Raw genomic sequence first — 60948 nt, 5'->3', positions numbered from 1 at the left:
GAAGTATTAAGGCCAAAGATGCTCGTCGCTGCATTTCCTACCTGATTTATTTTATTTATTTTTGCAAAAAAAATGTTACCAACATAAAAACTTACTGTTTTTTTTTTTTTCTTTTTTTCCAAGGAAATAGTTCTTTAAATAGGGGAAGGAAGATCTACTATAAAATATTAGTGGTTTAAAAATATGGTGTCTGGAAAAATAAATAAATGTACAATTCCTATTCAAATATAAATCACTATAAGCACTTGCCGAGCAGTCGATATCTCCACCGGTCTCTGCTCTGAAAGATTTTAAGGTTGCTTGACCTCAAGCCTTTGTAGGGTTCTCTTGGAAAGTCTTTGGACCTGACTCCTTAAAGCACTTTGGCATCTCTGCCCCGGGAAGGGGATCCTGGGCTTCTGCCGGCCACCGAGGACCGAGCCGCGAGGTCGCCGAATTGGGGCACTCGATCCGGGAAGCAGCTGCGAGCTTCGTTAAGGGTTCGTTAAGGCTTGTAGGGATGTTAAGGAGCCGAGCTCGCTGCCACCCATGCGGAGGCACCGGCCCTGGGCTGTCCAGCTCCAGCAGGGAGGCGTTTTCCTGCTTCGTGGTGAGTTTTTGGTCCCCTCCCAGATTGGCCTTTAGCTTTTTTTTTTTTTTTCTTATTTTTTCCTCTATTTTTTTTTTTTTCTCTGATTTTTTTTTTTTCTTCCCCCCTCCAAAATCACTTCCCCGTAGTGCGGTGCGCAGATGATAAGTGAAGTGCGCTGAGTACATCGCTAATGGGCAGCAGGAGTTATTTACAGACAAAAACCAGATAGGCTCCAACGCTTCCAACTGTCCGTCAGTGCAGGAGCGAAGGGAGAAGAGCTGGCCCAGAGGACGCGAGGCATCTGCCATCCCTTCTGCTTTACCCAGCTTCGGGGACGGCCACGGGAAGGGGTCCCCGTGGTGTTACCCCGAAGGAAACCTCCTCCTTGATGGGAGCAAGGCAGGAGGACCCTGCTTGGGTGCTGTGCTGCGTCCCAAGCTCTGCAACCTCCCCATCCCTCCAGACCCAGCGAGGAGCTGGGATGGGAAGGGGAAAACCAGGAATGCCTCAGTCCAGCCACTTTCTGCTCAGATTTTTGCCCCCCTCTAAAGATTTACTGCGAAGGGAGCCCTTGAGAGGAGACCGAGGGCTGTGGGATGAGGTTTGGTGAGCTGAGTTGGAGGCTGCTCCGCGCATCGCTGCTCCTTCGGCCGCTTGCTCAAGAAGAAAGGAGAAGCTTGAGGATGTGGATTGAGCTGATCAGCCTCGTGGGGAGGAAACACCAAGGGCTGGGAGGGTGGAAAGCTGCCCCCAAGCCACCTGGCTCGCGCTTCTGCTGTTCTTTTATCTCTTCTGCAGCTCACGCAGGACACCGTGACCCCCAAAAATCACCGTGCACGTTGCCACCAGCCCTGGCAGAGGATGTGTGGTGCTGCTGCAGCGTTCCTGGCAGGTGATCAGATGCTTCCAGAGGTAAATCCAGCTGCAGAGCTGGGCTGGGCTCCTTTACAGCAAAATAAAACCAACACAACTCACAACTGTGCGCCTGGGCTGGCGATCGGGCACCGCTCCAGGTCTCTTTAAACGCTTCCTCAGAAGGATGAAATCCAGGAGTGATTCCTTTTCCTCTCCCTTTAACATTAAAGCAAAATCTTCTGCATCCTTCCCGTCACCTTTCCTGGTCTGGAACAAGAAATTGCCCCAGCCCTGGAGCCCGTTGTGGGGCAGCTGAAGGCAGGGTGGGATTTGGCATCCCTGGGCATTTGCTTGTGCCCCAAAGCGCAGCTGTGGTGCGTTTTCATCCAGCAGTTTGGCAGGGATGGAAACTGGCTGGAAAGGGAGCAAAGGGGCTGGTTCGGCTCCTCCTGCTCCATACCTGGGCGTTCTGCAAGGTAAGGGTGTAGGGGAGGGCAGGGTGATGATTAAAAACCATGGGCTGGAGGAATTTTGGAGCTCTGGTTTCCAGGTTTGCTGTCGGGGGCTGCGCTCCGGTTCCCATCCTCGTGGTGTTTCTTTTTATTTTTGGGGTCGCTCGGTAGCTGGAGGCTGCTTTTGGATGGATGGGAGGGAACACAGCATCCCTGCTGGGAAAAAAAACCCTCGGGCATCCCTGCTTGAAGGAGAGCAGGGCAGCAAAACCGTCCCCTTCACCCCTTTGGGTCCCATGGGGTTGGTCCCGAGGAGCACCCATGGGTGACGGAGCCGCTCATCCCGATGCGGGTGCTGTGGTGACCACGGAGCTCTCTGCTCGCATCCCTCCCCCTGCCATCCTGCACCCCACCTGGTGGCTGTGATGAGCTCACGAGGGATTTTCTGGGAATTTTGCCTTGTTTTGGAATTGTGCGTGTGTATGGGGGGGTTGTGGTTATTTTTTTTTTAAGGGGAGTTGGGGGTTTCTGGGGGGTGTTGTTTCTTGCGGGATCAAGTTCCGTATCCTATAAATGCGTGTCCTCCTCTTCCTCCAGGTCTTCCTTCATGATGGTGTCGAGAGGGACGATCCAGCTGTCGCCCAGCTCCCCGTTGAGGTTCACCTTCTTCTCCTGCATCTCTGAGCAGGTCTCCATCACCTCCAGCGTGGGGTTGTCGTGGTAGCCGTTCTCCATCGTCTGCAGCTCCTCCGTCAGGCGCTGCTGCGAGGAAGGGAAAACCCAGAAAAAATAATAAAAAAAAAGGTGAGAAAGAGCTCGGCCATGCCCTACGTGCCCCCTCGGGTCCTCTCCTGGCAGTATTTTCAGCCTCCCAGCCCAACGAGGCTGCTGCTCGTGGAGGGAGGCTCCATGGGGCAGCAGGGGCTGGGGGCTGCAGGCAGCGCCGGCACAGCAAGGGGGGAGCACGGGGCTGGAGGCAGAGGCTGCCGGTGATGGAAGGGGGGGGAGAACAGCCAGAGACCTGCAGAAAATCTCCCCGAGGGCAGCTGGGGTGATGTGGCTGTGTCCCCACGTCACACAACCTTGGGAGAAGGCCAGCACCGAAGGCTGAGCATCCTCGGCTCGCCCCAACCCTGAATCCCTGCTCCTGCCTCCCCAGCTCCCCTTTCTGCCCTTTCCTTGTCCCTTTATTTTTATTCTCCTTTCACCCCCCTGACATCTCCCAGCTTGCAGATGCCACCAGTCCATCTCTCCCTGTATCAGCATCACCCCCGTGCCCTGTCCTGGAGAGCTCCTGGTGGAGAACCCTCCCCTCCTTCCCTTTGCCCACGCACAATTTTGGCTGGGGCATCATCTCCCCCTCCTCAGAAAGGGCTGATTCAGGGATGAATCAGGCACTGAATCACCTGGTGCTCGGATCCTTGCTAATCCCAGCCCTGTGGGTGCTTTCCTTTCATCTCCACTGCCAGAAGCATCCCCACCTCGTCCCAGTCCCAATTCACCACGGGCGGCTCCTTCAGCCCCATCCCAACCCCTGGGGATTTACAGGGGCTGTGTTTACAGACTCCTGTGTTCCCTCTTATTTTTTTAGGGTTTTCTGTGTGTGTCCTCCTGGCCGTACAGCCGCTGCATCACTCCTAACAAATACTGGGAAGGGAAAAGGATGGAGAAGCGAAACCAGAGGGCTCGGCGCGAGCAGGCACTGCAGGAGCGGGCGGCGGAGCTGGAGGGGATGCGTGGAAGCAGGGGGGGACCCTGAGCCCTCAAGGTTTGGGGGGGATGCTGGTAAAACCCCCCCAGGTCCAGGGATGCTGGTAAAACCCTCCCAGGTTGAGGGATGCTCAGGCAGTGCTCTCTCCCCACCGTGGTGTTGGCACCCACAGCGAGGGGCAGGGGGCTTCCAAGCTGGGCTTTAGTAGGCTTTAGTCTTGTTAAAAGCTGCCAACCATCACGGGGGGGCGAAAGCTGGGGAGCTGGGGGGGGTTACAGCTGCGGCACCCACCCCTGCGTTGAATTTAACTCACATTAAAGATCAGGATGGCACGTCCATCATCAAACCCGGGGAGGTCAGGGTGGATGTGCTGCTTATTTCCAAGGTGAAACAACAGCAGGGTTTGAAAAGGGGGGGGGGAGGGGGAAGGGAGAAAAATAAAAGGGAAAAAAAACAAAAAACACAACACAACAAAACTTTCAAGTCATTTTTGAAAAGCAGCAGGAGCGAAATTAAAAAAAATAAAAATGGAAAAAGCGTCTAAAAAAAAAACCAAATGCAAAAAAAGGAGAAATGCTTTTGACTTCCTAAGCAAGCAGTCAGAAAAAAAATCTGTCCCCGTGCTCCCCTTCTCCTTTGGTGCCATGTTTATTTTTCGTGATCAATCTTTTGTTTCTTTTCGGGGTGGAAGGGTGAAGGGGAGGAGGGGATGGGTTTGGAGGGGGGCGGATTTGGGTTGAGAAAGCCTCATCAAAATTATGCCTGGACCTGAGGACGCTGCTCATCTGCCCTGGTGGTTGCCCTTGGTCCCCATCCCAAAAGCATCCATGGCATTTGGGCACCTTGCATTGAGATTTTGGATGGCAGCTCCTTGAGTGGCACCAGCAGGGAGGTCTCCACCAGCAGAGGAGCAGCTCGGGTGCTCCTCGCCTCCCCGAGGTGCCCCTGGGGCAGGGATTTGTCTCGGGGTGCCCGTCCCATCCCTCCTCCCACCTCACCTGGTTCTTCTTTTGGGAGAAGCGCTGGTGGCAGCAGCCGTAGATGGCCGCCACCAGCAGCAGGGAGCAGGCCAGGGTGATGATGGTGATGATGAGGGGCGTGCTGAACTGGTCCTTCACCTCCTCCTCCATCTCCTGGTTGAGGTAGGTGACATTGACGATGCCCAGCTGTGGAGGGAAGGACGGGGTCAGGATCCCAGGTGGGGTGGCCACCCTGTGCCAGCCTCCTTCGGGGCCATCCCCACGCCGTGCTTGGGGAGCTGCTTACCTTCTCGAGCTCGTTCCTCTTCTCCTTCAGCTCCTCGAAGACGTCTTCAGGTTGTAAAAGGCCTGGGGGAAGGCAGAAGCTGCAGTGAGCACGGGGATGGAGAGGGGACGGATTGTGCCACCACCTCCTCCTTAAGGGAGGAGCCCCATGGAAGGACCTTGAGGGTCCCTCTAAAGCCAGCCAAAAAGACCCAAATCGCTCCTGGAGGTCTCATCAAGGGAGCTATGGGGGAGAGGCTTGACCCCAAACCCAAGCAGGGGGTGACAACACCATGGTGGGACCCCAAGTGGGTCACATCCTGCTGTGGGAGAGAGGCTGCCCCATTCCCTCCCTTGGGTGTCGTTTTGGGGATGAGGGCTGTACCCGGTGGGTCAAAGACCACATGGGGAATGCTGGTGGCTTGTCCCCACTGTCCCCTATGCAAACACCCATGGGCAGAGCTGGATTTACCCCAAGGGCTCAGACATGGCCAAGAAGATCCCCTCCATAGTCTTTTGGGGAAGGATTGGAGCTGGGCACTGGGTTTTGAGGACGTGGGAGGTGTTTTTCTGCTGGAGACTGGTCCCCGCTTTGATTTACCATGGACAAGGAGAGGGATGTGGTGGGCTCAAGGCTTCACTGATGACCAAAACTCATCTGTTGTGCCTCTCCCACGCCCATGAGAAAGGGCAACCCAAGGAAAGCAGACCCTGACCGGGCTCTGGTAGACCCCCCTGAGCCTCCCCACACCCGTGTCCCCCCAAAACCCTCCCCAAAGCAGGGTTTTGGGCCACACTCACGGTGCACCACCGCGTGCACGGCCCAGCGCTGGGGCGTGGAGGAGGCCAGCGTCACGGTGCACTTGTCCCTGTGGACGTCGAACGCCTGTCGCCCTATGGAGCAGAACAGCTCGAAGAAGGACTCGTTTCTGCTGGCAGCCGTCCAGTCGGTCTGCGGGGACAAAAAGGGGCTTGGCACCGCTGTCCATGCACCCAGAGACCCGCAGCATCTTGCCCCTTCCCCAGGGTGGTGGGATCATGGCACGGCTGGGGATGGAGAGGACCTTCGAGATCACCAGCCACCACCCCGACCCACCATGTCCCATTGCTAAACCACGTCCCTTAGAGCCACCTCTGCTCATCTCCGAAATATTTCCAGCCCATCCTGCTGCTTGAGCACCCTCTCCGTGAAGAAATCCAATCTAAGCCTCCCCTGGCACAACGTGGGACCGCGATTTCGGATGTTGCAGCTGGAGCCATCCCTCCTCCTCCTCCTCCTCCTCCTCCTCCTTGTCCGGCTGCTGCCGGCCCTCCCAGGGAACAGGAAAAGTTCAAAAGTCGTTTCTTTAGGAAAAGCCGAGCTCTTGGCTGCCGTTCCTCACCGGGGCCCTGCGCTGGTCTTATCTGCGAGCTGCAGCTTTTGGTGTTCCAGGAATAGCAGGTCCCCGAGGGAAGCGGGGTGGGGAGCTGAGGCCACAGCGGGAACAGGACAGGGCTGTGGTGCCCCAGGGGCATCTGCATCCCTCCCACCAGCTGCATTTCTACCCTCTGGGCATTCCCTGGGGTTCTGGAGATAGTTAAAAAAGGGGTTGGCTTCTGTATAAACGGGAGCATCGCTGGAGGAGTGAGGCTGGGTGGGACTGGAGGGATGACTGCGGAGGGGTGCACGGAGCCCTCGGCCCCTCTGGGGTGCTCCTGAGACCCTCTGCATCTGCCTGGTGCTCTCCAGCAGCTGGGAGATCACCAAAATACGCCTGATTGCTCTGCAGCCTGCATGCAGAGATGCTGTGTGCTCAGATCCTGCACAGCAGCGTGCACAAATCCTGCACGAGCAGCTCCTGGCGTGCACAAGGTCTGATTTGCAGGGATGCTGCATGCAGAGTTCCTGGGCATGCATGGATCCTGTGGGTACGATCCTGCATCCACGGGAGCTGCATGCATGGCTCCTACACCGAGATGCTGCGTGCACAGATCTGTGTGCACAAATCCTGCACGTGCAAGTCCTGCGTGCATGGGAGCTGCATGCCCAGGTCCTACACGCACAGATTCTGCATGCACAAACCCCTCCTTTGGAGATGCTGTGTGCTGCATGACCCTGCACGCACTCATCCTGCATGCACAGCCCTTGCATGCAAAAATTTTTCTTGCACACCCTTTGCATGTGGTGGGGCAGAAGGCTGGTCCCGGGTGCAGCGTGAGGGCGAGCTCGGCACTGGGAACTTTTCCCTTTCCATGTGCAGGGGGAAAAAGCTTCTCCCTTCGAGCTGTCCTGGCTGCATCCCCAGCAGCATCAGGGAAAAAGCTGCAGGCAGCAGGATGAGGCAGCAGGGGAGGGCAGAGAGGCCTTGGCTGGCTCGGGTTGCTGTTTTTAGCCTGCTCGGACGCTGGGCTGTGCTCCTACGCTTTGCACGTCCTGCAGCTCTCGGTCCCTGAGCACGCACAGCACTTTCTGTTTGGCAGCAGCCTTAAAAGCCTCTCTGCTGCCTCCCTGCAAAGCCTTCTCTGGGGTTTCCCTCAGTTCCCAGCACTGTTCCTCCTCCTGGCACCCCATGAAGAAGCAAAAACCTTTAAAACTTTTTTTTTTTTGTGGGCGGAGAGCATAAACCCTTGCATTTTAAGGATGATGAGCCCCGAACCGCTTTGCTGCTGGCTGTCCAGCGATGCCTACACCCCGTAACGTGCTGATCAGGAGGGATTTGCCCTTTCCCAGCAAGGGAACCAGGGGGATGCCCCAGTGGTGCCCCGGCCTCGCGCCCTCTCCCCGCCGGAGCCGCTCGCATTCCTTGGCCGGAGTTGAGAGGCGCTGCCGAGCGGCGCGGATCCGGTTCCCACACTGGCGGGGACCTAAAACCAACATCCCCGGGTGAGGTAACGGCACTTGAGTCAACAAACAGCCGGGTGGGGCGAGCGGGGGGCACGACCCTGCTCGGCACGGGGTCCTGTGGCCCCTTGGGGACCGTCCTGAGCCCAGAGAGGTCAGAGAGGTTGGGGTACGGGGGTCTCGCCGTGCGTTTTGCTGGCTGGAGCGGGTTGTGGTGCCCCCCCTGGTATCCTCCGAGCTGGGAATATCCATGTCCCAGCTGGCGATGTGGTGGAGGAGCCCTGGGAGGTGGCTGTGGGGTCGTTGTGGCCCTGATGGAGCTCACAGGGACTTTGGGCACCCCTGGCATCCTCACCTCCCGTGGCACCAAATGGGTTTTGGGCTGGAGCACCCCAAGCAGCAACCAAAAACCCAGCTGAGGATACAGGAGCTAGACCTTAGGAAAGTCACCCTATATAACGCAAGGCATCGAGCTAATGAGCCTCGTTAAGAAACTCGTTAAGATGCTGCTGTCATCAAAGGAAGGAGAAGGGGCAACCTGGACCAAACAGCTCAGCACTAGTTAAAAGCATCACCCCAAAATGAAGGGTGCTGAAACCGAGCAGCCTGTAAAGGACCTTCACTCACCTGCATGGTACCTGATGTCTAACTAGATTTATTTTTTCTTTTTAAGAGTTTATAAACTATTTTCTTTTGAATTTTTGACTTCACTGAAGCTACGAAACTGAGGTGCAGAACCCATGGCTCTCAGGCTCAGCCCCAGTCTTTTTGCCAGGGTCCCCACACTGCACAGGATGCTCCAGGAGAACGCAGCAGCAGGGAGGATGCCCACATCGCCCCCTCCTCTGCCAGGTGGGACGTGGGCACGTCCCCCAACCCCTGCATCACCCTCACCATGCTTCACCCAGCTGGGGCCGAGCTTTCAGCACAATACGGCCCCAATCCTGGCTCGTTTCATGGCCCAGGATCTGAGCCCTTTCTGGAACATTTCTCCTTATAGCGCACACTTTCCTGTTTTCCCACGGGCTGCAAAATGCAAAGTTTTTTTTTTTTTTTTTCACTTTGCTGTCAAGCTTTGGCTAGAGACTTGTTTACGGGACCTACAAAGCAGGGAAGCCAGATAGTGCGACTTCTCTGCTAGTTGCTCAGCTAGGGAGGCACAACATTTAATGCGATTTTGGGAATTTAATGAACGGGAAATTAATGGCTGGGAGGTGTTCTGAAAGCAGAAGGGGATTGATGCTATGGGAGGATGCACCCTTTCTGTGGCCATTTCGGGATGCAATTGGCATTTAGCATTAATGAGGCTGCCGATCATTATCACGCCCAAGGGAATCCAAGGAAAAGAGTGGGAGAGATGTGCTGGCTCACCAGCTCCAGGGAGTGAATGCCTGGAGAGGACCACGAATGATGCCAAGCTGTGATGTCTGCTCACCCTGTAGCTCGCTGGTACATCCCTGTGCACCATCATTTTGCAGCCTTACAGCCCTGTTTCCACAAACCCCTGTGGCACAGCTCGAACTAAGCAGGGGGAGCAGCTCCATGCAGTGAGACTGTGCCCAGGAGGAGGAATAAAGCCTTAAACACCATAAGCCACCTTGATGCTTTGCGCTCCGAAATTAGATTTGGTCAAGCTGATATCATATTTTTTATATATTCCATGAAAAATCTGGTGAGAAGTTTTCCCAGGGCTGACATGGCAGTGGGTTTGGGCACTGCGCGGGGCTGGTAAGGGGATGCTATCAGGAAGGGGTCTCCTGCTGTAGCATCCAGGCCATGAGCATCCTCATCCTCAGCATTCAGGGCAACATGGCCAAAAAAAATCATTGCTTCCTCTGGTGTCTGGGCAAAGAGCACTTCCACCCAGCAGCAGCCCAAGCAGGAAGGCGATGGCCATGAGATGGCAGCACAGGGGTTTTCCCTCTTCCAGGAGCTCAGCGGGTGCTAGAGGGAGATGATACAAACCTTCTCCAGGGCTGCCAGGCAGGGCCACCAAAAAGCCACAGGAAATTTCAAAGCTGCTGTGGTCAGTAGGAGCCACTGTGCTCCTCTCAGTATGTATCTGAAGTGTTTTTAGGACTATGGTTCATAAAACTGCTCTTTGCATCTTGCCACCATACGGTGAAGTCAGTGCTAGTCCCTCTGGGGCCTGCTGAGGTTCATGAACGTGAGCAGCTACTTGATGCTGTGAAGCATGAGCTATGAGAATGCCCCTGGGGTGACAATTTCCCAATGCTTACATTGCCCTGGCAGTGCTGAGGTCCAAAACCCAGAACATTATAACCCCCAAACCACCATAAAAACACCCCAAATGCACAGCAGTCAGGATCTCACCAGCCTTTAAGATCTCACCAGCCGTGTGGTATTGGCTCTTGCTCCTGGCCATAAAGCTAAAAACTCAACCTATTTATAAATTATTAATAAATTCCATCTTCCCTATTGCAGGAAACCCATAGTTTCCATACTAATGTTTCTGAAGGTGGATATCCCTCAGAAAAAAACACCAAGAATTTGGGTACCCACCAGGAAAAGGGGTCTTGGTCTATACTCTTGGGTTGGTTTTTGACTTTCCCTTACCTTGGAAATACATCTTACCACTCACTCATCCTACAGAGGGTTTGAAACAAATGCAATAGAGGTTTTTGCTCTTACTTTAGGGATTTATGAGCTGATTTAGGATCAAGGAACACAAAATAAATAAATTATAATAAAAAAAAGACTCCCACCTACTGTGTTTCTTTGTCACTCTATAGCTGGATGTCACCCTCACTTTTTTTTTTTAATTATTTTTTGAGTTTTGGGGTGAACTTCAGGCCTCTCTGCAGTCAAAGGTAGTGCTTCCCCATTAGCTTTAAAGAAAGATGGTTTCACCCTCTAAAACTTTCCATTGATTCTGCTCTGAGACCTAGGCTGGCTGAGTGGGTCCCTCCACATGAAGAAGTCCTCATGGGTTTCTTCTGTTCCTGCCATGTCCCCCACTGGGTGACACTGATGAGCGTGGACTTGCATTTACCATTTTACATCCCAAAAGTTTTTGCCTCTTATTTTGAGGGAATTACTGTGATCTCTTGTAGGCTCACATGCTCAGAGTGCCACGGCTTGCCAGCTGATCGCTAACAGCAGCCCAGCAGCTAATCCTACAGAAAAATCCCAAAGGATGCTACTTACACAGGTTTTAGCTTCTTTCAGATTTATGATGGGCCACGTGTCTTGGATCTGGTCTTTACAAACGATCTGGAAAGACACAAGAAATGCAACTGTCAAACTGTTGGCATAGGTTGAATGAACATTGACACTGGTACAACAATCTGCCCCAAACCATGAGCCAACCCAACCAAAGCCCTGATCTGCTTTTTGGGGGCAGGACAGGCCCAGCAGCCCTCCACTGTGTGGTAAGAGTTCTCCTGGGTAACTCATTATCCTGGCTTACATTTTTAGACCCTCCCAAGCCATTTTCTGCAAGGTTTACACTGAATTGTGGTCTTTGCCCTCTCACCATGTTCATTTAATTTCCCTTTTTTTCCCAAATTTCACTTCTTTTCTTTGGTCGGCACCCAAAGTATGGTCACCTTCACCTCCATCCCTCTCTGGAAAGCGATGCGTGAGAGAGTTTATCCACTCTTATTTTGCTGCCTCGTGTTTTCCAGAGGCAGATCTCTCTGACACAGGCACACACAGTGAGAAGGGCTGCAGGTTTTACACCTACATGGGATGCCAGCTACAAATTAGTGTGACTTGGGGATAAAAGTTGAGTTTGGGATTGTGCTCCCTACTCAACAGAGCTGGTTCAGGAAAAGCGAGCCCCCTTTTTAGCCGTGTTCTGGACACCACCACGAAGTGCCCACCTTCCCATGGGTGTCATTACCTCATTTTTGAAGGAAATATTAGGGTGCTGTTGGTCAGGCCTGCTGCTGATCGTCTGGTCCCCCTGGGCTGGTGCTGACGGCTGGGCACTGCTGGGGCTCTGCTCAGTAGCTCCGGTTTTGTCTGGCACAAGTCCTTGGCTTGTGCGGTCTGGGTCCCCAACATACACCAAAAAAACAAGAAGACAGACACTGATATACAGCAGAGAGGATACAGCTGACATAGCTCCATTTGCAAGAGGCTGAAAATGAGTTTCCAACTCCTGCCCTGCCTTGAAGCTCCTCACTACTCCTAGCAACTCGTGGAAAGGCTTTGGGTTGCTCCTGTTTTAAAACAAAAATCGCATTGTTGATGATATTTTCTGCTGCTGAAAGCCATCAGACTCTTCGATGGCTGTGTATTGATAGCTGGGAAATCACTTTAAAAAGAGGTATTGCTGGGCAAATGGGATGACCCTCATTTCACCTTATCTGGGTTTCTTTCTTCTACAACATCTAGAAGTCTACAACAGAGGTAGATTGAGCTGGCTACCCAGGGTCTCCAGTTAATGGAGGTCAGCATGCCACCCCCCGGCCACTGTTTCTTGTGCAAAGGGAGTAATGCAAGGAGCACAGCAGCCTCCTGCCTCCACAGAGCCTTTCAAGGATTTGCATCCTCTGGTTCCTAATTGATCCTTAAATGATGACAAAGAGAAGTAGAAAACTGCATCCTGTTTACAGCCTGTTTCCTTTTCGGATTCCTGCCTCTTTCCTAGCAAAGATGAGGGATATTTTCTTTTGGACACCTTGTGGAGACTCCAGGGGAGAATTAATTTCAAAAAAAATATTTCTGTTTCATTCTCTCACCTCTTTATTGAATGCAAAGATTTCTTAACCCCTTCATGTTCACTGTTTCAAGCCAAATTTGAATCAAAATCATTTCCTAGTCCATCCTTTACTGGAGAATAGTCCTGTGAAGCATGAGGGGAAAGAAACCTTTATCCTTTATCCAGAATCCTTTATGAAGGTTCATGGAACCTTCTTCCTTCTTGACAATTCAAGACTCATGTCACCTATCCTTAACTGCTAGCTTGAAACATGGCTTGGAGAAACCCAGTGCAGCTGGTGTTGCAGTAAGACCTTGGCCCGTTTCGTGATGCTGGCAGCAAGGAGCTGGGAGGCCGAGAGGGAAGGAGATGGGTTTTTGAGTGGCTTCTGCATTGCAGATAACGGGAAACTGGGTTGACTAGATATTCCCCAGAGGAGGATAATGAAAGGTTTCAACAAAATGCCACAGGAGAGATGGAGCTGTGCCTCAGCAGTGAACTAACATGACTTAACAAAGCTCCAGAGGTCTAGAGCAAGCATATCAGTGGTGTTCAGCAAGGTCCAAAACACCATGTGGGCACTGCTAATGCTACTCAGGCAGAAGTCAGCAGACAAAACCCTGCGGCCATCCTACCTAACTGCTTAGAGTCTTTTGGGGCTGTAGAGTTGAGCCACAAAATCTCCTTAGTCATCATCTAAAGCTTATTTTCTGTGCCTGCCCAGACAGCCTTCACTAAGCTGTTAGCCCTGTTAGGGACCCTCTTCGTTCAGCATTTGGGGTGCCATCAATCTGTTTTGTCAATGCCCTGCCTCTGAACTCATCGCTGCTGCCTCCCTTTTGCAGTCGCTGAAGATCGAGGCACTGCAGTCAGCGATGCTTGGGGTTTGGTCCACATGAAAACAGATGTAGGCACTTTCAGATGATCCGTGCCTTGAATTACAGTGACTCGACCTCACTAACAACAGGGACCCAAATGTCTAGGTGTCATGGAAAAAACTATGCTGGAAAGTCCTGAAATGAGACGAGGCGATGGCACCCCACTGTGACAGGAGGTGTATAGGATAGACAAAGGAAAAGACCACATAAGGGCTTCCTTCCCCAAGAAATCAAGCTTCTAGTCTTCTGTTACCTGCGCGAGGAGTCGTTGTGGTGGCAACATCTGGGACCTTTCTTGTGGTGCCAGTTGGTGAAGACGGAGATGTTTTACCAGAGGCAGAGGACACGGGTGCAGCAGAAGGGGTAGAAGAGGCCGGCCCGTGGACTGGAGAAGCAGGAGAAGAGTCAGACTGGTTGGTGACGGATGGGGGAGAAGAGACATTGTGGTTCTTGGTGCTGGGTGGAAGGTTGGCTTGTGGGTCTGAAGTGCTCCCAACAGTGCTGGTCAACTGGCCCGAGGAGCAGCTCACATTACCCACGCTGCACGGAGTTGTCGTGACAGTAGCCACTGAGCCCGTCGAGGTGGTTGGGGGGCTGGCTGGCTGGGTGGGAACAAGGTTTCCTGTGGGCTTGGCTCCCGAGGTGGCTGCAGTGGTGGTATTCTGCTGGGTGGTGCTGGTGGATGCCACAGGGGTGGTCTTGGAGTTGGTCAAAGGGTTGACCTGAAGAGTACTGGACGATGCGGTGGTGGTTGGTGTAGAGCCACCCTGCTTGTCTGTGGTCGTTTTGGCTGCAGTTGGGGCTGCTGGTTGCTGGGTGGTGGGTGACCTTGTCAGATGGCTTGTAGCGGTGGACTTCGGAGGAGGTGTGGGTGACATCGTAGTGGTAGAGGGTGTTGGGCTTCCCGTTTTGCTTGTGGAGGCTGCCTCTGAAGCTGCGGAGGGCAACACCCCGGGGTTGGGAGATTGTGTGCTTGGCTTGGTCGTGGAGTTCTCTTGAACGTTGCTGGTGGCTGTGGAGGTGGTGGTCTGCTTACTTTCTGGGATCACTGTGGCCGTCCCAGGAACATCGTCAGAGCTGACATCTAGGGAAAAGCAGAAAAGCCAAGATAAACTTTGGGCTAGGGGAACTTCCTTCGGTTTCCACCCAAAACAGGTATTTGCAGAGAAAAAAACGCTGAACAGAAACCATGAGTCATCCACTCGGAGCTTGTCTCACGCTCTCTAAACTCTCACAGGGTGCTGCGTTATGGCATCGATTTGGCCAGCAGAGCAGGAGGGCACAACCTGCTGGCACCCAGAAGTCAGGTCTGCCTTCAGGCAAGGTGCATCGCCTCTCATACCAGTTGTTCCTGAACAAAAAAACACCCAACAACAAAAAATATCCAGCCCTTCTAGGAGACGTTTTTAAGGAAAAACCTTTCCTTTAAGGAAAGGTTGGATGTGGTGCTTAGGGACATGGTTTAGTGGGTGACATTGGTGGTAGGGGGATGGTTGGGCCAGATGATCTTGGAGGGCTTTTCCAACCTTAACAATTCTAGGAGAGCAGCTAAGGGACACAACGGGTGCTGTTTGGCTGACCCTAAGGGTCTCAGAGGTCTCTGTAGTGGCGAGGAGCTGCAGATAAATGAGGTGAACCCTTCCAACCACTTTGGAAGTTTTATTATTTTTGCAAGCTTAGCGTTTGCTTCTTTCATTGTTCACATTTCAAATTATTTTTCTCCTAAACTCAGATGGTTACTATGAAAAGCAACGCAAAATAGGCACACGCATCTACTCACAGAGCCAAACTTTGTACAGGCAGAAATCCCCAGCTAGGTGAACTATGGAAAGAATATTTATTCTATTTGCTCCAAAAGAATGGGTCAACACTGGACTGAGCTTGCAATTAAATGCAAAAAAACATTTACTTGGAGCCACATCATTTTAATTTCAAGGCTGTTCGATTCAGTTATCCATTGCAAATTTTATCACCAAATTACAATCATTTGCTTGTTAAGCTTATTTTTGCTGTTCCAAAAAGCCCAAGAAGTTCATAAAAAAAGTCAAAAGTTAGTGTTCAGTTTCATATGAAAATGTTAAAAAAAAAATAAAAAAAAATAAAATGCTTCATTTAGGTAGAAAAGGGAAAAGCAAACCAGGAAAGGAAGGGCTCCGTCTACATGCACCATGCAAATCCTGAACACCGTGACAAAAGCACAGCCTGAACCCTAAAATTCCCATGTGTTTTCCTGCGGTCTCTATCCCGCATTTGTACGTCCCAAAGCATGATATAGAAATGCTACTCGTGTTGTGGCTTGGTTCTTTTTGGGGAAAGCCGTGAGAGCTGGTGTTACCTCAGTGGGAACGAAGTTCGGTCTCATTGCAAAGAGCATTGCCCATTGCTCGGTTATCACACAGAATGAGATCTGCAGTTGATTTCTGAAGAATAATTTAAATTCTCAAATTATTAATCTTTTTTGGAGTGAGGGGCTCTGCCAAAGGACAGGTTACATGGCAAAAGAGCTCCCCAATAGCAGCAACATGCTGCAACACTCAAACATGCTATACACACCACGAGACTGGATGCAAAATTTGGGTCCTTTTTTTTTCTGTTTGTAATCACAGCAGGAGCTCTATCAGTCGCCGCAGAGATAACCTTCCCCATTGCACACAGTAACTCCCAGCTCTGGGCACTTGCTCAAATTCACCCCAGGAAAAATTTCAGCTAATTTTTCACCCTCCAGAAACTGCAGACTGCCCTGCACCAGTGCACCTGCACGGAGTCAGGAAACCAACCCGATTTTGGGGGGCTATGTTTCTTACATTTGATGACAGCTCAAAACAGGGCTATTTTTTTGCCCCGTGCCCCCCCTTGTATATCATTTCCAACTGCCCAAAATAGGAGTGAAACTTCCCAGGATAGATTTTTAGCAATTTCCAGGCACTGCTCTTGAGATGTTAATTCCTCTATGCTAGCTTACTGGCAATGATGTTTTTTTTTTTTCTTTTGCAGAGCCTGTTTATTAGCACTGCTTGTGCTTCAAAGATCTGATGGAAGCTCAGGTTTCTGAGATTTGTACCACTGGGGAAATCTAGCCTGGATCAACCCTGCCAAGTCAAGGCCTGGAGGCTGGAGGCACAGACAGCACCTGGGGAATGGGATCTGGGCTGGGGAGCTGTGGCAGGTTTGGGCTCATCTGAACAGGGAAACGGCAGGAGAAAAGATGTGCAGACAGTGCCATTCCTATTCCTGTTTCCCCATCAGCCACCAGGAGCAGCCATTCTGCAAACACCACTGAGATGTGAGCTTAGCAAACCAAAACAGGATGAATTATTTTAGGGGCTTGCAAGGAAACATCTGCCCTACACATACAGGAAAAGATCATTTATAATTTAATTATAATTTATAATTATAATATTATAATACCTAGAAGTCATAGGTATTATTGGACTGACCACTGGCTGCAGGAGAAGAAAAGGAGAGAAAGCAAAACGCAGGTGTAAGATGTGGGCACCCAGAAGAGGAGACCTAGGTGCAAAAGACAGGAGGGAGTTTTATTCCAGCTACCTTCTTAGCTTAACTTTCCTGGCTTGAATTCTCGGTGACAGCTGCAGCAAGCTAGAGAGAAGGCATCCAGTTAGCCACAAAATGGATCTACCCCATAAATAGGGATGTAAAAGCCAGACAGGGGCTCTGATGTCAAGGGGAAAACTACCCACACCCTAGTGGTAGAAAGAGTATTGAAGAGATGTCAATAAAGAAAGGGTCGGAAGGAAGGTGGAGGAAATCTCCCACTGCTGTCACTTCCTTTTCTTAACCTGTCCCTGTCCCAGAGAGGCAGGAAGCAAACGTGTTGAAGAAAAAGTAGAAAGGGCAATTCAATTCAACTCTGTCCAAAAGAGAAAGGGGCAGGTCCATGCCTTGGCTCCGGCACAGTCTTGGTGGCCAGCTGGGACCCCATGAACCATGTGAAGCTGTCCCATCACTTCTCTGTCCCAACCCAGGGAGCTGCAGCTGTGCTTTTACCACTTTCAGCAGAAAATGGGGGAAAAAGCCTAAAGCAAGGCATCTTTCTGCTGACAGAGAAAAACTGTGTGATCCTTCAAGCTTGCCCCCACGGTCCTTCATTCACACAGGAAGATACATCCTGAGAAAGCACTGGGAGAAGAACCAAGACTTGAGTTGATTTCCACAAAGCTTAAACAGACTTCATCTGTTTGTATCTCTTCCATTCAGCGTCAGTGTCCCTCTCCTGTTAAGGTCAAGAGATGTTAAAAGATTAGAATCACAGAATCACGGAATCATAGAATCATTTATTTTGGAAAAGACCTCTAACATCATCCAGTCCAACCGTTAATCTAGCACTGCCAAGTCCACTATAAGCCATGTCCCTAAGCACCACATCTACACATGTTTTGATGACCTCCAGGGATGGTGACTCAGCCACTTCCCTGGGCAGCCTGTTGAATGCTACACAACCCTTCCAGTGAAGAATTTTTTCCTAATATCCAACCTAGACCTCCCCTGGCACAACTTGAGGCCATTTCCTTGTGTCTTATCACTCGATGTTCGAAGATGCTGAGTGCCACAGCGGTGGAAATTTCTTTCCTTTCATGGAGATCTGCATCCCTTTGGCAAGTGGCAATGCAAAGGGCAAGTCAGAAAGCACTTCATCACACTGCTCCCTTCCTACAGACCCATGCTTGCTGGTACAGACTGGATGGGACCACTGGGAAGCCCTTTGTATGAGATCTCCCATCCCAAACTTGACCTGAAGGTGATGCTATTTTCCTATTCTCCACCTTAGCTCAGCTGAGCTGCCACCATACTTTCCATGGCTACAGCTGGGTGAGACCCTTTTTCCATGGAGGACTGGCACCTGTACCTATCCCCAGATCTGTCCCACAGATTTTTAGGCACCCACCTGACAGTGAAATTTGCCTTTGCTCTGCAGCTGCATAAAATTTAACTCTTTTCTCACTGCTCTTACACAAGGTGCCAGATGCTGCTGTCGTCCCAGGGCTGCACATATATATATATATTTTTTTTTTGTGGTTTTATTGCTCCAGGATTAGTATTAGCTGTTTGCCCAGGGTCTGTGCCTCATGGCAGCATTGGTATAAAATGTATTTTATTTAGACTGAGGAAAAACAAATCACATTTTTGGTGTCTTACAGGTCCACCGCCAGCAGAAGGCATGGCTTATTCATACTGCAGGCTCTTCTTTTTCAGAAGCTTACCAAATACTTAATCCCAAAGCAGAAAGAAACACAAAACAAGCAGTGAGAGCACTGCAGGTCCAGCGGTGACTGCTTTACTACCACGTGTGCTATATCTAACTGTTGTTCTCCCCTCCCTCTTGCCCAGATGCCCTTTCCAAATCTCCTTGTTGGACCCAGGGGTAATAACTGGTAATGAGCCCCCGTTTGCCTGGGCTGGTGGCCAGTGGGGCCTGATGAGTGTCCTCCAAAGAAGAAATGAATAGGATCTGGTTGAAACAGAAGAGAGAAAACCCCTGCAAGCACGGGCTGACAACAACAAAGGACAGACAGGACAGGATTATGTTCGGTGCCCCTTTAGCATGAAGATTACTCACAAAAGATACAGTATGTCCTTCTGCGGGAAAAGAAAGGCCCTTTCATGCCGTGAGCCCCAGAGATAAAAGGATTTAATGCACGCTAAGAGAGAGAAAGAGGATGGAGAAGAAGTCCTGTAGGCTATCACGCTCCTTACCAGCATGAGGTCCTTCCCCAAAGCCTGAAAGTTCACTTGAATTTCAGCCAGGTTCCCTCACCCTTGTTTTTGAGAAGGCAGAAAAAAAACCTACCTGTCCTTGACCTTCCTGGCTGCATTTTGGCAGGGCAGGGCTGATTATTTAGTTTCACTTTTTGGACCAACGTCACTTCTTCATTTCAAGGAAAATGAGCATAGCACTGCAGCTATCGCTGTATTTTGACACCAAGGGTTACAGTGTACTCAGTGCACACTCTCCTCTTGCAGGTAGCACTGATAAAAACAACCCAAAACCTTTCATCTCTGTGCTGGGCAACAGCAATCTGCCTGATACCTCTCTGCAGGAGCAAAGCTCGAGCCTTCCCCGTATGCATCCGCGTGCACAGTGGCCAAATGGCCTGGAGGAAATGAGCACGCTGCAAAAACATGATTTCATTTCCTCGTGTGTGTATCCCACGGCTATGCTGGTGATACGGTGTCTCCGTGATGGGGACAACCCCAGAGGGATGAGAACTTTCCCTTATGGTTAGCCGTGAGGGCTTGTTTGTTCCCAAAGGAGCAAAGTTTGGGAGGCTGGGGGTGCCAAAGCCTTGGATGGAGTTGGTGTTGAAGGGCTCGGTTAGGATGTGAAAATGCATACAGGATATAAAGGGAATGACGTGGTGATTTGTGCCAATGGTTCTCATTGCACGACAAGTCGATGGGTCACCAGCAACCATGCCACGAAGAGATGCAGAGGTCCTGACCACGGTGCAGCGGATGCGTGGTGTTCTGCAAGCTGGGGAGGATGCTTGGAGGGAAGCAGCTTGCTTGGAAAGGTCACAGCTTCGAGCACAAACCAAAAAAGAATCATGGTGCAAAATGCAAAGTGAAAGGACATGTCCCGTCCATCCAACGCCACTGCCTCCCCTCGCAGCCCCTCTTGTTAAATTAATTCCCTGCCCGAGAGCTTCCCGCTTCCTATTTCAGAAATGCCTCCCCTCCACCCCCCCTTCCCCCCGCCCTGACCACCTTGTTGAAACAGCTCAGATTGGCTGAAAAATCTATTAATAGTGAGAAAAGGAAGCCCAAAAGAATAACTTAGGAAATGGTGGGCGACACACCCCAGGCCGGCGGGGCTGAGCCCAGCTCAAAGCCTCGCGCCGGCTCCTGCTCCTCCCAAGGCGGGATGAGAAAGCTACGGAGACCCAGCAACCCGGGGAAGGGGAGGGGATATGAGCCAGGCCCTAGGAAGTTCCTATTTGCCTCCCCTTTTTGCAGCTTTTCCTGATTCAACAGGGGCATTGGGTTGAGTTTGCCAAAGGGAAAGCGGGGGCTGAAGCTGCAGGGGTGGTGTTGGCCAGGGGACGGGGTGTACCAGCGCCAGTGAGGATGCTCCTGGTCAAAAGGAGGGATTTATCCCTGAAACGCAGCCCTGTCTGGGCAGGAACAGCGCACAGTTGCTGCAGAGGACAGGAAATTTGTCACCTCCTTTTAGAACCGTGAGGTCAAGCAGATTGGCAGAATATCACAGAGCGGAGTTATTTATGCTGGAATTAAGCTGGGCTACCAGAGCGAGCGGTCACCTCGCTGAGATCGAAACTGTGCTGGTGAAGGTGCTCTGTCCTTTGCTTAGGGCGAGGTGGGATCCAACAGCATCGTCCTCCCCAGCTCCCTGCTGGGATTTCAGCAAGGGCAATTCGGCCTGAGGACTCCGATAGTCTTCCCACCACCCTTCCCCTTGGCAAAGAGGTATCCTCCACTTCCCCAAATACATTTCCAAACTGGCATTTCCTGGCTGCTTTGCTGCCAGTCTCACCGCCAGCATTATGAAATGCCTTCACCCAGGCCAATTTGGCGTCCCAGGTGAGAAGGTGGGGAAAGGTCCACCAGAGCAGGCTCTAACCCATCAGCCCAATTACCCGATGCGGGGATTTCGATCCTGCCCAAAACCCTGCCAGAAGAAAAAGTGCTGCAGAACGCCCTTGACAGAATTGCACTGTGAAATATTAAAGATGAGACCTGATGGCTGGAGCTTATTCGTGCTACAGCATTGCTCAGGAAGGAAACGAGCACGGCTGGGCTTTGATTTAGAGCCACTTTAGGGCTTGCTTTCTGTGGGGAACCTCCTTGATGCTGCTGTGATGAGGCTTTATTGGTGCTGTTTGGTGCTGTTCAGCTCTTGCACATGAGTGACAGCGAAATCAAGGCAGCAAAACCAACCAGCATCCTCTCTGCTGTCAAATGTAACGAACCTACAGCCACAACCTCTACCCAATAAGCCCTTACTGGCTGCACACAGGGGGAAAACGTGGTTGTGCTTCAAGCCCTGAAGGTTTTTTTGCTCTTATCACACCCGTCCACACGGAGAAGGCCGTGCGGGGCTTCCTGCTGGTGGCTGCACCACCACCCTTCAGCTGGGATTTGGAGCAGGTCCCCACAGCACCTTAGCATCGTCCTGGGGGCTCCTATCAAGCTGCAGGGTTTTTGCAGCCACTCATGTCCCTGCGGTAGCCAAAAGCTGCTCTGCTTTAATCCAGACCAGGTGAAACTTTCAGTTGTCCCTGTTTTATCCAGTGGAAGTAACCCAGCAGCTCAGGGAGCAGGACATGAACCAAGCCTCGTGTGAGCTTTGGCTGCTCCATCCCTCCTTTTAGACCCACCTCACTGATTTTATTCAAATTATGGTCTTCAAACCTCTTTGGTTTTGACCGAGAAACCCACCCGTGTCCTGAGGCACCTTCTTTGCCAGGACTGAGACACACGTCCCTGAAACCCAGGTTCTGATGAACTGGCACTTTCTGATGAGAAACACGCTTCATTAACAAATTCCTCATCAGCTCTTTCTGCAAGTATTTCAGCCAGCTCAGCTCGTCTGCTGTTTCATTTGGAAGCATGACAAATATTAAAAATCATCATCCCAAGGCACGTCTCCCTGTTGGACACACTCCTCTTCCCTGACCTCTCTCCTCACTCCCTTGGCCCCTCCAAATGCTGCATTTGGGGAGGCAGAAATGAGTTCATTTGCTGTGCTAATTAACAAATAGCCAGTGGATTTGAGGGAGCAGAAGTATCTCAGCCCTCCTCTTCTCAAAACCACTCTCATCCAATTGTCCTTCATGCCACGCTTGGACCTCTCCTGAATTTCCTCTTCAGGACTGGTTGCTGCCAAAAAATTGCCATCTTCCACCCAAACATGGCAATCTTTCACCCAAAACATGGCATCTTTCACCCAAACGGCCCCAAAACGTCTGTCCTAGGCAGTGCCATCTGCATGGCCAGCCCTGGTCTGACTCTATTGTGAATAAACATGGGACATCCGATTTTGGAGTCTCCACTCCTCTTCCCACGGACAGTCAGTAGCTATCTAAGTGAAGGGAAAGAGGAAAAAACAATGAAAAAAGAGACAGGAAAACCAGTGTGGAAAACGAAGGCTCCAAAATCCTTCACACGAGGTTGTCAAGGAGGCAAACAGACACACAGACAGGCACATCTCTATCCACTCAGCTCAGGCATTTTTATCACCGAGCCTGGAAACATCCTCTTTCCACTGGGGGGGGTTTGGAAGGGGCCCGGCTCCATCCCAGCACCTTCCCAGGCTGTGGAACGGAGCGGGGGCTCTGCAACCCGGGCAGAAACGCCCCACATCGCTCAGGAAACGGTAGCGGAGCTGCTGGAGCGGAAACGCTGGGAGCAGCAGCCAAAAAATCTGCGTGTCCCAGCCTGACCAGAGCCTCCCAGCTCAAGCAGAGCCGCGTTCCTGACCTTCTCCTTCGTGCCACGAGTGTGGGGTTATCCCACGATGTCCTTGTTTCTTTGAGGCAAGATTTGTGGTGGCACGATGTCCTGCTGGATCAGGCGAGCATCAATCTCCCTCGTGCAACCGAGAGCTCTCCTCCTGCAACCTGCCGCCGAAGGACACAACGCCGGGTACATTTTGCCCTCTGTCGCTGCAGAAGTCACCCAGGGACTTTGGAAGAAACTCAAGGTTTGCATTGAGTAATGGGCAGCAGCAGCTGCTCTGTAAAGCCCAGCTACCTCCGGCCCTAAGCAGCGGCCATGAATCAAAATGACACTGAAAATCACGAGAATGCCCTAAAACTGCATGACTTTATTGTACAGAGACCATTTGCGGGTCCTTCTTGTGTAATTTTTGGGTTGCCAGTCTTCAAGATGCCCTTGCAGCCTATTGTCTGTGCTAAAAAGCCTGTCTTTTAAAAAAGTAAATAGATAAAAAGCCTAGATTTGTCTCAATTTGGAGAGGAATCTCAGGAAGGTCTGAGAGCCTGGGTAAGGCTCCTAGGTTGGCCATGCCAACTTGACTCCCCCAGGAGAATGCCCAGCATCACCACCAGGGCTGAAGGCTGGCCCACGTGGACTTCAAAAGGAAGGATCTTGGATCTCTTGAGGGCTGAGCTGCCACATCAAAGCCTCCCCTCTCAGAGACCTGACCTTTCTCTGCTGCAGAACTGATGCTCACTGCCTGAGGATGGCCGAAGGGGGGGATTTTATTCGCTGGGATGGAGCAGAAGTCCCTCCCTGCGCTTTTTGCCCTAAAAAGATGAATCATCCCTGCCTGGTTTGTCCTGAAGGGCTACTACAGACAGCTGGAGAAGGAGAGAGGACAGGAGCCAGTGAGAAGGAAACTGATTTTCATTCATCCCGATGGCTTGTCTGCACAGGAGTGAGTACTCAGGAAAATTAATCTAAAATTAAAAGGAGGTATGATTTCAGAGTGGATTAGTCGAAGTGCACACAACCCACCAGGTGGCCACTCTTGCTCAGCTTTAAGTCAGCTCTCATTCAATTTAGCCAAAATGAAGTGGGTTAAATCAAATTAAAGTCTCCTTAGCTCCGAAAGCCAATGTGAGGTGGGGCGAGGGGGGAGAACATGCAGTTTAAGGGTGCTAATTCGGGAGAAATCTGGTGATGCTCCCCACACAAACAAGCCCCCAAATATTATATTTTGCACTGATGCCAACCAAAAATCAGTGATGGGGCACATCTGCCTCCCCAGATGATGCTGGCCTTTCCTGATCCCTGCAGGTGGGAAGCTCTGTATTTGGTGTCCCATCAGCAGCTCTTGCTGCTCGCTCAGTTTTTATCCTGGAGAAAGGCAGGGCGATGAGACGGCAGTGGATGGGACCCTCTGCTAGCTGTGCCACGCACCAATTCCCAGTCCCGTGTCGGCAGAGGTGGGTTTGTAGGTCCACAGCATCCTTTTTGGGTGGCACAGGGAGACTGAACTCATTGTCTCACCTTCCTCTCCAGCTGGCTGGGCTTGGATTTGGGTTAATACCGAGCAAAACGAGGAAGGACACAACCCTGGTACCCTGGTGGCCGAACCTCCTCCAGCTGCCCCACCTGATGCCACTCAAGCTGGGTGCCGTGCATCGGCTGTGTGTCTAGAGCTGCTCCAGGAGAGATGAAGGCCACAAGGGTTTTGCAAATAAACGCCACCAAAAGCAAAGTCACCAGCCTCTGCTGGAGGCTGGAACTAGCTGGAGGCCCTATGAGTGGGAAAACAAGAGGGGAAACACCTAATCTAGAGGAATACGGAGGGAAAACACCGAACCTAGAGGAACAAGATCTCAGATTCATCACAGACAGCTCCAGGGCAAAGGAAAAAAAAATGTGGCCGGGCATCTGTAAGGTCACTTTGTGCTGGCACCGCCGTGGCACTGCGCAGTGCTGTCCCCCCCTTCGGTGCACCTCCCTTTCCTCCCCTCCTCCCCGAAGATTTACAGCAGGAATCGCCCTCCCGTGACAGCCTCTGCTCGCTCCCACCACCGAGGCTTTTGGCTCCTGGAGCCTTGCTCGGGGGCAGGCCTTGGAGGATGCTCGCCCATTTTGAGGGCAAAAAGGGCCAGCGGAAAAGCGATGGCGAGGCAGTGATAAGACCCGCGGCCTCGCCCTCCTTTGTGCGCCCAGCGCCTTCGGTGAGTCACGCTGCCAGCCCAAATTTACGCCCTCGGCTCTGCCCTGCTCCAGCCAGCCAGCTTTAATTTTTAACCTTTTCGGGGTCGTGAATCCCATCGCCTTCCCCAGCCCCATCACACGATGCCCAGCATGGAGGTGGTCACAGAGATGATGAACTGGACTCATCTTTGTCCCTCTGAGGTTCAAAGGTGGTGGAGGGTGTTGTGATAAGTATCCAAAGAGAAAAGGAGACACCTCCAACAAGCACTGGTGACCTCCTCAAACATCCCAGCCTCCCTCAGTAAAATTTGGGGCAATTCCTAGTTAAATACAAACTGCATCACCTTCTGCTTTTGCTGCTTGTTTGGGCTGTGCCTGGGGACATGTTGCTCTGCAGATACTTCAAGGGGCATCTGCAAACCTTCACTGACGTAAAGCTGCCACCAGACGTGTCTCCAAGACAACTTTTTGGATTACTTTTAAGACAGCTGGATGTAGCCCTCTGCCGTGACCAGTCCCCTCCACGACCTTGGCTAGCCAGGGTTATGGAGCCAGCAGCCCGGAGATTTCCTGTTAGCACCGCGAGGAGGGCTCCACATTTCCTTGAGATCCTTTGTGTCTTGCTGCTATTTTGGGTCCCACCTTTTTTCTTCGGCTCCCCACCCACACCTCCCTCAGGGTGGGGTCTTCCCGGATAATTCGGCGCTCTATATATACACACACACACGCATATATGCATGCATGGACATATATTTATATAGCTGTGCATGCGAGCTGAGCCTTCGGGTGCTGGCTGGACACGGCGCTCTTGGCAGGAGGCTCAGGGCTATTCTTTAGGTGGGGAGAGCCTAGGAAGGGAAGGACACAGCTCACCCTCCCTCCTATTCAAAACTATTTAAAGACTGTCTGGCACGGAGCTGCTTTCCCACCAAATGGCTCCAGTGACGATCTGGCTTTAAAGCCGTGTAATCAGATCAACATCTATTGTTGGCAAATTCGTAATTGCCTCATTATTTAACTATCCAGCAGCAGTTAGTTTAACAGGGAAAAAAAATAATATACGTTTTAGCTTTTTTTTATATTAAGAGCATCGGGGCTCAGTTTCCATCTGAAGAAGTTTTGTTCTTCAAACTCAACAGCTCCTGCTCTGTCCATCCTTAAAATAATACACACAATCACAGGGATCACGGATGAAATGTGTAGACAATGAGAGATGATCTTTTTCAGTGCTGTCCTAATGCGGGCCAGCATATTTTTTACCCAGTGGTGCCTTACATAGAGCCTCGAGCAGCACAAGAAGAGGAGTCCTGACCATTTCCCTCTAAGAGGAAGGATGCTCTTCTAAGAATGATGCCCTGGATCACATCCATGCTCTGCCACAGCCCTCCAAAACAACCCTGGTGACATTTCTTAACCTCCTTCCTCAGTTCTCCCCATCCCTACATGCAGAAGGGGATAGATTTGGGATGGAGGAGCTGTCTTCATTTAGGGGCTGGCCCAGCACCTTGCTACCCGGGGCCCCAATCTTGGTTAGGTGCCACAGCAATACAAATAATTACTAATACTAGTCCCCATGAGAGTCTATTACATTATAGTTCAACTTCCTCCCAAACAATTGCTCCTCTTCCTTGCTTTGTATGTTCTTCAAAAGAAGCGGCTGCTGTGCTTTAGGGCTGGGACACCAGCGGAGGTAAACATACACCCAACGTTCCTGCTCAGCTGGGCCTGGGCAGCGAAAAAAAAAGATAAATCTGATTTAAGACAATCGCATTGTGGGCAGGAAAAAAAAAAATAAATTGGGGGGTTCAATGGAAAGAGCAACCTGGCAGCACTAAACAGAGTTTATCCTGAGAAGTCCCTTAGGGCATATTTATTCACTATTTACAGGATGATCGTGTTCAGAATGGCAATGAGAGCAAGAAACATCAAGAGAACAAGTGCCCACTGGTCTCAGGACCCAAAATATCTTCATCCGTGGAGCAGTGAAGGCTGCAGTCCTGGTTCCCACACCAGAGTGAAGGGAAGTAGAGCTTTATGGTGGACGTACAGCTTGCTGGCAGAGTGCTTGGGCATTTCTCTCCTTATGTGCCTGTACCACCCAAAAGGTGCATAAAGGGAAAGATAACCCATAAAAAATGGGCAGAAAAATTCCCCTTGTCCACAGCCAATCCTGGGCTGAAGTTGGTCCATCCACTAGGTATGAGGGCCAGGAAAATTGTCCCATGTAGAGCATACAGGGCATGGAAAAACCCCAATGCTGTAGGTTTAGGTGCAATACAACACTGGGAAGCTGGGACACCAAAATATTGAGTGTCCAACAAAAGCAGGGCTGGCAATGCAGACTGGCCATCCCAAAATGGTTTGAGCTGGTGCATGTTAGAGCAGAATGGGTTCTGGGTGGAACGTCTTGAGGGCCTTGGGTCCTCCTCCAAGCAGCTAGCTTGCTCTGAAAAGCATGTTGGCACATCTCCGGGGAGGTTTTCCCATTGCCAGGAGCTTACACAGCAAGCAGAGAAGGTGGAAAAGGAAGAAGGCTCTTGCTAATAAGTTGGCCAAGTGTCCTGACTTAATGTTGATGAAGAACAATGCACGTTTTGGTCACCCCTTCCAAGAACCTGCAACAGCTTTAATGAGTCAAATCAGATGTGGCTTTGTCATAGGAGATGAGACACAACCAGGACCAGCCAGCTGGGTTCTTGGCTGCTGAATGACATTGTCTTTCCAGCCCAGTGACCTCATTGTTATGACTCAATAGGGGAACAATGTTGTCCTCCCAGCAAGGAGTGGGATTCCTGCGTGGTTAGAGCTGAGCAGAAGAGCTCAGCAAGTTGTAGGATGTCACTAGGTCAGGGACCCAGCATTTTGCAAGCAGTGCAAGCAGGCTGTGGTGGTTTTAATGGCATTGTTGTGTGCTGAGAAACATAAGGTATAACATGAGTATAGCATGCAACAGTGGCCATATTCAGCTCCCCCAAATCCCTGAACAGGTAGGTCTAGGTAGTGGGTTTGAGCATGCAGAGACTCACCGGTCAGGGAGAAAAAACACTAAATGATATCTAATAGAAAGGAGAGCTTGCAGTACCCTGACTCCTGGGGCTCTGGATGGAAAGGACCTGCACCCATGTTGGATTTGGAGCTCAGGGCTTTGCTGACATGGCCCTGCCACCAAAACCCTTCTCCCTCCTGGCTGCAAAGTGGCACAAGTCTGGAGGTCACACGTCAGGGCAGGCCATGGCAGGGCAAGGGAAGGGAGCAAAGGAAGCAGGAAGGAAGAAGGAGCTGCATCCCCTCCCTGCTGTTAATCATCCTCCTCTTTCGCCTTAGCAAGGCTGGCAGGTCTGCGAGCACCACACTGAGCTCCTACCTTGGAAGGGGATCAGGGATGGGACCCACAGCTCTGGGCACAGAAGGGGGACGTGGTGCTGGGCTTGATAATAATATCCAAATTACTCCGCTGCTGCTACGTGAACAACCCCATCGTGCTTGCAAGAGACAGCAGAAACTATTCTACCCTATGAGATACAAGAAAAACAGTATCTCTGGTTACAGAAAGACAGAAAAGACAATTTAAAATTCCCACCCAGACTCTAAATCCACCTTCAGAGAAGCACCACCAGCTCCTCCAGGTGTATCTGGTTATTATTATCAGGGCAAAATATCCTTTGACTCCAGCTGGGGCAGCTCAGAGATAAGGCCTCTGACCACAGAGGCAAGATAGAGTTAAGGCATCAATCAAAAGCAAACAGTGACTTTTAGCAATGCTTGGGAATTGTTGTTATTAAATAATTAACAACTAGCAAGACAGTGTACTCCAGACACCGCTCCCTGGGCCAAGTGTGCTTCTGGCCTCTGTTAGCTGTGGCCACTCAGCACATGGGCACCCCTGCTTGTTCCCTCCATCACCCAGACCTTTCTACGTGGGCTACAGCATCATGGATGAGAGGCTGAAGTGCTTGAAAGGTGAGAAATAAAAGCACCAGGTCTTTCACCCTGCAAGCTGCTGCACAGCACAGCAACAGAATAAATGAGACGTGCCCTGGAAGCCAGGCATTGCCTTTGGAGATGTTGGACACAGCAGGTCACAAAATCACAGAATGGCTGAGGTGGGAAAGGACCTCTGGAAACCATCTGGTCCAACCCCTTATCAAGCAGTGCCACCCAGCACAGGCTGCCCAGGACCACATCCAGCTGGTTTTTGAAGATCTCTAAGGAGGGAGACTCTAAAACCTCCCTGGATAACCTGTGCCAGTGTGTTCCAATTTGTATCCATTGCCTCCTGTGAGTGGCCAAGTCTGCTGCCGTGGGATTTGGACCAGCTCTCCCAAACAGGAGAAGAATCACACAGGAGAGAAACAAGAAGGGGAAACGAGAGGGATGAATGCACCTGTGATGGAGATGAGCTTGGCACCAGGATGCCAAGCACCTCACTGCTACATGCACACACAGACTCTTGCTTCAAGGGAGCTGGTTTACATCCAGACCAGCTCCAGCTGGACCAAAAGCTGATATTTATTGCTACAAAACCAATGTATCAGTCCTAATTTATGCTATCAAGGAGAGGGAACCTCCTTTCCCCAGCCTTGGTAGCTTCATGGTAGTGGCTATGGGTTGAACGTGGCCAGGACAATTTGCAGCCTTTGGGCTTTGGGAAGTGCAGTGAGGCCCAGGTGGCAAGCTGCTATAGCAAGCCATTCCTTATCATTTCGGGTGAGAAATATGGAAAATCAGCCCACGGGCACCTCTCAGACAACTGCCTTTTGCAGCAAAGGGCAGTCTTGTTGCTTAAAACAAGAGCTGAGATACCTGAAGTTGCTATCTGCTGCAGTTGTTCCTGTGAAAATATTAAATGAATTTCATATTGTCCCTGTCCCCTACGAAATAAATTCCTGCAGCAGGAATACCTTTACCTACTTCAGAGGCAGGCTGTGAGCATCTGCTCCTGCCAGACTGGGGCAAAGGCAAAATCTTATTACCCCTTGCTCTCTCCTCAGTTCAGACTGAGCTGAAGTCCCTATAAAAACAGCTCACAGGCTGAACTTTCCTCACCCTCCCCTTCCCCAGCTGAGACGGAGATAAAGCTCTGCCCCTAAAACTGCTTCTGAGCTGGATTAATGGGAAACCCCTCCCCAAAAAGCCAGCTGGGCTGGGGGCAGCCCTCGGCACTGCTCGTGGGGAAAGCAGCTTATGTCCCCGCAGATTGGAGCAGCCCTGCCAGCCCCGCAAAACGCTCTCCTGGAAGACAAAGCAGAGAGTTGTCACCCAATTCCTCCAGCTCAAACACACACACAGCCCCAAAATTGCTGGGATTTCTTTGGCATGGCTGGACAGTGAGTATTTCTCATCAAATTCACAAGCTACATGTGAATTTGGTGAGCTACAAAATCTGTATTTTTCCAGGGGCTTTTTGCAGTTTTTATTGTGACTGTCTGTGATTCTGTGTTTTTTTTTTTTTTTTTTTTTTTTAATTCTGCCTAAAAGTATTGCTGAGATACTTAGAGCCACAGCAGCCCTCCTCCTGGGGCAGTACACTGCAGGTGTTTGCAGGTTAGGGCTGGAAGCATCTCCATGGTCACAATGCCAAAAAAAATAATCCTAAAGGCAATTAGAAAGGGAAGCTGGCAAAGCAGAGTGCAATCACCCAGCATCAAAATTTTCCTTCCTTTTCTCATCCAAAATGCAGCAGGACCTCAACAATCACCACCTCAGAGCTTAGCATCTTTGGGTTTTGTCCAAAAAACATCTCTCCCTGTTCCTCCCTGCTTTGTCCCCCTAAAAGCACTGTGCCGTGGCTCTCCCCCCAGTGATGTGGACGAGACACCGTAATCTCCGTTTCTAATGGGATCAGGGGAAAGAGAGCCCTTCTCCCCCAGGGGCTGCTATGCCACCAAAAACCCTTTAACCAACCCCAAAACTTTACCCTACGCAGTTGTCAGTTACCCGTGGCCAGGCTTCATAGTAATACAAAAGAGCTGGATTTTCATTGTAGTTAACAGAAAAAACAGCTCTTCCCTTTATCATATTTCTGCATTTCTCTCCCCAGCTCTTTATAATGAACATTACTGGACCCTACAAACCACATACCGCCTGTAAGGCAGCACATCTTGCTACAAACCCAACCTCAGGTGCCCATTTTTCACTGACCCTTTCCCACCTGGCCACCCTTCCTCTCGTTGTGCTACTTACTTGGCCAAAAGAATAGTTTTTTCCCCCAATTTGGCTGTCCTAAATTACCCTTGCCAGTTGAAGCCATGGTTTGGGGGAACCCTGACATAAGGAACATAGATCCTGATGGGTGATAGGCTTTGTCCTTGGTCACAAAGCCCCCAGAGGTAGAAATATTGGCCCTCAGGAGTTATTAACACCACCCTAGCTGCTGTCAGCTTTCTCCTTGTTGGAAAACCTCACAGAAAAAGGGTTTTAGGGTGAGATGGTGAATTATAAGCCAGCCTATGGGCCTGAGGAAACACAAAGCGAGGCCTGCAGGATCTGGGGCAGGGCCTGAATGGTGTTAGTGTATCCTCCACCTTGAGTTGGGCCCATCAGACAACTTCAGCAGCATTAACTTGGGCTCTTAGCAGAGGCAGATGCCTCCATACCATGGAGGAGCTACCCCAAAGCTGCCACACGTACATGTGGAGCAGTGAGGGCAGGAGGAGCAACCAAAGCCATCTTGGCAGCAATGGCCATGCTCAGCATCTGCAGGCCTAATGAAAACATCCTTTGAGAGAGGCCTCCTATGGTGAGGGGTTGAGGATGCTGCAACAAGGATGTGTTGCTCGTCAAGTTGTTCTTTTTGTGTGATTGTTGCCTCAAACAGTAATGTTTTAGTTGTTAGGCCTGCTGGAAAAAGCGCTCTCTAACAGAGGATCATCAGGGATATGTACCTAAATGGGCTGGCTGAGGGCATCCAGGCTCCAGCAGGTTTTGCAGAATTGTCTATTACCAGTGTTTTACTTTAGCAAGAAGAAGGGCAATTGAGTTTGCTGCTCCCCAGATTCCCAAGATGGGCATGCAGCATGAAAGGATGGAGGTCCACTAGGATCTGCCAGGCTACATAGCTCTCCTGGGCACAAGGAAGGTTGCTCCAAGCTGGCGTTGTCCCATGGGGAAGGAGAATCTGCACTGCCATGGGCCACAGTCTTGCAAAGTCAGGTCTCTTCTTAATTTCTGAAAGGCCAAACTTGTCTTCTAGCAGCTAAGAGGAGATTAAATATATTGTACTAGGTCTAAACCCAAATGAGATATCCATGGCACTTGAGAAATTTGGATTTTCGGCACTAAATGGGATGGGATTTGGATCTGGGTCAACAATTAAAGAAAGACTCCTAAAATCTTGATTTTCTTTCCTTTAATTGCTTTTTGCCCTCACCATAGGCAGATATCCAGGGTATCCAGACACCAAGCGTGGGGTTCTTCTGCCTTCAGTTAGGTGGTCAAATGTTAAATATATATGTTACATATAAACCTCATTGCATATAAACCTTGGCTAGCCATTAAAAATCCCTCTGCATATCCTGGAAATACATATTCAGCCACGCCATCAATGGTTAATTCTAAGCTGTGAAAGCAATTGGGAACTGGCAGCTGAAAAATAAAATTGCTTCCTCTCCCATTTTAAACAGTAAAAGTGAGATTTAAGAGAATGACTCCTGTTTATTCAAAACCCTCCAGGGACACGAAACAATTCATTTCAGTCACTAACTCCATCTAAGATTGACGCTTGAGATTTGCTGAATAAACTGCTTGGTTTTAACCTCAAAAGCACGTTGAAAAGTTTATGTGCTAGGTATTCAGGACCTTGGATGCTTGATGTATTTAAAGGAATTTAAATGCTGCTTTGCATCTGTCAGTTTAACAGAAATTTCATCCCCGAGTAAAGAGTGATTGCCTGCAACAAGCCCAAAATTAGTGTTATTCATCATTACCTAGGAAGACTTCAAAGATGAATACATTAGAAATCAAAATAGAGCTGTGGCAGGCTATATAGCTGCTTAAATAAATATGTTAATAGTGTGTCCACCTGGATGGAAAATACAGCTGAAAGGTAAGAGTGGGCCGTAAATCTCCATGTTTTACAGTGAGCAACCAAGGGGAATCAACCTTGCTTAAGGGATATAGCTATGAATTGGAAATGAAAAGCATGGTTAAAATCAAATCATTCAAATTAAGACTTTATGCTTCCCTATTTTAAATCATGATTAAAATTCATAATTTAAGCCACATCGATTTAAATCAAAGCACCCTGCCATAAAATGAGGTTTTGAACCCTGTGTGAGGCTTTAATGAGAAAAGGGACGTTCTCCTGTTGCATGCCGTTAATAAGGATTCATTGCTACCTGGAGGAACTATCTTAGAAGCCTACAAAATTGCAGAGATTGTGGAGAGGTTTTTCTAATCTGTCCCGGAAAATCTTAAGGAAAAAAAGTAATTTTCTATACTAGGGTGTTGTAAGAAGCTCAAAACTTATTTTTCCAAAATATTCTACATGACTGTTAGAGACAGGAAAATTTATCACCTAAACCAGAGATCAGCATCTCTCACTGAGTTTTTGGCATGTGAATTATCCCAAGGCTCGGGTGAGAGTGGCAGCAATGATCTTGAGAACCACCAAGGTGTGCTGAGATTAAATCCTGCATGCCTGAAAAATGGGGCAAGAGTGTGATTTTTGCTTGCTGTACCCACAGCCATGTCCTGTTTTACTCATGTTTTGCCCTGGTTGTCTTTTGGCCAAGTCAGGCTTTATCGGGAGCCCCATGGCTGGTGTGGGCACATCGTATTTGCAGCACATTGTGTTGCTGCAATCCAGCTTTTGATTGCCACTGGTGATTTTGGTGTGCTTATGGCATTGCTTTAATTTGGCATCAATCCATGTTCCCTTTGATGGAGGAATTTGCCCCTGTGAGAGCACTAACGCTTTGCAGCAGTGTGTCAAGCCAGATCAGGGAATTGATCCATCTGAAAACAAACCCGATATTATTTAAAAAAAAAAAAAAAGAGTGATTATTTCCTGCATTTACTGAGAGCTATTATTTTCTTCACCTTGCCAAGAGAAACCTGTGGGGGAAAAAAAAAAAAACAAACCAAAAAAAAAAAACAGAAGCAGGCTCTGAAACCAAATCAGGTCACCAGCAGCTAGAGAGTGAGAAGATGGCTAAAAAAATGCGTGAAAGAAAAGGCCGGGTTTGAAATCACGCGATTGCCATCTCATTGGAAGAAGCTCGATATTAGCTTATCTAGTACTTGCTAGAAACTTGCTTCCCTTAACCATGTTTTAAGTAACTCTTGTATTGCTTAATAAATTATAAATGTCCAACATGGGCAATTTTAATTGCTTATTTAGAATATATATATTTAATAACACTCTTCAGAAGCTCTAAGTATACTTGCATACCATCAGCGATAATGCTAAACCTCAGATGCAATGAAATTAGCAGAAAAATAATGTATGTTTTATACTGATCACAGACCTTTAACCTCATGTGAACCCTCCATTACAAAATGAAGAGCTTTCTGCAGTTCAGCTGGGAGGGTGACTTCTTTTAACAGAACCCATTCAAATATTTTTTTTTCTTAAATTCTAAAACAATCGATTGAACATTTTTAATCACACCCTTCAAATGTATACGGTTCCTCAATAAGAAAGCTACAGAACAGCAGAGGACCACAGCAGACGTGCTGACATCCTCCTGCGGAGCATTGCACAGCTCTAGGAGGCACATCGTGGCAGAGCCACTCATGGATCCATTTCAGCTGCTGGTACCGCCGCAACTATTTGCAATTATCCAGGGAAAAGTTACACCAATATAGCCACTTCTAATTGCATCTCTGCTGGAGAACACAGTGCATCGCTTTAACTACTCTGCTTTTTCTCACGGTCGAGGAATACAGTGCCTTGATAAGCAACGTGTAATAGCCACCCTGAAAGCTATCCATTTTCTGCAGGCTGCCGCAGTATCACTGAAACTTTTACTTTTTTTTTTTTCCTCATTTGTGTACGTGGTGGAATGTCTTATCTCACCCTCCCGCCTTTAGAGTCTGGGGGGAAAAATAAAAACAACATTTTTGCTATTATGCTTCAAAGAAGGGCTTTCTCAAACAGTTTCTCTAAACCCTTCTGCAAACCCTTTCAAATCCCCTTTGTCGAAGTCAGGAATCTGGCATTTTCTCTTTGCCTGTGTCGAGCAGAAGCCACTTAGAATAAATGCCTGACAAGCGTGTCTCCTCCTTTCTTACAATAGCCAGCATGGAGATTTAATGTATCTTTAAGTACTGCAGCTTAAGAACTCTAAGCCAATTTCTACCTTCTCCTCTAGTTAAATTTACTAAAATCAATTAAGGCTGAGAGAGAAAAATTCAGCCTTTATTTTTTAATAACTATGGCTTTATTCTAACACTGCAGAATGACCTTCCTCCTCTCTTTCACCAGTCTCATGAGCCATGTGCTATAAGACCGAAGACTCCTGCACATAGACTTTGCAATACAGAGAAAAATCTGCTGGATTAATCCAGCTTTTATTGAGGATGCTAATATGTCTGCAATCTCTAAAATGGGAACAACTCAGAAATAAAACTTTACCTTTTCAATTTTGGAGATTTTAACTGTTTCTGAGGCATCTGTCCTTCACCCGGCCGCAAACACAGACTTGTTTTAAACCCAAAGACTGCTCTTCCTATCTCCCCTTCCATGTTGCAACCTTTATGTTGTACACCTAAAACACCACCAAGAAGTTCTTTCAAATCCCCAAACCTATTTTTTTGGCCATTTTAAAGCAGATACTGTTATGCAATGTAAGGGTTTCCAGGGACGGATCCTGGACACTTTTGGTGTAACATCAGACCCTGAAGAGGACCGTGCATGGACACAAGCATCTCTAGTGTCCAAACCATCCCAAGACACACCTGAATTGCCTTCAGAAGATGCCTCTGCTCTTTCCATTAACAGAAGCTGGATTCAAGGACAACTCAGCTCCAACCCTAAAGACCTTGGTTATGTATCTGAGCCTACTTGGAACTCATCTGGGTCCTTCAGGTGGAGAAAAAGAGCAACTTGGGCCCATTCCCTCCCCACTGCCCCGTGCACTTGAGCAGTGCCTCTGGGGATGGTGGTGGCCCCAGTGCTTCATCAGGCTGCCTTGCACACGAACGATGCAAATCACAACCCGGGGAGTGCTGCGTGTTTAGAGGCTGCCTTCCTGCAGCTTCTTTATTGCATATGCACATCTAAAATCAGGTGCTTCGGCAGAGCTGGGGGCTCTTTCCCATTCATTAGCCCTTCTGCTCTACGCTGGGCGTCGAGGCATTGCACGGAGTTAATTTCAATAAGTCGTTTGCATTCTCCCTGCCTCCTTGCGATGCTTTGTCACCGAGCTGTCACCAGCAGCACACACAACACTGAGCAGCCCTGGCTTGTGGCCAGGAAAGCCGTGACACGTACGTTATTTACGGGACGGGAAAGGTGCCTGCAGCACGTGGAGCAGCACATGCTGCAAAGGCACAAAGATTTGCAAAAAAAGCAGACAGATGCAGCGATCAGAAAACTTCAGTGACAAGACTCAATAAGTGAGCGGTCAATGGAGGATTTTGGTGCCTTCAGGGTCTGGAGCAACTTAGTTTTCTCTCTTGAAAGCCAGAGGAAATTGTCTTGGTCAGGTTGATGAGGCGTCCTGGCGTTTGCTGGTTCCCAATGGCTCTCAGCAATATTCAGGAGCTAAGGCTGACTCTGAGGCATGCAACGACTTAATTCAAGAGAACCTGTGCATGCAGCCACCTATGTAGGTCATCCCAAACATCCCACCCCAGAGCTCTGCACTCCCAGCAGGCAGTAATGTTACTATTGGTATTTCCCAGGACTACCCAAAGCACTCACTGGTCCCAGCACTATTTGCAATTCAAAGCAGGAAGCTAAATTGAAGTGGTCTAAGTCACCTTTGAAGGAGCCCATCCCTTCACCTTGTCTCTGGAAGGAGGTGAGGCCACCAATCCTACCCACCAGGAAGTTCAGAGAGAAGAAAAATATTAGCACATCAGCACGGTCACAATGTAAAGGAGTGTTGACAGAGCAAAGTCAACAGCTCCTCTTCATCATTGGGCTGAACTCCAGATTTACCAGATGCCACGATAAAATCCCTTGAAATATGCCGTGAGACTTCTCCACCTTCCCCTTATGCTGCCAGGGGATAGCTTGTGGCCATGGAAAGCTGCTGTTACATTTCAGCCAAGACTTTGTTGGTGCTGTTTGTACTGCAGTGGCCCTGGAGACCCCAGGGAGGGCATCTCCCTGTCCCTGAACACTCACCATGGGGTTTCTCCAAAAAATAAGAAAAAACAGAAAGAAAAGGCAGCACGGCCAGTCCTTACACTGCATATTAGGAGATCACATATGATTTTTGTACAATGATGGGGAAATTTATGTTTTTCTTCTTAGCTTTTTCCACCTTCTCACAAAGGGCTGTTTGACTCTAAAGTAACATGGGACATCAAAAGTGGAGCTGTGATATGGGGAGAGCACTTCCCTTCTGCCTCCTCCCAGCTCTACCTGGGGCTACATCTTCCTCAGGGACCTCCAGAAAACCACCACGAGGCGTTAGCCCAGTGCTAGAACAGGAAAATAAACAATTGGAGCCATTAACACCTGATGAAGCTAAGATGAGCTGCCTCCCTCCTCCCAAATAATGAAGGAAGCAGCACAAGAAAGACCCTTGGGATGTGGGACACCATCACACCAGTCAGTTTGGGGAAAAGACAGTGATTTTTTGGTCGAGCACCAACAGTGCATGGAAGGGCTTCTGCGTGAGACTGGAGGTACATCCCCAAACCCCACCATGCAGTGCGACCCCCAAAAAGAACCAGGCTCAGCTAACCACATCCCAAACGCCCCGTGGTTTTAACCCCAACATCTCCATTTTATGGATACTTATGTTTTATTGAGCATGAGCCATCTAGACACATTGGGCAGGATGGTGCACCTTGCCCCTTCTTACACCCCTGCTTACAACCAACCTACCACAGGGGCAAAGACTCGGTGGCTTTCCTTGGCAATCCCAAACCCAGAGGCGATGCTCTTTGTAGTTTGGGGATTATAGGGTGAAGCCCTCGGGGGTGTGGAAAGCTGAGCACAGATTGCTGGAGAACAACTGCTTGGACCTTGAGCAACCTGGTCCAGGGGGCTGGACCTGGATGGGCTTTAGGGTCCTTTCCAACTCAAACCATTCTGTGGTTCTGTGACTAACAAATGCCAAGTGACTGTGTGTGTCCTCTAGAATAAATAAAAAAAAAAAGGCAAACTTTGCTCAGGAGCTCTCTGAAGGGAAGGGCAGGCATTGCAAGAATTCAGGAACAACATCCTTACGTGGAGCTTGGCTGCTTACATGAGAAACTGTGCAGCCAGCAGCACATGTAAACAGGCTTTCGAGGAGGAAGTTGGTAGAAACATGTGAAAACGCTTCAGAGAGCTTGTGAGATTTCACATGCCTGCACACGGGGAATGGACCAAACTGGGCCACCTGGATTCCTGCAGAGTTCAAGCCCTCCTGCGACGTTCAGGACCGAAGGCGCAGGGGATGCTTGGCTGGGAATTTCTGGGCAGCCGTGGGTGGGTTGTTTGTACCGTGCTTGGTCCTGCTGCTTGGACCATCTGGAGGTGGAGATGCTGAAGGCAGATGGGCTTTTGAGTGCCATGGTGGGTCCTCAGGGATAGGGCAGAGGGGCAACGTAGTGATTCAGCATTGTGGGGAAGGGGCAAAATTCAAGGTGCAAACAAATGGGATGGATGTGGCCCTGCACCTAACCCCTGAGAGCAAATCTCTGCTGTTGCATAGCGATATAACACCCAAAATAACACGGGACTGCTGCACAGCCTGGGAAATCCTCGCTGACTAGGGTTTAGTCCCAAAAACCTGCACCCCGAAACACCCCACAGCTCGCTTGGACCATACCAGCAGGCTTATGTCTTCTGGAGAGTGCAGATGGGGAGAGAAGACACAGAATTTATAGGGCAAATAATAACCAAAGCACAGCTCAATCCTCCCCACAAATGCTGAGAGCGGATATTTGCGGCCGGTCTCCCGTCACCGCCGACATGAGTGATCACCAGCCTCCTCCTCCTAAGCCTTTCGAGCAACTCTCCGGAATTAAATCAGTGCATTGCATGGTTCCAGCCCCTTTCATCCAGGGATCTTCAAGTGCTTTACAAACAAGCCTTTAATTAAGCTGCCTAAACAGACCCACGGGGTATCATTACTGTATCTGCTTCGCCACTGGGGAATCAAAGGCATGGCACTGCCTTTGCGAGGAGAGGTTTGGAAACGGGATGCAAAAACCTGGTCAAAATTCCTCCAGCAGCAGCACATGAAGATGTGCTCTGCTTCAACACCGATTTTGTAACACTTGGGCTAACAACTTACCGATTTTGTAACACTTGGGCTAACAACTTTTTTTTTCCTCGCGTTGGCGTGGCCCCAATTTCCTCCTCCTGCCCATGGCTGGATTAGTATTCGATGGATTAGATAGATTTAAAAAATGCACGTCTTTGACAGCCTGTCTTGGACAAACATGAACCCCGAGTACCGGGGAGCCAAGGCAGCTTTTGGGAATGAAAAGGGCTGTTTTGGCAACAAGATCTTAAAATCCAGAGGTGTGTGGTATGTTTTGAGCTGGACAAAGGGCAGGACCTGCTCCTGCCTTTTGCCCCCAGGACAGGTTTTTGCTGTGGCTCTTTTTAATCCTCTCTCTGAGAATGAAGCGTATCGGTTTTCTCTTCCTGATGCAATTCTGTTATCATGCCCCCAAGTGGGATAGAAGATCTAATAAATAAGGAATAAACAAAATCAAATGGCCTGGGAGCATGCCAGAATGGGTAATTCTGAGCCCCTCGCAAACTGGCTGAATTTAAAGACATTATTTACCTGATGCTGTATTCGCTGCATCTCTTGGATGGATTGGCCATGCCTTGTCTGAGGCTGATTTTATTCTGATGTACAGCGGGAGAAACGGGGGGGAATCTCTCCAGAATCAGATACAAACCTGGACATGAGTATTTGTAGGGAAGCAGTTGTACCCCAAGTAGCTGCTTTCAGAAACTCCATCACGATTCTCCTCTACCCCTAGCACGATGTTGTCACCTTCTTCTTCAGGACACCCCAAACTGTCCTCCCAAATCCCAGCTCCCTGCTCACCCACCCATTTCACATCCCACTTAAACATCAAACGCACGCAGGCGGGAGGCAAGCAATGAGCCCCGTCCAAGTTACTGTTGTAAGAAAACCAAAAAACTGGTAGTTTCATTTACAAACCCAACTTCTTCCTATTTTCAGGGGTGGAAACGATGCACTTTGCGGGTTGAGCAATTCAGGTGATCCCAGCAGATACCAGATAAGCACTGCTGTGACCAGCAGCATAATCCTGGCCAAGCCACAGTGCCCAAGCCAAAACACCCAGCAGCTAAGGGTGACTATTTTGACCCCTGAGGAAGAAATTCCTGGTGCCAACACCCAGGGAGCAACACGAAACCACCTCTAAGTAGCTTATTTCAAAACTTCGGAGCAGCAGCTATGGCAGGAAATGCTGTTTGGGAGGATTTAATCAAATAATTTCCGAGAAATATGTAATAGGATCACTCGAGAGCGCTACAGAAACAGGTCCCTCCACCTTCCTTCCCAGGGTACCGTCCTGGAGCCGAAAGCCTTTTTTTGTGCCAGTCTGAGCATATTTAGCCCTCGGGTCTGAAAAACAACACAAAACTGTCTGAGAAGCCAAATTCAGCTAAACTCAGCTCCGTTCTGGCCGGTGCAAGGAAAACTGCATTAACAGCTCCTGCTTCGTGCCAATATTAATGAGACTGAGGCTTTTTAATGGCAAGAGAAATCTCCTGCAGCTCCCGCGGCGGCGCCAGGAGGAGATGAGAACTTCCCACCTGCTCTCCCACCGAGCCCCAGCACACATTTTCCCCTCTGCCATCACTGCCGCCAGCACACGCCAGTCCTGAGAGCAGCAGGACAATAAAAAAAGGGCAGGCGGAGATTCCAGCCTGACCTCAGCCAATTCCCCCCCGAGTTCAAACCCCAGAGCCCTGCCCCTGCCCTGCTTTTACCCCTGGAGAGTTCCTGAGCTTTTGTTACCTTAAATCAAAGCACGTTCAGCTCCGCAGAGGCTCGGCTGTGTGACATGACCCAGAGCAAGATTTCACCTTCTCCTTTAATATTTTCCCCCCCTTCTCCCTGAATGCAGCAAAGAAATCCCCCAACTCCTCCCTTCCCTTATTCACTTTGAAAGCAATCAGTGCAGTTCCCTTCCCCGCTACTTTTCGGAGCAGTTTACGGCCATCTCTCCCCAAATTATGACTTCTGCAGCCTCTGCAGTACCCGCAGCCGGTCTTGCAGTGCCCATGCCCCCCGTGCTGTTGCACGACCCAAGGCAGCATCACCACCTCCTCTCCCAAAATGCCCCAAACCCACCTCACCGCGAAGGGTCTCCAGATGCCGATCCTTTATATGGCTCTATCATTGACTTTGCCATCTTCCATCACCTTTCACCCCCCATCTCCCCATGCCACCTCCTCAAATGGACAGTGAGGGCTCCATACCTATGGCACCTTGCGTGCTGGACCATCACCACGCCAACCCAAAGTTCTCCCTCGCTCGGTGGGACCCCAAAAAAGCTGCGTGTCTCAGCGCTCTGCACTCCCTTCCACAAACCCATGAGATTTGGGCACGAGCCCAGCCGGGGGGGGCTTTGTGAAGCCACACGAGGGAGCGAAGAAGCAGCGCGGGCAGCTGCATAAAGGAACGAGCACTGCGGCTCGCCGTCCTACGGATCCGTGCCACGAGTTTTGCTGCCGGTTGGCTCCCGACTCTTCTTTGCTGAACGAGAGGGTTAACAGAGCCAGATTCAGCATCCCCCTCGTTGTTTTTTTTTTTTTTTTTTTTTTTTTTTTTTCTGGTTTCAACTCGCCAAGAGCTTCCCGAGTAGAGGGGATGAGAGAGAGAGGGAGGGGGGGGGGATGCTGGATGCGCGCAGCCCCGAAACGCTTGGGGGAAAAAAAAAAAAAGAGTAAAAAAAAAATACAGAAAAAAATAAATAGAAAGAAGAGAGATATAGGAAAAATATATAGAAAAAGAAAAATATAGAAAAGGAAAAATATAGAAAAAGAAGAATGTAGAAAAAGAAGAATGTAGAAAAAGAAGAATATAGAAAAAGAATATAGAAAAAGAAGAATATAGAAAAAGAAAAATATAGAAAAAGAAAAAATATAGAAAAAGAAAAAATATAGAAAATAGAAATATAGAACAATAGAAATATATAAAAAAATAGGAATATAGACAAATAAAGTAGCAAAACGAAGGCAGCGCCGGGGGGGAGCGGCGGTGCCACTCACCGTGCAGCAGCAGCAGCAGCAGGAGCAGCAGCAGCGGTGCCCGCATCGTGCCTTGGTGCGGCCGGCCCCGACCCCGCAGCGGCTCCGGGCGCTGTCCCCGTTTGGGGCGGGCGGGCGCTGCCCTCCCCCGGCCCCGGTCCCGGAGCCGGCCCCGGTTCCCCCCCGCCCCACAACCGGGGGAGGCGCCCGGCGGCCCCGACCCGCCCCCGCCTCCGCCCCGCGAGGCTGGGGATGGAGGGGAATGGCACGGGGGGGGGTTGGTGGGGATGGGGGCTTTTAGGGGATTTGGGGGTTGCTTTGGGGTGGGAGGTTTGGGGGGGGATTGCTGGATTGAAAGGGGGGTCGGGGATTCGCGGAGTTTGGGGATGGAGGTTGGGTTTTTGTCGGGATGGGGGTGTGCGATTCAAGTGGAGGAATTTAGGTTTTTGGGGGGTGGGAGGTGGTGTTTTCTTTTCTTTCTTTTTTTTTTTTATTTATTTTTGTTTTGTTTGTTTTTGTTGGGATGAGGGTCTACAGGGGGATTTGGGGTTCCCTCCTGCTACTGGGTCTGTTTTGGGGGGTTCATGAAGTTTGGGGATGGAGGTTGGATTTTCCTCGGGATGGGGGTATGAGAGGGGTGGGATTCAAGTGGAGGGATTTGAGGTGTTTTGTTGGGGTGGGAGGTTGGGAGGTCGTGGTGCCTATTTGTTTGTTTTGTTTGGTTTTGTTGGGATGAGGGTCTACAGGGGGATTCGGGGTTCCCTCCTGCTATTGGGTCTGATCTGGGGGGTTAATTAAGTTTGGGGATGGAGGTTGTTTTTTCATTGGGATGGGAGTTTAAGGGGAGTGAGATTCAAGTGGAGGGATTTGGGGTTTTGTTGGGGTGGGAGATTGGGGGGTAGTGTTTCTTTGTGTGTTTTTGTTGGGATGAGGGTCTTCAGGGGGATTTGGGGTTCCCGCCTGCTACTGGGTGAGATTTGGGGGGTTCCTGGAGTCTGGGGGTGGAGGTTGAGTTTTCCTCAGGATGTGGGTGTGAGGGGGGTGGGACTCAAGTGGAAGGATTTGGAGTTTTTGTTGGGGTGGGAGATTGGAACTCGTGTTTTATTTTGAAGTTGTTTTTATTGGGATTAGGGTCTACAGGGAGATTTGGGGTTCCCAACTGCTATTGGGTGCTATCTGGGGAGTTCATGGAGTTTGGGGAAGGAGGTTGGATTTTACTCAGGAAGGGGGCTTGCAGGGGAGTTGGGATTCCCATTTGCATTTGTGGGGATTTGGGGTATTCATTGAGATGGGGGCTGAGGTGGTTTTGTTTCTTTTGTCGGGATTGAGGTGGAGGGGTGGGGGATTCCCACCTGCTATAAGGAGCATTTGGGGGGTTTCCTTGGGATACAATTTGGAGGAGTTCAGGCTTTGCATCTTCATGTGCAAATGGGGGTTTTGTTGAGCGTTTTGTTGGGGTAGATGTTTGGGGAGGATCTGGCGTTCCCACATGCATGGGGGCAGCTTCCAGATTTAATTGGGGTTGGGGTTTAGACCTTGCTGGGGGTTCCCAGCCACATGGCAGGGAACATGCATTTGGCCACATGCATTTGGGGGTTTCATCTTGATGGGGGCTTGTGTGGAGATTTGTTTTTTTTTATCTGTATGGAAGGAAATTGGGGTTTCCTTATAGATGGGGATTTACATGCAGGGATGTGGGATTCCTACTAGCGTGGAAGGATTTGGCATTTTTGTCAGGATGGGTTTGGATCTGGGAGTTTTACCTGTAAGAAGTTTCAGTGTTGATTTGAGATTCTTACCTGGATAAAGATTTTGGAGAGAGATCTGGGATTCCCATCTGCATAAGGGAGATTTGGGGATTTCAATAGGATGAGGGCTTGGGGTGTGTTTGGGGTTTTCTTATGGATGGGGATTGATTTGGGATTTTCATAGGGATGAGAGTTTGGGAAGGGGATTTGGGATTTGCATCTGGAGGAGGGAGTTGGTGTGGATTTGGGGTTTTCATCTGGTTGGGCATTTGTGGGTGGATTTGGGATTTCCATCTGAATGGGAGTTTGGGGATTGATTCTGGATTCCCATCTGGGTGGAAGTTATCATCTAAATAAGCTTTGATTTAGGATTCTTACCTGGAGGGGGCTGAATTTGAGATTTTCTCTGTTTGGGTATACTACCTCTGCCATCCATGCCCCCATAGTGCAAAATTTCCCTGTCTCCTCTTCTCAGGTCACCTCCCACCTGGAGTGGGTGATGGGGAATCCCAAGGGATGCGCAGCGCAGGGGCTGGCTCTGGGGGGCATTGCCCTGCTGGGGGTCAGCACCCCACCACCACAGTGTAACACAGACTGAATTCTTATCAAATCTTTGCACTTTTTGTGGCAAGGGGGAAAGGTGCTGAAAGTTTTTTTATCTGGTGTTCAGGCAAGGAGTGCTCACTGCAGCTAGGAGGAGACTAAAAATAAGCTCGGAGCTTTGCACCGAATCCTCCCCCTTGCACTGGCAGATCCTGCTAAACCATGAGCCTTCCCAGCCTGGACCCAAAAGTGGTAAAAATAGCCCTTGCACCCAAATGGACTCTCCAAATTTGGTTTTCTTGATGGCTTTGGTTAAAAATTAACTTTCTTTTTGTTGCAAAGTCACCTTGAGAAGGCTTCTGGCGAGGCTTGGGCGAGCTTGTTCAGCCCTCCCTACCTGCTCTGCACCCAGCAGAGGCTTCTTGTTCTGATTTTAGCTTCTGGGTCAGACCTGGAGAGAGACTTTCCATGTCCCTCAGCCCAGCCTCACCTCCTCTTGCTGTGACTCTGCATTATGCAGCACCTAAAAACCGTGAAACCGGAGTGGCAATAAATTAATGAATGTGAGGATGCACATTATTAATCTTGCCAGTATGAGAGAGGCAGTTCCTTCTCTCCCTGCAAAATATTTCCCTTTTTAATAACAGATCACATTCCCCCCCCCACACACACGCTCTGCTGATCAGCATATTTCCATGTTAACTGCCAAGACAAGGCAGTCTAGGGAAAAACCTGAGCTGCATCAGTATAACGGTGTCCCTGGGCTGGAGAGGAGGAAAGTGATGCTGAGCTCCCCAAACTCTTGTTTTAATGCACCAGCATCCATAATACATTGCAAAAACAACCCATGGCACATTGTTCTGGGGTAATAGTGCTTGGGAGACTGGGACCCCCTCAAGATGTGGTGGGTCTTCATGTTGGGTGAGCGCAGTGGCAAGAACAGACTAGAGCAAAGCTTCCTTGGCAGCAGCTAAAAAAGACCTCAGGAGATGAAGGAAAGCAGAACGGCCTGAAAGCTTCTGGCTGCAATTAGAGCTGGCACATGGAGGTCTGCCTAAAAATCAGGTTGGCTTCAGTGGCCACTGAATTTTTGCTGCAATGGTTGTTTTGGGAGTTAAAGGAGAAGAAACTCATTTAGTTGGCCTCAGCAACAGATCCGGGCTGTGTGAGTGCTTTGGCTTTGTGCAGGGAGGAGGGAACCTCATTCCCTGAGTATTTGGTGCATTCATCTGTAGTTGCTGATCTGGACTGTAGTATTTCTCCTAAACGATCAGAATAGGCATTTTGCCACTTATGCAGAGATTTTTTTCCCTTTTCAGCGGGGGCTGCTCTCAGAGTGCCTTTTGCCTTAAGGGACATGGAGGAGTCAGCAACCACTGCAGGGGAAGGGGGCGTGCTGTGCAGGAGGCTTCCTTTGGGGGTTTTGTGGTTGTCACGGGATGTACAAATTATAACGGCTCTGCCATCCATGAGGGGTGTTATTTCACACCCAGCTGGGCTGTCTCCTGAGGGTCTCCACCCTCCTCTCCTTCTGCTCCTGGCAGCTTGGCCCTCCCATTCTGCAAGCCCTGGCTGCTTGCAATAACCATGGTGGCTAAAATAGCAGTATGGTCTCCACTTCTTGGAAAACCTGCTTCATCCAGAAATTCTGGATTAAACCTCCTTTTAAAGGGGGTAGCAGAAAGGACCCATGCTGTTTCTGCTGCTTGGCAGGGTACTGGCTCCTGCCCACTTGCATCGGCTCAGAATTTGCCTCTCGTCTCTGCTCCAAGGGAATAATTACCAAGAGGGTGTCAGATCAAGGCTATGAATCATGGAGCAGCTGAAGGAAGAAAGAAAGGGATATTTAGCATGACTGCTTCCAAAGCTAGGTGTCTGCATGTATCCTCCTCTGATGCCTAACAATCAGCTGGGAGAAAAGGTCAGAAAAAGTGCTAGCCTGGGGACCTGGGCACTACCACAGGGAGTCAAAATGGCACTGATGCTTCAGAGGAACACATAAACAAGACTTTTACACTCAAATCCATGCAACACTGCTAAGGGGGGGCTTTAACACAGGTCTCCCGATTTCAGAGGTTTTCCTAAATGCCAGCATCCCATGGTCAGGAAATTGCAGGAGGGCTTTGGCTTTCAACTTCAAACACAAACGGCATGCCTTAGAGGTGCAAAGAAACCTTTTGGAAAAATAGTTTGCACATCTGCCTGAGAAACATAAGCTAAAAGAGAAGATTTTACCTTAATGTTTATTATTAACATTATTGTTATTTAAATTCTCACAGGTCTTAGTCAGTCAGGTGTCTTCTAAACTTGATGTTGATGTGATAATACATGCAGGCTCAGATGTACCTGGTTCCTAACAACCCTGCATCACAGCTAAATATTTATTTAGGTCTATGAAAAAAACAGGAAAAGGAGCCAGTTTTTTTAAAGTATATAATGAAGCTGGGATGAAACTGCCTCAGGAGGAGGAAGATTTCACATTGGGGAAATCATAAGATGCTTTCATGGTTCTCCAGAAGCTAGGGAAAAGCCATTTCTTCTGTCATTTAGAAGTAAACTGGACAAAGGAGCAGAAAGCATAATGTAGGAAATGCTCCTGTGCTTCGCAGCTCTGGGATCAATGCCCAGAGAGAGCTTTGTATTCTCCCCACCATGTAATTCCTTCTCAGCTGTGTTCAGATTCGTCATAACATTTGACTGACGTCTGCAGACATCCTTGCAATATTTACTTCTTTTCACAGAAAATAACCAAGAAAAGCCTATGCAGCATGAAAATCCTTGGGCTGAAATCCAGCTTAGGATCATTTAACTTGCCAGTAATCCGATTTTATTGAATGTCATCACCTATCTTCCTTGTGCAATGGGGCACAAAGTAATAACATTTGGAATTCAAATTTGGGATTAAGATAGGAAGATGAACAGCAGCATGCTAGTCTGATACCTCCGGTATGAGTAATGGTGTCAACAACATCACTGGGGCTCCTGGGGTCAACATCAGTAGTGGCCATTTCAGGAAGGAAAGCAATCCCAAACTAGCTACCCTCCCTTCAGCAAGAGACAAAAATACCTATGGTTTGATGTCTTCCTGACAGACAGCCTCAAGGAAATGGGACCACTGAAAAAAAAAAAAAAAAAAAAAAAGAGGGAGAAATTTCGTTTTGTGCACAGAATGGGGAACGGAGACAATTTCCATGTATTTCAGAAGTTGGGAAGTCAGAAGTATTGTGGGAGGGTCTGTTCCTTAGCCTGGATGTGGCCCAGCAGGATGAACCGAAATGCATCTTTCCTTGGGAGCAGAAACAGTGGCTTTCCAAACGATGTGAGTGAAGAGGTAAAAGTACTTTTACAATTAACATATTAGAAAAAAACTTACAAAATCAGAGTTCTCAGCTCTGACTCTATATTTAAAGGTCAATATAATTTCTGTTCCTCTGCTTTGCATTGGGTTTGGCCTTTCAGTCAAGTGTAATTTCTGATTCTCTTGATTTTATTTTTTTTATTTTTTAAAGAGAAAGAAGTGAGGAAATTCATTTTAAAAGAGCTCCCCTACAACGTACATGCTACAGAAGCACACAGATATACATAGGTAGTATATTCTAGGCAGATCTGGGTCCAGACCATGGCACCCGCATTTGTGTGTCTGTGGTGTAGGTGTTTCCATTTGCAGTGGCTTTGGAGCTGCTGTTATCATCAATGGAAAAGGAAATACTGCTTTTGTGCAGTTGCTTAAACATAGGTGCCTGGAGTCATCTCAAGTGGTAGAGATGTCTTCATGGGGATGGATGAGGCTTCTGTGAAACCCAAGCCCTCTGAGGGAGCAGCTCTAGACCAGTTGAGCCGTTCTTGTCTTTGTGAATGACACAAGGACACCAAGCCAGCTGGACCATTCCCTAAACCCTAGTCACTGCCTTGATTTGGGGTTCAATTCAAATGCCTAAAAACAAGCGTCCTGCTTGGTAAAGCATCTTGCCCAGCCACCAGCTGCTGATCCAGAGAGGTACAGGTGTCTCACATGTCCCGTGTCACATCAGCCAGCCTCAGGATGATATCTCAGACCACATAGTGCATTTCAGGTGGCCCTAGAAAGCTTTATCAGGTAGCTGAATTGAGCCTGAGGACTCTGAATCTGGGGCTGAGCCCCAGACATGGTACACAGAGCAGTGCTGCCATCAACGATGCTGCACAGGCAGCTCAAGAACAAAATAAAACAAACTTTAGGAGGAGCCCGTGTTGCACACCAGATCATATAACAGGAGGCTTAGCATCTCCTCTTGGAATCCTTTCCAAATACTTCTGTGAGCCCTGCACAAAGAGATCCAAACCAACGACCTTCCAGGGCAGGCTTCCCTCTGTGCTTGGAAAGTACCGAGCCCTGCCCACACATCACTGAGGCTTTGTGAGGAAAAATAAATTATTTTGATGAGCTCCTGTATGAATGGCCACCCTTCTCTGCCCTGGAGGCTGCATTGCAGCCCTGGTTAGACTACTGACGGGATGGGGTTGGGATGGATTAGATATAGGTGCCTTGAGGTATCTTGAGTACTGGAGATGCCTTCATGGAAATAAGCATGTTCTTGGTCTCAACTGATTTTGAGAGATGTGGAGCTGCAATTTGGGACATTCGTGGTCATTTTATGGTGGGAGCATTGGGAGAGGCAATGTGGAGAGGCAAAACTCTCCCCATCAGGGCTAATAAATGTTCATAGATATGTCTGGAAGTTGCATATTGCATCTGTCTGGGATAGTCTTTCATCCCAACCTTGCGTAATGGTTTTTATTAAAAGAGAATGTGGATGGATGCGGGAAAGTTGCAGAAAAACAAACAGCCCATTAGAGGGGAGAGGCAATCAACTACACACATTTTCCACTGCTAGAAATAGCTGCTGGTGGAAACCTGTCATTCTGCACATCTCTAGCTAAATAGGCACCTCTTTTTTTCAAGCCCAGAGCGAGAGGAGAACCGTATCACTCCTGCCCCAAAGTCTCCTATTTAGCCTTTTCTGCAGAGGTCTGTGGGCTGGTGGAGACCTCCAAAACAGATTTGAGGTGGATTTCCCTCTTTTGATGAATGATGGACTGGCATTACTTTCTTCCTTTTGCAGTGGGGAAACTCCTTGGAGCCCAAACCCCCTAGACCTGATGGTATTTTTCCAGGCTGGTCCTCTGGGCTTTGGCATTGCATTCAGGGTGTTCCTCCAACCTAAATATCTTCCAGACTTCCCACTAGGCTCTGCAAACATCATCTCCACAACTCTTCCCATAGGTTTTGCCACCTTCTATGCCCTCTTTGAGAAGGACTTGCCCCTAACAGCCTGGGAGTTACCAGGGCAACACGCGAAGGCCCAGCAGGCCTGATCATTGTTTGGGCCTGCAGCCGCCCTGAGGAATTCACTATTTGTTTTAGAGATAAAAGCTGCAACTTCCACACATTCTTCTTCAATTTCACTCTCCATTAACTGCATTGCACTGTCATAACAAAGCTCATTGAATTATTAGAGATGAGAGGAACTGTTCGAAGCCTGGAATGGGGAAAGGGATGGGGGAGAGCTTGCTGTACATGAGTTTTCTTTATGTACCTCCTCCATGAAACATCCATTGATAACACAGAGGATTTGGGGCTTGGTTAGGGCTTTTTGGAAGTTTGTGGGGACAGTGAGGGCTGCTGACAATTGTGGTGAGCTGGGGGTCAGGATGGGTGGGTTGGGTAGCCTTGTACAAGTCCTATGTGCTTGTCTTCTGGTCCTGTCCTGGACTGCAAGCATTTCAGGACATGTCCTCCTGATTCCCCTCATGGTTATTTAGATGTGATTGAAAAATAAAGAGTAAAGCGTGGGTTAAATGGAAACCTTATGCCCCAGAATAGTGGTTGACCCCTCCACCTCCTTCAGTGCCATCAAAAACCTCATGGTTCTTTCATTATTCCAATGTCAACCAAGGGGGTGATGCTCCCAGCTCAAGTTGTGAGCTGTTCCCCTTATTTGTGCTGCAAACTGCAGGTTGCCATGACGTGAATCACCACAGTTGGCTTCCTCCCTCCCAAATTCATCTCTGGGACATCAGCACTGGTGTAAATCCTGTGTCCTGCACCACATGGTCTGAGTTTTGGGTGGTCCTTTGGGGGACCCAGGAGCTGGACTCGATGATCCCTGTGGGTCCCTTCCAGCTCGGATATTCTGTGATTCTGTGATGTGGCTTCCTTATGCCCAACTCATCCACCTCCCAGTTGCCCCGCCAGACATTCAGCACAATCCTGCATCCACTCATCCTCTTTTCAACCAAAACAAAGACCCAGCCCTCTTCTCAGAAGGGCAGGGGGGGATTTCTGACAAAACTCAGCACTGGCCATGCTCCACTCCCATTCAGATTGATGGTGTCCCCGCTGTTGGCTGGCTGCTGTGGAAAATCCCGATGCTCATCATTGTTGAGAGTGGTCTGCTGGGCAATGGCCGTGGGATGCCTCGCAGATTTGGGAGTGTGGGGTCAGGTTTTGTTGACCACAGTGGTCTGTTTGAGGGGAAAAAGGGTCCTAGCTAGGAGGGAAGGACTGGCATTTGTGGTAGACTAAGGAGGAGTTCACCACTTTAGTAGGAACCCCAGCTAGGTCACATGAACCACTTACTCCAGACAGATAAGGGGAATCCCACTCCTAAATCTCATTTCCAATCCTGATGCTAATTCAGTTTTTAACCAGGAGCTTTCCAGTGCCTCAGTTTCCCAAGGCAAGTTGCAAATTGCATCCCACATCTCAGCAAGATCAACAAGACAGTAATAGACTGTGTTTGGCATCTATGGAGAGAACATGCTGTAAATACGATAAATGTCACTGTTTCCAAGAACTGAAGGTTTTTACAGATAAACTCGGCTGTGATGCTCCTTTAATGTTTTTTCTTTTTATATTTTATATGGAGCTCTTCTGTATTTAAAGACAAGAATAAAACCAAACTGGCAGCTAATTGAAGCACTTCTTCCCTTTTATTTCCCCTCTGCCATGTTTTAGTGAAGATTAATTTAAGGGACGTTCACCTAGTTAGTGGAAATGCGTCATTCTCATCAGCAGTAATGGGAATTACAGAAGACCATCGGTTGCTCAAAGAACCTCCTTAAATCTCTTCAGCCTAAGAAAGATAAGTACAGATCACAGCATGTTTCAGTTTTATTTGGCATGTTTAATGGACAATACCACTAAACAGCTTCAGCAAGACATGCTGGCTCACTCCTTGGCATGAATCTTAACAGTAGCTGGTGACTACTGGCTTGGGCAGTGTCTTTCAGAGGCAGGAGAAGAAATTAAGCCAGTTTTAGATTAATGCAGCATCATCAAAAGATTGTTAGCAATGGAGATACCAGTCCTCCATTTCCCTGCTGTACAAGTGCAGAGGAGACAGGAAAATTGCTGTTTGCATCATGCAGTATGTCCAAAGCACTTAACTCCACACTAGAAGAGCTGAAGCTGTATATCATGGGTATCCGTTGCAACAGGATCCATAATAATAAACAGCCAGGTCTTCATTGAGTTTATCTTGCTTATGCAGACAGTACACAGGGACTGATTGGACCTTGATACTGGTGTAGGACGCCTGAGCAGGAGTCTTTCTGCTGAGACCAGACGCTGTGTGACATGCAGAGCTGAGCAACTGTGTACTTTGCCAACTTTATTTACAGGATGGGAAAAACTCAATCCAGTCAAATTGTCCATCACCTTTCTTATAGGCCTGTGCTCTGACTGGGGTGCCCAACTCCAGCACAGAGTGCACCAGAAACATCAACACAAAACCTTTTTGACACTTCTCTACAGTGTCTGCAAAATGAAACATATCTCAGTTCCATCCAGGAACTGGGAAAGGAAAGACCTTGAAGATGTGAGGTCTTGTCATCAACTCTCTGCACAGTGCCTGGAGTGATAACCATCAAAAGGCTGACCTGGATGCACCCCAGGAAAGGTCTGTGATACGTTTTCCAGCTGCAGATGGGTGCTGGCAGCCTATATGGGGTCTCACTTTCCCTCTGGACCCTCCTGGTGCTCATGTCTAGGAAAAGTTAGGCAAGAGCTGTTAACCCCAACTGTCCCAGGCACTGGCCTTGTGCTTAAAGAAGCAGAAGAGGTTGGGACAGGACCCCAGAGTTGACTCCAACCTTTTCCTCATCCTTCAGGAGAGCCCCAAACATGACATATTCTGAATTTCCCTCCTCTACTGCTCATGGTAGGGAGGGAGAGGTGAGAAAAAGCCTCTTTGATGTCTAGGCTAGTGCAGGGCTGGGCTTGCCCTGTCCCACCAGGAGTGGCCATCCCTTCTGAGACCCCAGCCCACTGGCATCAGAAAATCCTGTTCCCTTGGGATCTGCCACATGTTCAAAGGGCTCCTCAAAGTCTTCAGTGACTTAACCGCACTCTGATGGAGTCGCTGTTGACTCAGCTTAGGCCATTTCCAAATCTACCACCCAGACTCTGGGAAATCATTGCCCAGAGACCACCTTGTGTGAACACTTCACCCTCTTGAGACCAAGCCAGCCTGGAGGGAGCCTGCCTATGTCCTTGTACCAGCAAAATAAAGGGCCAAAAGCTTCTTTTAGCCAGACATTGGCAATGAAATGGGACATACCAGAGCTAAGGAGCATTATTATTATTTGTTCTTGTGTTTTGGGCTGTTCTTGGAAAGCTCAAATGGATTCAAAGCTGTCTTTTGCTAAATGCTGTGCAAACAAGTGTTGGAGATTGCCCTTGTCCCAGCACAGGATAAAGGCACGTCCTCTTGGCTGGTCTAAGGATGCTAATTAGGTACCTGGGGAACTGGCATTCTGTGACTGTTCCCAGGCTCTGAAAGGGAGAATTAGCAGCATTCACAGCACTTCACCTCGCTATTTTACATCAGATACTCCCCTGCCTTTTACAGCAGGCACCTCTAAGCTTTCTGCTGTTTGCAAGAAGAGGAATTCAGCTTACAGATGCAGGCTGCAGTGTCAGGGGAGCTGCTTTGTCCTAAAAATGTCAGTTTTGCCTCTGTGGTTGAGAAGCCTGAAGGAGGGAGTTCTGCAAATGCACCCTCACATTTACATCCACCCACTTTGCAGTGTGATAGACCACAGGTCCACTAAGATAGTAAAGGGAGGAGAGCTAACAGACAGAGTAGAAAGGAAAAGAAGAAAATAAACAAAGAATCTTATAAATGCCCAATAATCTGTGGTCTCCTTTTTCTAAGACAGTATATGTACTGTCCACATGAAGCAGAGTCCTTGCAGTTATATTGGATCAACCTGGAAGGATGCTCATCACACCCAGTGAAGCCCTTTGCCCTTGGTTGAAAAGCAACCACTTCTAGGGCAGAGCTTAAGGGTGGGGTGTCACTCAGATTGCCAGTTTTTGGATATTCACCTAGACTGACACATCTCCCAGCAGCCAGAGGAGACATGTGCCCTTTTGGAGCAGCAGCTGGAAGCCATGGGGGATTCTATGGGGCATCTTCTCAAATGGGTGATATATTTCTTGAGATTACCAGGGACACATCCCCTTCTCTTGGGGCTGCTATATTTCTAAGCCTCTTGGAGGTGAAAGATGTGGCTGCTTTGTGCGTGTTTCTGCATTTGGGAGAGAGATTTGTATAAAGCAACCTGTGCAATGGTGCATGCGTACAGAAGGGCAGCAGATCTGAAGACACTGCAGAGAGGGAGATGGAAGGCTTTGTAAGACTTAGATCTGTGCCAAGGACAAGGTAGGGCACAGCAAAGCAGAGATATTTTTCCTGAGTCAGTTAAAATAGTAGTTAACCAAAGAGGCAGCTTGAGTCTCTCCTTGCAAGGAAGGGAACAGACATCACAAAAAAAAAAAAAGTATTGCTGGTTAGAAAGTTGAAAGTCCAAGGGAAAACTCCATTGAGGTCTCTGTTTCATGCTGTTGAGATTAACAATAAAAGGAAATTCCGGGAAGAACGGGGGGCTGGGCTGGACTTGATCCAGAGACCTTGCTAGCTCTGTAACAAGCATGGTGGGAATGCCCCCGTTGTGGGGAGCACTTTGCTGAAAATTCTGGGACCGGAGGAAGTTCACATTATGTTGCTGCATCCTGTATGTGAGTGAGCTACAGTCCACTTAGGAGAACATCTGCAAAAGATGCAAAGGGACACGCAAAAATTTGGCCACTCCGTAGCAGGTTGAGGGTGATCTATTCCCCTGCTGACAAATGACAAATCCACTCAAAGATAACCTGCAGTTCCTTCCCAACAGGCTTGCAATCAGCCAGAACTAAACCCACCACCATCAGTGACCATGCTGGAGAGATCCCATGGCTCTGATGAGTGATCATGCTTACGGATTTGGCAAATCTAGAGACAGTTGGGAAGATGGGTTGATGGCTATTTAACCCAAAAGATGATCTGAACTAGATCCCGGACTTGCCAAGAGCAATCTATACTGCACTCTTGGTCTCAAAGTGAAGGCTTAGTCTCAGTCAACACCCAACTAGAAAGTGCTGTGTGTCCCACTGCAAAGGCCCCATAGGTTAACCAGTAGTTGGCCATCTTCAAGTGAAGAATAACCACCTTTTAGGGTCTGTAGGAATGGAGAGGTTCCCCTGGATATGCTACACGCCACCAATCTTAGAAGCTTATGCTGTACTGGGTGAGATGAATAGAGGGAGTTTAGCATGGATGCTTTTTTTTTTTCTTTTTTTTTTTTTTTCTTTTTTTCCCTGTGATTAATGCTACAGCTCACCTCTCATGCCCTGAAATGTGGTTGCATATTAACTTTCACTGATATTTGGAGATATTTGGTATCCTAAGTCAACAAAGAAAATATAAGTTTGCTCTGTTTCTATATTTCTAAGCTCCTGGACTTTGGATTTGAGCATTGAGGAGACCACTGAATAACTTTGGTGAAGTCAGGGCTGTCCATCCATCCATCTATCCACATGAGTAGAGGCCCTGCTGCTGATATCAATACTCTGGAGACTTGGTAGGAGGGTGGCAGGAGGTTGGTGGGTTCACAAGGGCAAGAGGGGTGCTACAGCACTGGGAAGAGTCAGAAGGTCTTCCTGACCTTCTGACCAAGAGCTTCCAGCCTTTTTACTTGAATATGTTGGGAACAAACTCCAGGACTCCAGGAACCCCTCTAGTTAACGCATAAAGCTCCATATGGACCAATGCAAACTGGCTGCTACATAGCAGGGCAAAAGCCTCTCTGAAACAAGAAATGTAAAAACAACTGCTGCTTTGTGAATCTTCCCTGGAGAAAGAGCCTTACCTCCTTCAAAGCAAATAAAGGTAGATGACAAAACTTGATATTGAATGTTTAATGATATTTTCAAGATGCCAGATGAAAAAAGAGGTTGATGCTGTAACATTACAGTCCAAATTTGAATAAAAACAGAGCAAAGCACCTCCACTGGTGCATTATCCACAGGGTTTTCCCTCTTCGGTGAGCTCTGATTTTGGTAAGAGATTTTGTCAATGAGAGATTTTCTTTGTGGATCTCACTCCCTGGTGCTTGTGCATCTTCTGACCATGATGAACTGACAGTCAAGAGCAAAAAAGAAGTAGGGAAGAAGAGGGGGAAGAGGTGATGAGGAACAATCCATTTTGTCAAGGTTACTCTCGACAGGAGGGAAAAGTACTAGCCAGCAAGACTTCATGGACAAAGGAACTTCTTCCTGCCTCAGTTTCTTGGCTGTAGTCATCCCTCGCTTACTAGCCAAAAGCTGAGCTACTGGCACAATTGTCCACCCCACCTAGTTGTGCTTAAAAGCAACCACCCCTATATTTAGCACTCACCATTTTCCATTGTGCTGCCACAAACACACGTCCTGCTGGGCGCTCCAAGGCGGGGCTCGGTGATTTCAGATGGATGCTCCCTATTTTTAGCTATCAGATGGCATGTGGATGCTCTGGCTCATCGTAATTCTTTCCACGAGACAGATTTGGACACGGTTTATAGCTCTCCATGATGCAAAGCCCCACACATTTTCCCTCCTGGCGTCGGATGGAGGTGGGGAGAAGGGCCAAGCAGTACAGCTGGGTGGGGAAAATCATGATTTCTTCCCCAGGAAGAGTCACTTGGGGCAGAGCAGAGTTCAGGGGAGTATCTCAGTGCCTGGGTCTTATGCTGTTAGGCACGTTCAGCTTCTCATGGGATCATGTGGACTACTGGGAGGTCTCTTCTGGGATCGCTGTCTCATGGCTAATTGTAAGACATAGGGTGAACATCAACAGTGAGGTCATGTGGGCTTTCTGGTCTCTTTTGCTGGGCTCCATCAAATAAAATAATAAACAAAATAAAAGTAAAATAAAATAAAATATGAGATGGGTCTCATATATCACGTGGGTCTGATCCAATCGGATTGGATTGATCCAGTTCCTGAGAAGACCATCCCATCATTATTATTCACAGACTTCCATGGGTTAATCAGAGATTCAAAGCTGGGGAAGAAAGAGCAGGAATGGATGGCTGACTTTCCCAGCAGGGATGTGATGTTGGCAGGTCCCAGCTTCTTTTTGGTCTCGTTCAGGTCAGTCTTTTCTGGCAAGGGGGCTGAATAATAAAACCAGTTGAGATTTATGTAATTGAAATCTCAGCATGAAATACTGCAGAAGGATGTTCTAGTGTAGAGCAAGCAAGTGGGAAAAGGGATGTTTGATGTTGAAAGGTGTAAGAGACTGTACATGGAAAAAAAGCAGCTTAACTATACATGGGCCCCAAATTAACCATTCCCAGAGTGACATCTTTGTGTCCTTGGAGAAGGATGAGTGAAATGTCTTCATTGCACTCAGCCAGAATCAAAAAGATAAAATAAAAGTTATTTTTTTTTTTTTGTTATTTTTTTTAAATTTTTTCTAGAAGAATGAAGTTCAATCTCTCTTTCCCCACCACTCCAAAAAAAAAAAAAAAAGCCCAAACCAACAAAGAACCCCATGGCATTGAGTAAATCTCTGGGGCGCTGACCTCTTGCATGGTGCACACAATGCTGATCCCCCCACCTCAACAGGATACAATGGGACTGGAAAAGGTAAAAGCACCAGGAACAATCACAAACCCTGCACAGCCTCTGTGTAAGCACCACCTAGGGAATAGACGGGGACTCCATTGTCTGCGAAAGAGAAAGCTGAGCCGGAGACCGGCCCCTGGGTCACAGCATCCGGAGTGATACGGAGCTGGGAGGAGGCAGGAGCACTCACCCCTTCCCATAACTGGGAGCTGGGCGGCATCTCTCACCAAACAAAAGCTGGGCAGAGTTGAGGTGTGGCTCTTGGTGCTGCCTCAGCGTGCTTTGGACACCAAAAGCATGAATAAATAAATTAAAAAAAATAATCCTTGGAGGACAAGTCGATCAGGGGCTGAGGAAGCTCTGGATAGACACCCTCGCTCTGCAGCTCCTGGGGTGTTCACCTGTCATTGTAATTCTCATGCTCTTCCCCAGGAATATTCCTGCTTTCCCTGCTTATCCACCTCTAGTAATTTTGGGGACACAGTAGTGACTTAGAGCAGTGCTCCGACCCACTGTGGTTGTCGTTGTGCCTTGGGGAATGTGACAGTACCGGGGTCTGACAGTGAAGTGAAGCAGTGTAGCATCGTGTCAAAAGAGGAGCCAGGGGAGTCCAAATTTTAAAGTGAGGCCAGACAAAAACCTGAAGGGATTCTGCCCCTAGGGATGCAGGGAGAAGATCAGAACAGACCTTTCCTACAGAGATCAGAAGGAGTTTGTGTTATCAAGGAAGATGGCAGGGACACCTCCGAGTTCCCTTGAGGGCTAAGTCTTCCTCCAAAAAAAAAAAAACAAATTTATACTTTTTTTTTTTTTTTTTGGAAGCCGACTAGCAGAGGGAATAAATAGGCTTTCAGTTCTGCTAGATCCTTCTCTGCTGGAGGGTGCAGGAGGCTTTCTGCCGTTGCCCTCCCTGGCAGCTCTGCATCCCTCCCTTTCAGTTCAGCCCCCAGACACAAAGGCAGAAAAATGCCAGGAATTTCCCAGCGCCCTCCCCAAACCCAGCTTGCATCTCACTTTCCCTCCTCAGGCTGGGAAGGAGGAATACTAATAAGAAAGCAGGCATCTTCAATAGACCCCTTGCCTGGCCACTTTGAGGGTGAAAACTGAAAAGGGGTGAACGTGACTAACCATAAGGAATGAGGCTTCTTCAAGTCCTTGCATGTCTTGTTTTTTTTTTGCTGCTTTGTTTTTGTTTTTCCTTCCCTTATTTCTCCCGCATGCTGCCTAGCACTGAAAAAATTCCTCTCGGCCCCTCGCTCTATTTCTTTTCCTCGGTGTCTAATCGCTGCTGGGTGATTAGCATGTGAAGGGAAAGGGGAAAACAAAATCTGTATGGGTTGCTTGTGGAGCCAGGAGCAGCTGTCTGGATGGACACTGGCTCGTGTGTTATCCTCAGCGCTGCCGCTGATCTCTTCCATTGTGAATGTTTGCCTGTGAGAATAGGCCAAACTCCAGGAAAAGGCAGAAAACGGGGTGGGGATGAAAGTTGGAGCAGGTGGACTGTTCTTTATGGGGGCAAAAAAAAAATCTTTATATTTATTGATTTGTTTATTTATTTATTTATTTTGTGGTTGAGCTTGGAGTGTGCGGAGGGGATGACAGGGACTTCTGTGCTGCCCCGGGATAATAAATAATAATAAAAATATAATTTGTAGAAGTGACCTCAGCAGGAATAGAATTATAATTTGTAGAAGAAACCTCAGTAAGAGCAAGAGGAGCAGCAAAGAGCCCTTTGATGCAATGAGGCTGGCAATGGAGGAGGTGGCTTGAGCTGGGAGGGGAGAAGAGGCAACCACCATGAGTTGGGTGCTGTCCCTCCTTCACTGCCCCAAATAACAGTGGGGTGGGGGACCATAATTTGCAAGCCATCATAATCCCTCTGGCTCTTGGAGGATGCTAAGCTGGAGGGTAGAGTGCATCCTTTTTGCTCAGCCTTTCCAAGTCCCTCTAGGAGAGATTGCTTCTGGTGTGATGGGCGGCGTAAGGCATCTGCAGGCAGCCTGCTGCTGGTGGATGGGCTGGCTCTTGCTGCAGGAATTACGGCTTGAGGCTGGACAGTGACTGCACAGGGACGTGCAACTGGAATGGAAAACAATATCTATTTGTTGTTTGTTACGAGGCAGTGATGGGAACGCCGGTGCCTCTGGGGTGGGTATTCCCTGCAAGCACCGTGCTGGGCTCAGCCCCTCCTCCCCTCGCTCCAGGTGTTTCCTTTTCTGAGCTCGATAATGAAATCCGTGAGCCTGAGCCAGTTTATGTTTAGTTTCCATTGCTGCTGGCTGGGGTCTGCTGCTGCCTAACAGACAGCAGCAAAATACCACCACAGCCCAGACCCCCAGGTTGAAGTGCTGCCTACGAGATGGGTTGTGAAGGATGGGGACCATGGCAGGATGGGGACAAGGAAGGACAAGGATGTGCTCCCAGCAAACATCTCATCACGCCGTTAACCACTTCTTTGCATCAGCCTCCTGCAGAGCCATGAGATCCAGACTGGATTTGTTTTGGGAGCTCTCTGGCTACACAGGCTAATCCCATATAATGTCTGGTATTCCTGACCTGTGTCTGCTCCCTTTGTGAAGAAGTTCGTAGCTGGTGCAGGCAGTCCTCCATCTGCCACTCCACTTGGTCCTCAGGCTGGTCTTTGCTGTGAACTCCTGCTCCAGTCACCCACCGTAGGAAGGATTCCCCTACCTAATCATACATTTGTTGGGCCAACTGGGCTGTCTCAGTGGGGTATCTGATATATCTGCAAGCTTTCTGTATCTCAGATGTGGGTATCTTAGAACATCTTAGAGCAGATATTGATATCCTAGAGTATCTCTGTGCTACAGTTCCATGTTTAGACAACTGAATTGAGCCGTTGCTGACTATCACATGAGCTTTGATACCCAACTCACAAGGAGGCATGCAATTGCAGTTGTCTTAATGAAGGTGTTAAGAAAGCTGGGATTCTGTTTTCTAAATAGAGGTGCCCAGGGACATGAGATCCACCTACCTAGAATCTATACATCTATACAGGGCATGTGAGTATGACATGGGACACATCCTGCCATATTCTTTCCAGACCAAGGCTGCTTTTTTTTTTTTTTTTTTTTTTTTTTTTTTTTTTTTTTAACCAATAGATGTGCAAATCATGTAGGACCAAGCAAATAGAAAGGTCTTGACAATATTTCTTGTGAGGCTGTAATCTAAGTGGTATAATAAAACTGATGAAGAGGAAGTAGGAAAACTAAGTGCTAGAAGGAGAGGTCAGAAGTGGGAAGAGAAAGAAGGGAGTAAGTCACAAGGACCTTCTAGAGGTGTCAATTAGGTAATAGAGTGAGATGATTTTCACGGTGGAATTGAGAGATGGAGCAACCATGTCTAGCTGGAAGGACTCTGATTCAGCTTTGAGTCGTGGTCCAGAAGGATCCTGAACATCTCCAGAGTGTCCTTGAGGTTCTGGTACCTCCTGTTCCTGAATGCTTACAGGCTTATCACCTGTGTGCTCACCTGCACTATACCCTGGTTATGCCCCACCTCT

General features: G+C 48.9%; 1 protein-coding gene across 6 annotated transcripts; it reads right to left on the bottom strand.

Annotated features, from left to right (window-relative positions):
- Positions 1 to 2337: 2337 nt before the first annotated feature.
- PODXL (podocalyxin like) lies at positions 2338 to 42345 on the bottom strand. Of its 6 annotated transcripts, none has more exons than XM_038173416.2 (9): positions 42186 to 42345; positions 13455 to 14285; positions 11520 to 11668; positions 10823 to 10888; positions 5635 to 5785; positions 4856 to 4917; positions 4588 to 4755; positions 3903 to 3962; positions 2338 to 2640 (listed from the first exon to the last, which is right to left on the bottom strand). In XM_038173416.2, exons 1-9 carry the CDS (start codon positions 42229 to 42231, stop codon positions 2446 to 2448), a joined length of 1728 nt encoding a protein of 575 aa, XP_038029344.2. In that variant the 5' UTR covers positions 42232 to 42345; the 3' UTR covers positions 2338 to 2445. The 6 variants fall into 6 exon arrangements, with proteins under 6 accessions (XP_038029344.2, XP_038029346.2, XP_038029345.2 ...); XM_038173418.2 differs by having other exon boundaries at positions 2338 to 2637; XM_038173417.2 differs by having other exon boundaries at positions 3903 to 3959.
- Positions 42346 to 60948: the final 18603 nt, after the last annotated feature.

The sequence above is a fragment of the Anas platyrhynchos genome, chromosome 1 (genome assembly GCF_047663525.1).
Source record: "Anas platyrhynchos isolate ZD024472 breed Pekin duck chromosome 1, IASCAAS_PekinDuck_T2T, whole genome shotgun sequence".
Lineage (NCBI taxonomy): Eukaryota > Metazoa > Chordata > Aves > Anseriformes > Anatidae > Anas > Anas platyrhynchos.
The sequence above is the reverse complement of the archived record's forward strand: the minus strand, read 5'-3'. Positions and strand labels throughout refer to the sequence as shown.

Coding starts and splice junctions, on each gene's coding strand:
- PODXL (XM_038173416.2), bottom strand. CDS start 42,231: ATGCGGGCACCGCTGCTGCTGCTCCTGCTGCTGCTGCTGCTGCACG. Junction 5,786..10,822: donor TGAAAGAAGCTAAAACCTGT/GTAAGTAGCATC, acceptor TTGTCCCCGCAG/ACCGACTGGACGGCTGCCAG. Junction 4,756..4,855: donor AGAGGAACGAGCTCGAGAAG/GTAAGCAGCTCC, acceptor TTCCCTCCACAG/CTGGGCATCGTCAATGTCAC.